This window comes from Dendropsophus ebraccatus, chromosome 10 (assembly GCF_027789765.1).
Source record: "Dendropsophus ebraccatus isolate aDenEbr1 chromosome 10, aDenEbr1.pat, whole genome shotgun sequence".
Taxonomy (NCBI): domain Eukaryota; kingdom Metazoa; phylum Chordata; class Amphibia; order Anura; family Hylidae; genus Dendropsophus; species Dendropsophus ebraccatus.
The window spans coordinates 93,022,920-93,083,867 of NC_091463.1; the positions used below are offsets into that span (position 1 = coordinate 93,022,920).

Consider the following 60,948-nt stretch of genomic DNA (forward strand, 5'->3'; position numbering starts at 1 on the left):
CCTCAGGGAGATCAACCAAAACACCGCAGAGACACCATCACGTGTCTCAACGTCAGTGTATTTTAGAACATTGCACCCTGGGAAGTCAAATATGCAATAGAACACTGCAGAGACACCATCATGTGTCTCGACATCAGTGAACTTTTGCATGCACTTACTAGGCATTGCTCCCACTAGCTAGAATCCTACTCCACGCTGATGAGGGGCAAATACCCCAAAACAGCTGTCTGTGGATGGATACCTTGCTTGGGTGGTTTCCTTGATTGGAGACATTCCTTGGCTTGGTTGTTCCTTCTTGGAGGAAGGTCTGGCTAGTTCACTGATGTAGAGACATGATGGTGTCTCTGCAGTGTTCGTTTGCATATTTGCCTTATATGCCGGAAAATACGGTATAAAGTATGCATTTTTTCAAAATAAAATAAAATTACAAAGTAATATAACTTTACTAAACAAACCTTTTTAGTCTCCAGAGTACTCCTCTAAGTATAGTAACTATAGTAGTATCTTTTATTATACCCTATTGGTACTTGTTCATAATGTAGGACAGGACCTCTAGAGCAGGAGTAGGGAACCTTTGGCCCTCCCACTGTTGCAAAACTACTATTCCCCTCATGTTCCGGCATGATGGGAGAAGTAGTTTTGCTACAATTGGAGGGCTAAAGGTTCCACATCCCTGATCTAGAGCGACAGACGCCCCACTGTGGTCTAGAGATTAGGACCTTGAATTGAGGACCCCTCGTCTATTAACCCACAACAGCAATTTCATTTCTTTTCACCATTGAAGGCAATAATATTCTATTATTATGGGGTGATCTTGGACTAATGACTATCTTACAATAGATGCACATGGTGGGATGATTTATAATAAGATAATAAAGTTGATATTTTCCCCCCTCCAGCTGTCCGGGCTGGTGCTTAAGGTGGTCATCCTGTATTTTGGAGGACGTTTAGTGACATACGGTGAAGTGAGTGGAGGAGACCTGGTGTCCTTTGTCCTGTATGAGCTGCAGTTTACAGCCGCTGTGGAGGTGAGGCCGGGCAGGACGAGACATGGGTTACCGTTCTGTGTATCCTCCTATGGCGTAGAAAGTTTTATAGCTTGTGTGTATAGTGTATATGAATGCACTCAGCTGTTGTAGCTGGGGACCAAGGGGGCAATAAGCCCTAATACATCATAAGTAAAGCAGCCCTATATCTGAGGACTATAGATAACAATAATTTCACCTATTTAAATAATTCCATCTCTAATTTCTAATCTCTTATATCCCTTCCTGTGCCGATAGTCACCATGTGGATGGGTGTGATACCTTCTCACCTGCATGGACCTTGGCCGCAACCACGAAGAGATTCTCAGTAATGAAACCATATATATATATATATATATATATATATATATATATATATATATATATATATATATATATATATATATAATTTTCTCCTAAACGCAGTGAACAGTATGTAATTTGTTCCATTGAAGGGTACTACACTATCCTCCCCCTGTAATGATGAATAGTAAGCATTAACAGGGGAGGATACAGAAGGTCTTAAAGCAATCGTACCGTCAGGTACATCGCTATTTTTTATTTTTTTTTTACTTCAAGCGCTTGGCGACGGTCTTTTCCCGAGCTCGAAGCAGGCCCCCCCAGTGTGACCATATTCCTCACCTTGTAACCCCCATTAGAATCTATGGATACACATCACAGAGGGGAGGGGGAGGTCGTCTGTCCCCAGTGCTCCAAGCCAGGCCGGACTAGCGGCAAGCACAGGAACCAGGCGACGTTTCATCCTCTTTCCTCTAGTATGACCCTCTGTCTGTTGATCTAAGGAGTTGCAGGAAATGTATCCTAATGTTCGAAAAGCAGTCGGATCTTCCGAAAAAGTGTTTGAATATATGGACAGGGTTCCACAGTTGCCACGACAAGGGAATCTCAAGCCGACCCATCTGAGGGGACACGTCCAATTCATGGACGTCACATTCTCGTATCCGAAACGACCAGACACCGCGGCCCTCCAGGTATGAAGCTCATTGTAGAGGCTCAATCTACAAGTGATTTCTTTACTAACATGCTACTAGCACATGGATGTAGTCATATTTTTTATTTATGTGCTGATATTTTTTAACCCCCAGGATGTCTCTTTTGACCTTCATGAAGGACGAGTGACAGCCTTGGTCGGTGCTTGTGATTCGGGAAAATCCACGGTGGTCCAGCTACTGCTCAAGTTTTATCAACCACAAAAAGGACAGATCCTCCTGGACGGGAAGCCGTTGTATGACTATGACAACGAGTATTACCGCAAACAGGTGAGATTCCTTTATGTGCGCTGCTGGAAGGGATGGATCTCAACTTTAGTTGTAATGACCTTAATATAATTGAAATAATCAAAACAGAAAGCAACAAATATAATCTGGTAATATACCATAACATAACAGAAATAATCAACACAAACAGCTATAAATCCAACCATATACAAAATAAAAAACTTTTTTTTTACGTTTAGGTTAAGATCAAAGGGGTTATCCACCTAAGAGTGAAAAAATGAAATGCTAGCTGGTCTTACTCACCAAGCCCCCCTGAGTATTTTAAGCCGTCTCCTGTCTTTCTAGCTGCTGCCATTCCTGCGTTACACGTTTTTCTAAAAGCCAATCTATATCTTTATGGCGCTGGCCAGGAAACTACAATTCCCATCATGCATCTCCCCGATTGGTCCATTTGTCTACCCACCCCATTAGCTTTCCTTCCTGCCCACTGCTGTCATTACTATCGCACAGTAAACTGATTTTTACTGATTTTGCATCACATCACCCCAATATGTACTGCAGACGCGCAAATGGTGTAGCAGAGCTGCATAACGGGCGTCTGTGTACCGGAGGGTGTAGTGTGGGTTTAGATCTCTGCTTGCTGACTGAATGAAAACATTCTAGTTCCATCCAGAGTCTAAGAACATCCATAACACTTACAATATACATAGCTGCGACACAAAGAAGGGTACATATGCCTGCATTCACTGACCGCAAACAGAGATAGAACTATAACGTTTCATATTACAGAACAGGGACAGTACAGGGACACATGTTAGTCTATGGAAGCAGCACAGGTGCATGGAGATGATGCAGATAATGTCTCCTGGGGATCGGGTTACCAAGTCAATAGACAGCTAACCCAGCCCCCAGAGAGGAGATTATATGTCCTGTGTCTACAAAGGAAGAGGGAGCTAAGCATGGTCAGAGTGGGCCCAGAGTAGAGGATTTTAGATGTCCAGAGCAGATAACTAAAAGGAAAAACACGGAAAGGGTGCAAGATAGGTTATACATGTACAGTATATTAGACATAGGGTGGTATTGGGAAGGGGGATCGTTTAGAATGTTGTTTTTGTTACCCGGATAATTCCTTTAAGGAGAGCACAACTGAAAGGGAAACAAACAGCAGGTTAATCCAGGGACGACCCACCAGCTGGGTTAACCCCTTCCGTGCTGCTTTCCCTGATCATGCCCGCCTCTCATTTACTGGGTCACACCTGGCCTTTTCTTACTTAACGAGAAAGTAGTTGGACCAAACATAATAAAAAATAGTCTCAGGTAATAATAGTGTATGAAGTCTACTACTAGATTTCCTACTATTCACAATCTTGGGTACTCGGGTGTTATCTGAATATGACAGTCAGTGATTATTTATGGAGGTACAAAGTGACAAAGAGTACATAAGGAAATAGAGTTCTAAAAAGTTCCTAGCAAAGCTCATCCTTATATTATCATGGGTTGTAAAAAGAAGCACATACATTAATAAACATAGGTTTCCATATGTATATAACTGAGCAAACTCCAACTAACAGTCTTGCTAGATACACAGGCCAGTACACTGTACAGAACAGGAGCGGAACACACATATGGCTCTTTATACCTGATACAGAGCTGCAGATCCTGTACTAGAGGGATACAATTAAAGGGGTAGTCTCATCTTCAAAATTTTTAATATATCATAGAGAAGGCCGAAGCAGACAATTTTGCAAATGCTTTTTCATTGGCAAAATTGCTTACGTTAACATTTTGGCTCTCTTCTCCTCTTGTATAGTTTAATGAGTTATCCAGTCTGGTATAATACATGATAAATCATCCCCCTCCTGGAGTCTAACAATTCATTCCATACATGTCATTACCTTATCTGTCTCCTTCCCTCAGTTCTGAGTTGCTGCTTTCTGCTAAAGACATAGAAAACTGTATCTGAGCTGGTAAGTCTATCTCTGCTCTCATCCCCCCTCCCTTCTGAGACAGCTGATGTAAACAAGTCCCTATCTGCCGGGAGGATTAATCACAGTCAGTTCATCAGTTTAACAGCAAGCCTGTCAGGGACTTGTTTACATCAGCCGTCTCAGAAGGGAGGGAGAGGAGGGAGAAACATTTCTCAAGCAGATGCATTGCTGCGGATATTAAACATACTGTACACATCTTTTGCTCTCTCATCTAAGGTCTCTGATGAAATCCCTCCCTTGCGAGAGTGTGTACTGACCTCCAACATATTGAAGAAAGCAAACATGTACCCTAGTAAAAAAGACAAATTTGGTCAGGTCTACTACAACACTGTTCACACTAGGCAGGAGCACGTTGCTATGGCTGAAATTGCAAACACAAAAAAATGCAACAGCTCACTGCATTGGCAAGAAACAGATATAACAATCACTAAAAGCACCATAAAAATAATGAGGCTCTTGGTTACCATTTGCAAATAGTGTAAACCACCCACAACGATAAGGTGGCCTCATGCAGGGATAGGCCTACACTGTACTTTAGCCTCGCCATGGCAAGATGTGTTCTAGATGGCGGGAGTGGCTGTCTCTAGTTAGTCGTGCCCTCCACCCATCCCACCCAGGTAGTTAGTATTTCTGCCAGTATTAGATGGATCCTGCATGCCCAGAACATAGGCTTATTATACGCCATGGAGAGGCCATAGTACAGTGTAGGTCCATCCGGAGCATGGGGCCACCTTATCGTGGTGGGACGGTTTACACTATTTGCAAATAGTAACCAAGAGCCTTATTATTTTTATGGAGTTTTTTAGCTTCTTTTAGTGATTTTCATATCTGTATTGGGTCTGTATCTTGCCTTCAGCGGTGAGCTGTTTTGTGTGTTTTTGTGTATGTGTACCCTAGTATCAGCCATTGTTTGCCAGTATCTGCGGTATTCTTTCTCCCAGCATGTTCCCTGTATTTGCAGGTGTCTGTGGTGAGTCAGGAGCCCATCCTTACTGCCCGCTCCTTGAAGGACAATATCTCTTATGGGTTGGGGGAATCTCCTCTTCCATCTGTCAGGGATGCGGCAGTGGCAGCGTGTGCCGATGGTTTCATCTCAGGCTTGTCAGATGGATATAACACAGGTTGGTATTGATAATTGATTGATAATGTTACTGAAACCTCTGATAAGACAACATTATCTTCCTTTTTATAGTTACTACAGTCCACTTTTCAGAGGTCACTTCTCCTGTTTCCCTCCACTGAGCTGTATACAAAGTAGTCCCCCACACACAGCTCTATGAATCTCACTACATTGCTATAAGATCTCATTTCCCTGAACTTACGCCTGTAAGGAGAGAGAGAAATAATGCTATTTGTCTATGAATTCCTGTGTAGTACTATAGTAGTTGTGTCTCTTTACATTTATAGTCTTATTTATGGAAGTGTATGAGGTATAAGCGTCTATACAGGTATCAATGGGCCTGGTGAGACGTCCAGCAATGGAACCAGAGGGTGGACCTTAAAATCAGCAGAACATGAGGCAGCAGGGGGCGCCACCACTAACATTAGTCTATGACAGGGGTGTCAAACTCAACTACACAGTGGGCCAAAATTTAAAAATTGGACAAAGTCGCGGGCTTACCTTGATAAATATTGAAAAGCGCATGCGGCGGTCCTGGCACTGTAATAGCAGCTTGCACTATGTGTACTATGATAAATGACAAACTGCTATGACATGATTAAACCCAAGCCCATGTAATAGCCAACCCCCACAATATTGCCCCACATATTATCCAGCCATCCCAATAGTGCCCAAATAGTAGCCAGCTCTCCCCATGAATCCCATATAGTAGCCAGCCCTCGCCATAGTCTTATAGTAGCAAGCCCTCTCCAATAGTCTTATATCGTAGCCAACCCTCCCCAATAGTCTCATATAGTAGCCAGCCCTCCCCTGTAGTCTTATATAGTAGCCAGCCCTCCCCCATAGTCTCATATAGTAGCCAGCCCTCCCCATAGTCTCTTATATAGTATCCAGCCCTCCCCTGTAGTCTGTTATATAGTAGCCAGCCCTCCCCTGTAGTCTGTTATATAGTAGCCAGCCCTCCCCTGTAGTCTCTTATATAGTAGCCAGCCCTCCCAATAGTCTCTTATATAGTAGCCAGCCCTCCCCATAGTCTCTTATATAGTAGCCAGCCCTCCCCTGTAGTCTGTTATATAGTAGCCAGCCCTCTCCCATAGTCTCTTATATAGTAGCCAGCCCTCCCCATAGTCTCTTATATAGTATCCAGCCCTCCCCTGTAGTCTGTTATATAGTAGCCAGCCCTCCCCTGTAGTCTGTTATATAGTAGCCAGCCCTCTCCCATAGTCTCTTATATAGTAGCCAGCCCTCCCCCATAGTCTCTTATATAGTAGCCAGCCCTCCCCCATAGTCTCTTATATAGTAGCAAGCCCTCCCCATAGTCTCTTATATAGTAGCCAGGCCTCCCCAATAGTCTTATATAGTAGCCAGCCCCCCCCCCCCCATAGTCTCTTATATAGTAGCCAGCCCTCCCCTGTAGTCTCTTATATAGTAGCCAGCCCTCCCCCATAGTCTCATATAGTAGCCAGCCCTCCCAATAGTCTCTTATATAGTAGCCGGCCCTCCCCATAGTCTCTTATATAGTAGCCAGCCCTCCCCTGTAGTCTGTTATATAGTAGCCAGCCCTCTCCCATAGTCTCTTATATAGTAGCCAGCCCTCGCCATAGTCTCTTATATAGTAGCCAGCCCTCCCCCATAGTCTCTTATATAGTAGCCAGCCCTCCCCATAGTCTCTTATATAGTATCCAGCCCTCCCCTGTAGTCTGTTTTATAGTAGCCAGCCCTCTCCCATAGTCTCTTATATAGTAGCCAGCCCTCCCCCATAGTCTCTTATATAGTAGCCAGCCCTCCCCATAGTCTCTTATATAGTAGCCAGCCCTCCCCATAGTCTCTTATATAGTATCCAGCCCTCCCCTGTAGTCTGTTATATAGTAGCCAGCCCTCCCCTGTAGTCTGTTATATAGTAGCCAGCCCTCTCCCATAGTCTCTTATATAGTAGCCAGCCCTCCCCCATAGTCTCTTATATAGTAGCCAGCCCTCCCCATAGTCTCTTATATAGTAGCCAGCCCTCCCCATAGTCTCTTATATAGTAGCCAGTCCTACCCTGTAGTATCATATAGTAGCCAGCCCTTCCCCATAGTCTCTTATATAGTAGCCAGCCCTTCCCCATAGTCTCTTATATAGTAGCCAGTCCTACCCTGTAGTATCATATAGTAGCCAGCCCTTCCCCATAGTCTCTTATATAGTAGCCAGCCTCCAAAATAGACTCTTATATAGTAGCCAGCCCCTAAAACAGTTGTTAAAGGGAACCTGTCACCCTTGGACGGCCCGTATCCAGGGGTAGGGTGGGTTTGGTGGGCCATCCAGGGGTAACAGGTTATCCCATTAGCTTGAACTCACCCTTTTCTATGGCCCCAGAGGCCGCGGGAGGCACCCAGCGCAGGACTTGTGATGACGCCACTGCGCTGCTGGCGTTGGGATACCACTCACATACTCCTAGGTTGCAGGCTAGAAACTGCCTGTGGCCTACAAGATTATAATATGGGCGGTCCTAGCGGCTGTCCAGACCCCCCATATTATAATCGAATGCAATGTCGGTGGGCCAAATGCAATATAATCTGTGAATTGCCTGGTGGGCCAAAAATAATGGCACCACGGGCCCCATTTGGCCCGCGGGCCGGAATTTGACATAACTGGTCTATGATATCTCATAACAGAAACAATGTAAAATACCCACAATAATTTTGTGGGACAACCCTTTTAAATAACGATGCTATAACTAGAGATGAGCGAACCCGCCAGATTTCTGGTTCGTATGAATCAGAAATCTCGGCGGCTGACTCCCGCTGTCTGTTCCCTCCGTGCAGCGGGTGGATACAGCATAAGGAACGCATGGAAAACTGGGATGCAGCCATTGGCATTGGCTATGTCCCAGTTTTCTAGGCGTTCCTTACGCTGTATCCACCCGCTGCACGGAGGGAGCAGACAGCGGGAGTCAGCCGCCGAGATTTCTGATTCATACGAACCAGAAATCTGGCGGGTTCGCTCATCTCTAGTTATAAGGTACCACCACCATCATAACCATCATACACTGCAGAATTAATATTTTGCACTTAGATATGGTGTATAAGGTCCCAACCTGCTGTTACAACTGGCGTCGTGGATCCGTTGAACCGCCGCAAGCGGTCGCTGGTCTTCGCCTGTCATAAGACAGGTTGGACTTGCTGCAGCAAGAGGCCCCCAGGCTGCTACCCTTGCTTTGGCTTGCTAGCAGTAGTGGGCGAGGTGTAGCAGGAGACAGCGTAGACAGGTCGGCAGCAAAGCAGGCAGGAAACACAGCAGGAACACTGGCAGGAGTCAGAGGCAAACAAGGCTGGGACCGCAGTACTTGGGTAAAGCATGCAGAGGCTCCAACAAGGGAGCCAGGACAAGGCAGCCTTATATATATATATATATATATATATATATATTTATAAAATATATGCACACGCTGCATATGCCGCCAGTTTGGATTGCACTGGCCCTTTAAATCTTGCTGAGCCGGCACACACGAGCAGGAGCTTGGTCAGGTAAGCCACGTGGACCCAATAAATATTGAACCAAATATCTAAATATTACCGCCATACCAAATATTAAGATTCATGATGATCGGCAGTGCCTTGGGTGGCAGCCACCTGTGATGTAACCTCTAGCAGGACGGATAAAACATGGATGAAGTGCAGATCACCATATTGATACACAACGTGTTTTTCCACATAAGGTGCTGGAGAGAAAGGAGGCCTCCTGTCTGGGGGTCAGAAGCAGAGGGTGGCGCTGGCGCGGGCGCTGCTCAGGGATCCCAAGGTCCTTATTCTGGATGATGTCAGCAGCGCTCTGGACACTGAAACTGAACTCCAGGTGAGTCTGGTGATCACAATGGATAATCCAGGCAAAACACATTGCTTTTCATCAAATACACTGCCTTACCTTGTGACTATAAGAGAAACAGATCGCTGATCTCAGGGAGACCAGCCAAACCATAACACTGCCAGGTGCTAGTGCAGGCGCTCAATGCAGTGAAGTCCTAGCTGCACTGCCCCCTGGGAAATATGAATATGCAAAAGAAGAGCCCGTGGATCCGTATCAAAGAGTCTCGAAACACAGGACTAGCCAGATATTCCTACGGGAAGGACCCAGCCATAGAGGAAAAAAGGCCTCCCACATGAGTACCCCATTGAAATTGTTGTATTTAGTGGATCATTGACTATAGTTTTAAGGACTAATGAGAAGTGTTTTTAAGCACCTGTTATGTAGGGCTGGGTCCTTAATACGGCAATACAAAGTCAGGACCAAAAACATGGAAAATGTATAAAATAAGAGACTTTTCCTATTCCATCATTCACTAACTGCAGTTAAGGGAGAAGTCCTGCAATTTGGAATGGAACAACTACTTACCCCTCCCCGTGCCCACAAATCGCTGTGTCAGAGGGCCCAGGACCCCTGTCGGAAGGCATTTTCCCCTGAGTTTTGATGTCTGACCCAGCCGCTCAGCCAATCAGTGACTGGAGCAGCGTCCCACCCCAGTCACTGACTGGCTCAGCAGGTTGTTAATCACCTGGGTCGTGACATCGGCTGAGAAGAAGATCCCGGAAGCCGGAGGGGGTCCCAGAGTGGCGATCCGGCACTGAACAGGCACAGGTGAGAAGTGATGGTTATTATGTTCCTCCCACTACCTCTGCCTTTGACAAAAATAACTGCAGCCCCGGATTTCCTCTTTCAATACACCTTATTTTCAAGGCCCAATATGCGTCCGTCTACACTTTCAGTGTCCTTACACGGCGCAATTAATAAAGTGACCGGCTGCACTAATGATTGCTGTATTGTTCATGTGGCCATTTAAATACATTGTCATCGGCCGTACCTGTTTAGACAGAGAGATCAATAACAATGATTTTAAAGGCTGCACAAACGATCATATCAGCCGTGGTCAGCTGATCGCTGGCCCTTTTACATGGGACCATTATCGAGTGAATACGCGCCTCTAGGAATATTGATTAACGATAATCGGCCTGTGTGACGGGATCTGATGTCTGATGCTTTTTTTTTTTTATTTAACTTTGAAAGCTCTATATCGAGTGAGAAAGTGAGAGTTGGTGGCTCTATATAACATGGCTTCTCTATATAGATTCAGAGCACGGTGTACGACAACCCAAAGAGACGTACAGTCCTGCTTATATCTCACCGCATGCACATCGTGGAGAAGGCCGATCACATCCTGGTTCTAGAAGGCGGCCGGATCAGAGAGTCGGGCAAACATGAAGACTTACTGGCTAAGAGAGGCGTCTACTGGAAACTCTGGGCCAAGCAGCACAGCACCTTCCATAGGGAGAATGGAAAAACATAAAGCCTGTCCCATGTACACGAATGGCAGAACCTCAGTAAATGAGCCCGATATTTCTGTGATGGCCGACCCCGCGAGTGAATCTGACTGATCATTGCGATTTCTTACAGCAATGGGACTTGCTTCCTCTTAAACTAGGAGAGATAGCTGAGCCCACATGTGCACTGAAATCTATGGAGAACGCAAACCAGTGACCACTACTTATAATTATAATGCACCTTATCCAGTATTTGGCCATTACGTGTTATTATACATAGTATTTCACAAGTTATCCCCACTGACATTTTAGGGTAATTAAGGATAGTTAATTAAATGGTTTCTATATTTCTCAAAGAAAAAAAAAAACTGAGAAGCCAAAGCAACCAATTACAGTTCAGGTTTCATTTTACTGGAGCTCATTAGGAAAATAAATCTGAGCTGTGATTGGTTGCTTTAAGTTATTATTTCCCCTTAGGGGATCCACACGTACAGGATCCGCTGTCATTTTCTTTGGCTTTACATTCTCCCGCTTGTTTCTTCAGTTCCCGACTCCCTGGCAACCAGTGAGCGGGACACCAGGGAGCCGGGAGCCTAAGAAGCAAGCGGGAGCGCGTACAGGTAAAGTGAGAAGGGATTACATTCTCGCAGCGGAATGGACAATGTAAATGCAGTGTCCCAGTACAGGAAAAGTTCTATATATATGTATACTATTGCCTATAAGTACTGGAAAGGGTTAATGGCCACTGCAAAGAGCTCAGCTTATATTGCGCCCCCCAGTGTTCAAGTTTGGTATTATTCCCTGTATTTCTCCTATTCTCCTATGTATATTGATTTGCATATCTTTCTGTGCATGTCACATGGTGTGGTGATGCAAACGGCCTAGTGTCACGTGACTTCCATGGCTGCTATAGTAACCCCAATAGCCGTCGAGCTTTTGGCTGGGGTCAGTTAGTCACTTCCCTTTGACCGATGTAGTCTTCTCTCTACCCTCAAGGGAGAAGGTTGTGTTGTTCCCCCTCTACCTTCAAGAGGGAGGACGTGTTCTCTGCTGCTCCTCCAGAAAGGCCGCAACCCAGTGTGATTCTCTCCACTATCTCAGAGACATATTCCAGTCCAGTCCTGACCAGTCTCCTTCTCAAGATTCTCGTTTCTATCCAAGATCTGGGTGCCGTTCTCCAGTCGCTATCTTCTTCTCACCCTCAGTTAAGACTCCTCTCACCCAAAGTAACGCTATCACACTACGACCTATTGCAGCATCACCCATCTGCTCAGTTGTACCCAAGTCTGCCTATCCCTGGTTTCATCCAGAGACTGTTGCTATTGACAACCACCGTGTTAATAAACGCACAACTCCCGTTGTTTCTGAACCCTGGCATTGGTTTAGTTATTGGTGCCTTGACTAACGGCAACAAAGAATTGTCCTGGGGTCCCGCTTGCTCAAGTTCCCGTGGTCTGCCAATACCGTGACCATAACATCTGACAGTGGCAGCCCGGGTACCGTTAACATCTACCTCCCCAGCGGGTTACTCCATAAAGCCATAGAAAATGGCAGTACCGAGGATTGCAGCAGAATCCGCTGCGGATACTGTACGTGTGAACTGTACATGTGTGTGTAAACCACACACATGATGGCCATTTCGCGCCGGTCTGATAAGGCGCGCATGCACGCGAAATGGCCGTCATGTGTGGTTTACATGTAGGATTTTGGCGTCTGCTGTCCTCTGACATGTACCTACGAACGATTTTATCCATGTTGAAATAAAGAAGTATCGCAATGATCTGGTGAGTGCCCTCAACCTTCTACTATATTTGTCTTTTAAACGAAAATAGTTCTGTGTAATTGCAGGCAACGATCGAAAAATCGTTCATATGTCGTTGATCGTTGATTTAGATCTGAACCTAAAATTATCGTTAATCGTTCGCTGTAATTCCACATTCGTTTGCTCAAGTTCCGCATTTGTTCACTAATCGTTCAGTGTAATAGCACATTGTCCATTGTTTTGCTGGGATCAGAAGGAATAAACAATCATAGTAACGATCGCAATAACGATCGTAACTAACGATTATCGTTCTGTGTAATGTCATGAATGATTTCAGGTTTATGATAAACAATCGCAAACGAGATTGTTTATCGTTAATCGTTAAAAATCGCTCTGTGTAATAGGACCCTTATTCTCCGGCTGCCTAGGATCTTTATGCTGCTCCCTGCCGCTCCACCCCAGGTGCCTGAAAAAATTGGATCCAGTCCTGGGACACTGGAAGAACCAATGAATAATTTTGCACAGTACATTCAGGCTAAGGCCCCTATTACACACACATTTATCAGACAGATTTTTGAAGCCAAAGCCAGGAACAGTCTATAAAACAGGGAACAGGTCATAGGAAACAGGAAAGACTGAGATTTCTCCTCTTCTCACATCCATTCCTGACTTGGCTTCAAGAATCTGTCAGATAATCTGTCTTGTGTAATAGGGCCCTTAGTCTGGCTCTGCTAAAATCAACTGAAGGATCTGTTCACACTTCGGGATTTGATCCTTATTTATGACCGGAAAATCATGAAGTGTAAAGATAGCCTGAGGCCTCATCCCCACATCATTTTCTTCTGGTTTACAGACAGAAAAAGAACCCATTGTTGTCTATGGGTCATCCACACGTCCATTATGTGAGGCCGTTGATCTGTTCTGCCAGAAATTAGGGCTGGCACTTATATGTTCCGTTTTGAGGTCTCGCCCGCGGCTATGTGTGTAACTGTTAAATCCCATGTCAGACAATACGTCCTTAGCACCAGTCTGTATCCAGTCCACCATTTTGTAATCGAGGTCTGGTCTACTAACTATGTAACCAGGTGCGGACACTGCGTGTGACTACTCATCCAGTCATATCACACAAGAACATATTATTTAAAGACAAACCCTTTATTACAGTAACATCAGGCAACAAGACAGGTATTACACACTACACTGATGAAGATACATGTAATATATTGGGCAGAAAAAGGTGCAAATGTTTTCATTACATTTTCCGCGTCCAATCCTGGTTTGGTCTAAAACTACAGACCACACCCGGCCTTAGTGCTGTATTAGATAGGTAGATGGCCCTTTCCTACAGTCAGCCACTGATCACACATCTTGTACATACAGACTTTATAGCAAACAAAAATTAAAAAACAGCCGCGTTTGCTTATGACCAAATATCTGGCCCTATTACCTGGGCCTGTGCTGGCCTATTTTACCATAGTTGTCTCATGTAATAGGATCTAGTATCTAGACCACTACTGAGTATTATAAAATATATTACCCTATACAGATTCAGCAGTACTGCTTCACCACTTGCTCCTGCAGATGTACCATTACCTCCGCTGTACAGAAAATACTCCGCTCTTCTTACCGTACAATAAGTGCATACTGTATGTAACGTCATAAAAAAACTGTGCATTATAGGGGAACGATCAGCAGGTTGATAGCCCCCTAATGCACACAGAGCGCGGAGGAGGAGGGCATGTACTTACCTTTCTCCCCAGCACAGTTCCAGTGCAGTTAGTAGTTGAATCTGCGGCCCGGAGCCCCGTTAGGAGCACTGCCCTGCCCCCATCATACTAATTATCATTAGATACACTGTACATTTACTATGGAACATGGTGCGGCTATGGAACTGACTAACTTTTCTCTGGTGCTGCTGTTCAGCAAATAAGAGATTCCTGCTGAAGGATATGCTTTTCAGTAATTACAGCACTAGCCAACTTTTTTCTGTAACTTTTTCTTTTCCCATCATTGGTTGTATACAGTATATATATATATATATATATATATATATATTTGCATATAGTTTCTTTCACTATAGCAGATATTCACTTTTAGGGTCATCTATAGACACAGGTTTATTGTACCTCTAGATAGATCCAGTCCTGGGTACATGTATACAAGATGGCGGTCGGAGCAGGTAAGGGACAGCAGTCTAGTAAAGCTGGAGATAGAAGCGCTGGTGATGACTTTGGTAAAATAAAATAAATGGGATTTCAGTCGCCATTGTGCAGGAGTCTACTGTAAGTCCCATTCCGCTGTAGGAGCTCGGCGTGTTTCCCCCGCTCTACTATCCGACCTCCCTCCAGGACCAGAATCTGATCGGCACTCTCCACAGTACGGAGCCGATGAGCGATGATCAGGACGGAGAGTCCCTCAATGTTCTGAACGGACTGCTGGATCTGTGGGAGAAACAGAGACATCAATATGGGAGAGTCCCCAGTCACATCAATGGCATATAATATATAATAATGTAATATAACAGGCACCTCGTGTTCTGTCTCAACGTCCAGACAACTAGAAGCTTCATCCAGAATAAGCAGCTTGGGCGTCCGTGCGAGAGCGCGAGCCAGAGCGATCCGCTGCTTCTGCCCAGCCCCCATCTGAGCCCCGCTGTCCCCAACATCTGACCAGACAAAGAGAACATTAGAGAAAAGAACACTTTTCTATAGGAAAAATAGAGAAATAACAATAATGGTGTAGACTTCTAGGAAGTACCTTCAGTTCACACAGTTTGCTAATTTTGAGGGATTCCTGTGCGGCATGGTCTACGTTAAAGGGGTAGTCCAGCGAAACCTGTTTTCTTTTAAATCGACTGGTGTCAGAAAGTTATATAGATTTTTAATTTACTTCTGTTTAAAAATCTTCAGTCTTCCAGTACTTATCAGCTGCTGTATGTCCTGCAGGAAGTGGTGTATTCTTTCCAGTGTGACACAGTGCTCTCTGCTGCCACCTCTGTCCATGTCAGGAACTGTCCACAGCAGCAGCAAATCCCCATAGAAAATCTCTTCCTGACATGGACAGAGGTGGCAGCAGAGAGCACTGTGTCAGAGTACAAACCCACTTGCCGGATCCGCAGCGAGTCCCCTTGCTGCGTATTTGCAGCGAGACTCGCTGCGGATCCCGGCCCTATTCTTTCAATGCCAGACAAACATCCCTGCTGCGAGTTTGTCCGCAGCCCGCCCTGTTAACCCCCTGCCGGCTGGACACTATACAATACCGGGTCCCCGTTCCTGCTTGCTTTGGGGCTCCTAGTGTCTGCACGTCCCGCTCGGCCAATCAGTGCGCTGCGGTGGGGCAGCACACTGATTGGCCAGGCGGGACGTGCCAGGAACCGCCGAAGCAAGCAGGAGCGGGGACCCGGTAATGTATAGTGTCCAGCCAGCCATGGCCGGCGTTAGGGGGGGGCAAAGAGGGCAGTTGCCCAGGGCCCCCATCCCCCAGGGGCCCCCTGCCCCAGTTACAGTGAGTGTTAGGTGCAGGACTGCACGGACAGCGTCCTGCAGCCTCTGTCAGTGATCTCTGGCTGCAGCTGATGGCTGCTATCAGGGGTCACACAGAGGCTACAGGACGCTCTGCTCCGGAGTGTGTAGCTTCCCCCTCCCCCTCCCTTCTGCACCATGTGACCTGGTCTTCCTGGTGAGGCTGGTGTGGAGCTGTCGGGACGATGGAGGAGAGGGCTGCAGGGTGAGGAGCACAGCCTCCTGCTGCTGCTGCCATGGACAAGGACAACTACACCCAGCATGCTGATAGAGGGGGTAAGTATACTGTACATGCAGTGTGTGTATGAATGCTATGTGTATAATGGATGGATGTAGTGTCTGTTACATGTCATGTGTATAGTGTATGGACTGGATGGTTTGGATCTGTATAATGTGTTTTTATGGATGTGTTAGTGTGTGTGTGTGTATGTGTGTGTGTGTATGTATGTGTGTGTATGTATGTGTATATATATATATATATATATATATATATATATATATATATATATATTAGTGTGAGTGTGTATAAGAAGCACTGCATAGACTGTATATAGGAGCTGCAGCCATTCCCTGGTGACCACTGAGGCCGGTGATTGGCTGCAGCTCCTATGTATAGTGTATGATGATGTCACTAAGGCAACACGGGGTATTTTATTGCGAAAAAAATAAGGTGGCGGTCACTGTATGGTGGTAATATTGGTCTGTATATAGTGTATATAGAGTCATTATGCGGTGGTCACTGTATGGTGGTAATATTGGTCTGTATATAGTGTATATAGAGTTATTATGTGGTGGTCACTCTATGGTGGTAATATTGGTCTGTATATAGTGTATATAGAGTCATTATGCGGTGGTCACTGTATGGTGGTAATATTGGTCTGTATATAGTGTGTATAGAGAGTTATTACCGCCATAGAGTGACCACCACATAATAACTCTATATACACTATATACAGACCAATATTACCACCATAGAGTGACCACCACATAATAACTCTATATACACTATATACAGACCAATATTACCACCATAGAGTGACCACCACATAATAACTCTATATACACTATATACAGACCAATATTACCACCATAGAGTGACCACCACATAATAACTCTATATACACTATATACAGACCAATATTACCACCATAGAGTGACCACCACATAATAACTCTATATACACTATATACAGACCAATATTACCGCCATAGAGGGACCGCCACATAATGCATAATGACTCTTTATACACACTATATACAAACCATTATTACCACCATAGAGTGACCACCACATGATATTGGTCTGTATATAGTGTATATACAGTCATTATGTGGTGATCACTCTATGGCAGTAATATTGGTCTGTATATAGTGTATATAGAGTTATTATGTGGTGGTCACTCTATGGTGGTAATATTGGTCTGTATATAGTGTATATAGAGTTATTATGTGGTGGTCACTCTATGGCAGTAATATTGGTCTGTATATAGTGTATATAGAGTTATTATGTGGTGATCACTCTATGGCGGTAATATTGGTCTGTATATACAGTCATTATGTGGTGATCACTCTATGGCAGTAATATTGGTCTGTATATAGTGTGTATATAGAGTTATTATGTGGTGATCACTCTATGGCAGTAATATTGGTCTGTATATAGTGTATATATAGTGTCATTATGCAGTGGTCAGTCTATGGCGGTAATATTGGTCTGTATATAGTGTATATAGAGTTATTATGTGGTGATCACTCTATGGCAGTAATATTGGTCTGTATATAGTGTATATATAGTGTCATTATGCAGTGGTCAGTCTATGGCGGTAATATTGGTCTGTATATAGTGTATATAGAGTTATTATGTGGTGATCACTCTATGGCAGTAATATTGGTCTGTATATAGTGTATATATAGTGTCATTATGCAGTGGTCAGTCTATGGCGGTAATATTGGTCCGTATATAGTGTATATAGAGTCATTATGTGGTGGTCAGTCTATGGTGGTAATATTGGTCTGTATATAGTTTATATAGAGTTATTATGTGGTGGTCACTCTATGACAGTAATATTGGTCTGTATATAGTGTATATAGGGTCATTATGTGATGGTCACTCTATGGCGGTAATATTGGTCTGTATATAGTGTATACAGAGTCATTATGCGGTGATCAGTCTATGGCGGTAATATTGGTCTGTATATAGTGTATGAAGAGTCATTATGCGGTGGTCAGTCTATAGTAGTAATATTGGTCTGTATATAGTGTATATAGAATCATTATGTTGCGGTCATGGTGTGGTGCTAATATTGGCGTGTATATAGTGTCATTATGGGGCGGTCACTTTATGGTGGTAATATTGGCCTATACATAGTATGTTTTCATCAATAACGGTATGGAGGTAATATTTGGTCCTGATATAGTGATTTTTTTTTATTTTATTTTTTAAAACCATGCATATAGATAGTTTTTGTGTTTACACCACTAGCGGCGGTGCTGACATGTAGCAGCGGTCCTGACATGTAGCGGCAGTCCCGGCATGTAGCGGCAGTCCCGGCATGTAGCGGCAGTCCCGGCATGTAACCTTCTGAATTGACTCAATGTGACTAAGGGCCATAATACACGGAGCGAAAATTGTCCTAACCTGGCCGATATCGCTCTGTGTATATAGAGACAACAGTAATCAAATGATCATTGTCTTTTGGCAAGTGTAAAAATCATTGTCTGCTGAGAGAGGACCAGAAGTGAGAGCTGGGACTGGGGGATCCCACAGACAAGGCCTGAGGACACCGGGGAACGTGATCAGCTAGTATATATCTTCATTGTTTACTATATACAGCAAGGGCTGCACACACATCACTAATGAGATATATATATATATATATATATATATATATATAATCTCATCTGGCCCCATCCTCCCCATACACATGAATGTTCGGCACAGCTGAGCGTTTCTGTGTTCTCTATAGGAGGGGTAAGCCATAGCCAGACAGATCTGATGACGGCTTGTCTCTCTGAGAACAAAGAGGTTGGATGTTGATTTTTCATCAAGCCCAACCCCATATGTCCACTGATATCATGTCAGAGGACTGTACAAAGCGCCCCATTCACCTTACACTGATGGCCGAACCCACCACGAGCAGCAGGTACCACCAAAAAGTGTTAGGGAACCTTAAATTGCTGCTACAATATTTCAGCATTTGGGGCCCCACCTTCAACTTTGCCCAGGGCCACATTTAGTCTAAAACCGGCCCTGCAGCCAGCAGGGGGTTGACGGGGCGGGTTGCGGACAAACTCGCAGCAGAGACTCGCTGCGGATCCGGCAAGTGGGTTTGTACCCTCAGACTGAAAAGAACTGCACCACTTCATGTAGGACATACAGCCAGGGCCGGCGTTAGGGGGGGGCAAAGTAGGCACTTGCCCAGGGCCCCCATCCCCCAGGGGCCCCCTAGCTCCTTCCTTCATTAGTGGAGCAGGAAGCAGAGCAGCACAAGCAGCTCCCCTGCTCCACTAATGAACGAAGGAGCTGAGCTGTGAGGACGGAGCGCCCCTCCTGCAGAGCTGCCTGTGCCCCACAGAAGAGGAGGAACGGCAAGCCCAGGTAAAGAAATAGAGGGGGGGGGGGGGGGGGGGGGTTAGAGGGTCACGGAGACTGGGGGCGGGACTTGCGGCCAGGGGGCGGTGCTTACGGCCGCGGGTGGGCGGAGCCTCGGGTGTCTTTATAAAACAGTAACCCCCTCCCCATATACTAGCCTAGCGAACAGTATACAGGAAGGGGGCAGGGGATCTTGTATGATGCAGTCCCCCCTTCCACCATATACTGTTCAGGGCCCTCCTCCCTCTGTATCTATGGGCACCAGGCCCTGAGCAGTACATGATGGAGGTGGGTGCTGAATCACACAGTATCCTGTATGATAAAGTACCCCCATATCTCTCCTCTGCTCTACTACTACCCCCAATACTACTCCTAATACTGCTCTACTATTACCCCCAATACTACTCCTAATACTGCCCTACTATTACCCCCAATAGTGCCCTACTATTACCCCCAATACTACTCCTAATACTGCTCTACTATTACCCCCAATACTACTCCTAATACTGCCCTACTACTACCCCAATACTACTCCTAATACTGCCCTACTACTACCCCCAATACTACTCCTAATACTGCCCTACTATTACCCCCAATAGTGCCCTACTACTACCCCAATACTACTCCTAATACTGCCCTACTACTACCCCAATACTACTCCTAATACTGCCCTACTACTACCCCCAATACTACTCCTAATACTGCTCTACTACTACCCCCAATACTACTCCTAATACTGCTCTACTACTACCCCCAATAGTGCCCTACTACTACCACCATCAATACTACTCCTAATACTGCTCTACTACTACCCCCAATAGTGCCCTACTACTACCACCATCAATACTACTCCTAATACTGCCCTACTACTACCCCCAATACTACTCCTAATACTGCTCTACTACTACCCCCAATACTACTCCTAATACTGCTCTACTACTACCCCCAATAGTGCCCTACTACTACCACCATCAATACTACTCCTAATACTGCTCTACTACTACCCCCAATAGTGCCCTACTACTACCACCATCAATACTACTCCTAATACTGCTCTACTACTACCCCCAATAGTGCCCTACTACTACCACCATCAATACTACTCCTAATACTGCTCTACTACTACCCCCAATAGTGCCCTACTACTACCACCATCAATACTACTCCAAATACTGCCCTACTACTACCCCCAGTAGTGCCCTACTACTACCCCCAATACTACTCCTAATATTGCTCTACTACTACCCCCAATAGTGCCCTACTATTATCCCCAATACTACTCCTAATACTGCCCTACTACTACCCCCAATAGTGCCCTTCTATTACCCCCAATACTACTCCTAATACTGCTCTACTACTACCCTCAATACTACTCCTAATACTGCCCTACTACTACCCCCAATAGTGCCCTACTACTACCACCATCAATACTACTCCTAATACTGCTCTACTACTACCCCCAATAGTGCCCTACTATTACCCCCAATACTACTCCAAATACTGCTCTACTACCCCCAATACTGCCCTACTACTACCCCCAATACTACTCCCAATACTGCTCTACTACTACCACAAATACTGCCCTACTACTACCCCAATACTACTCCTAATACTGCTCTACTACTACCCCAATACTACTCCTAATACTGCTCTACTACTACTCCCAATACTGCCCTACTACTACTCCTAATACTGCTCTACTACTACCCCCAATACTGCTCTACTACTACCCCCATACTGCCCTACTACTACCCCCAATACTACTCCTAATACTGCTCTACTACTACCCCCAATACTGCTCTACTACTACCCCCATACTGCCCTACTACTACCCCCAATACTACTCCTAATACTGCTCTACTACTACCCCAATACTGCTCTACTACTACCCCAATACTGCTCTACTACTACCCCCAATACTGCTCTACTACTACCCCCAATACTGCTCTACTACTACCCCCAATACTGCTCTACTACTACCCCCAATACTGCTCTACTACCATTGCTATTATTACCTCCACTCCTGATACTACTACTACTCCCAAAACTGCTACTCCCCTTATCTACTACTACACCCCTCATCTTATATGCTTCTACTATTGCTACACCCCTTATCCACTATGCCTATACTACTACACCCATCAAAAAATAAATAAAAAAAATCGAGAAAAGAAAAAACGAGATTTTATTTTTTGCCCACATCACCCCAGCCCTAGGAGATGCTATGTGCTGGGGGCGGGGGGGCATTTAACTATCAGTGGAGATGCTATGTGCTGAGGGGGCAACTATCAGTGGAGATGCTATGTGCTGGGGGGGGGGGGGGGGGGGGAACAGGGGAGATGCTATGTGCTGGGGGGGGGTAACTATCAGGGGAGCTGCTATCTGCTGAGGGGGCAACTATCAGTGGAGATGCTATGTGCTGGGGGGGGGGGGGGGAACAGGGGAGATGCTATGTGCTGGGGGGGGGTAACTATCAGGGGAGCTGCTATCTGCTGAGGGGGCAACTATCAGGGGGCTAGCTAACAGGTGTAAAACCTACAGTGAGATGCCTCCTATATTGGTGGATACTACATACTGGGTGGTGGAGGTAACTACCAGGAGAATTACCTACAGAGGGATACTGACTATATGTACTATGGAGGCACAGAGGGACCTATCTATCTATATAGGGCACAGAGGGGTCTTATTTAAGGTCACAGAAGATCACCCCACCTCGAGCAGCGCGCCAACCGCTGACAAAAAAGTATCGGGACCTTAAATTGCTGCTACAATGTTTTAGCATTTGGGGCCCCACCTTCAACTTTGCCCAGGGCCACATTTTGTCTAAAACCGGCCCTGCATACAGCAGCTGATAAGTACTGGAAGACAGGATGTCGCACTCCCTGTGTAAGCTGCTACAAGGACGGCAATTGCATTTTCTTTGTCTCTCCTCTGAGAAGAGGCAGAAACCATGAAGCTTCAGAGGCCGCTCACCACAGCCGAGAAAAACCAGACTAATCGTGGGCGATCACCTCAGCGCAATTACTGATGAGCTACTGTAACCGAACAGCAGGTGGCGCCATACTAACATGATTACTGGTAATCTGGTAATACAATTTGTATTACCAGATTACCAGTAATCATGTTAGTATGTATTATACAAGCAGTTTTAATCATTATAAATAGCAAATATTTAATCTATAATTTGGGACTGGATGTAATTATGATCACTACTGTTCCTGACACAACCTCTATAACATGTGGCGCTGGACTGTTATTGTGCTTGTACAATGTTATTCTTATAATACCTGTATTGTAGCCCTTCTTCAGGTTAGTGATGAAGTTCTCGGCCTTGGCCTGCCCCGCCGCAGTTCTCACTCGCTCATTACTCTTGTCGCTGAGTCCATAACTAATGTTTTCTTTTACAGTTCCAGCAAACAAAACAGGATCCTGAGCCACCAGCGCCACCTAGAGGGAACATTATCGAGATATTTTTACAGCCGTTTATTTAGCTTGCCGGAAGGGGGGGAGGCATGGCAAGGTGGGAGGGGGTGTGGCCTCCTCCTGCACCTAATTTATCAAGGTTTACACCTGGAAAGAGGCATAGACCAGCAATAAATCTGCATTTGCTCCAGAGCAGTTATAGATTTTTGCACAATGTCTGCATACGCCTCTTAGTAAATCCGGGGGAAAGGGGGCGGGGCACAAGCGTGTGGGATTTAGCCCGCTCAGCCAATCAGTGACTGCAGCCGCGTCCCGCCCCAGTCACTGGCTGCCTGAGAGGGGCATCCGTCAGCCGGGTCATGGCGTAGCCAGAGGGGAGCTAAGAAGACAGCCGACTGGGGTCCAGGAATGGGACATGGCGCTGTGCAAGCGCTGGGACAGGTGAATGTGACCTCTTTTTTTAAGTTCCCCCACCCCCAGCCTGGAATAATTTTTTTGCCTCGCGCCAGACTTCTCCGTTAAGGAACATATATTATTTCCATTAGGATGGTCCTGTATACTTGTATAGGCTGGGTTCACACTACGTATATTTCAGTCAGTATTGCAACCAAAACCAGGAGTGGATTAAAAACACAGAAAGGCTCTGCTCACACAATAATGAAATTGAGTGGATGGCCGCCATATAACAGTAAATAACGGCCATTATTTCAATACCACAGCCGTTGTTCTAAAATAACAGCAAATATTTGCCATTAAATGACGGCCATCCACTCAATTACAACATTGTGTGATCATAGCCTTTCTGTGTTTTTAATCCACTCCTGGTTTTGGTTGCAATACTGACTGAAATATACTGACTGAAATATACTGACTGAAATATACAAATACTGACTGAAATATACGTAGTGTGAACGCAGCCATATACTGTATGTAGTACCTTACTGTACAGATACTGATGGTCCTGTATACCTGTATATATGTAGTACCTTACTGTGCAGATACTGATGGTCCTGTATACTTGTATATACTGTATGTAGTACCTTACTGTGCAGATACTGATGGTCCTGTATACTTGTATATATGTAGTACCTTACTGTGCAGATACTGATGGTCCTGTATACTTGTATATACTGTATGTAGTACCTTACTGTGCAGATACTGATGGTCCTGTATACTTGTATATACTGTATGTAGTACCTTACTGTGCAGATACTGATGGTCATAGTCAGCCAGTGGTCGGCCATCAAGGAGGATTTGCCCACTCTGTGGCTCATAGAATCTCTCCAGAAGTGACACGCAGGTTGTCTTGCCGCCTCCTGAGGGTCCAACCAGAGCAGTGACACTTCCTGGAGGAAGGCGGAAGGATAGATCCTGTGGGGCAGAAAAAAGGACAGATATGAAGGAAGTAAGAGAACAGTCCACAAGTGTCCCTATATTCTTTAATGTAATTAAAAGGGGTTGTTCACCAATTTTTTTTTCTTTCAAATCAACTGGTGCCAGAAAGTGCCAGAGATTTGTAATTTACTTTTATTAAAAAATCTCCAGTCTTCCAGTATTTATCAGCTGCTGTATGTCCTGCAGGAAGTGGTGTACTCTCTCCAGTCTGGAGAGCAGGAGAGGTTTTCTATGGGGATTTGCTGCTGCTGTGGACAGTTCCTGATATGGAAAGAGATGGCAGCAGAGAGCACTGTGTCAGACCAGAGAGAATACACCACTTCCTGCAGGACATACAGCGCTGATAAGTACTGGAAGACTTGAGATTTTTTTAATAGAAGTAAATTACAAATCTCTGGCACCAGTTGATTTGAAAGAAAACGTTTTTTGGTGAGCAACCCCTTCAATCTAATGAGTTTGTTAGCTTTACTTCATGGGAGATAATGTGAACGTGGTGTGTGGCGGATTAACTTTACCATAGGCCCCAGGCTGTCCACCAAGCCCGGGCCCCCCCACCCCGCTGTAACAATGGCGGCACCAGCGTGGTGTTCATAGTACAAGATAACATCATGATGCCTTGATCTGTGCAAAATTGCGTTAAAAAAGCAGCAATTTTTTGCAAATCATGGCAGAAATGTAGCCAGGAGACAGTACACCGCTAAAAATATGTCTTTTTGGGTGGTCATGGGCCCCCAGGAGCTCAGGGACCCAGGCTACCGCCCGAAAGGGGCCTATTATATTCCACTACTATTCTCACAGCGCTCAGATGGTAACCCAATCACATATGTGGACTCACCCTTAGGAGACCTGTAATAGCTACACACTTACCTGCACGGCGGGGGTATCTGGCCGGGAGGGGTAATAAAATGTCACATTCTTGAACTCAAATTCACCGCGTAAATCTTTTGGACGCAGTGATCCTGCCGGGGAGATCTGAGGCTCCCGATCCAGGTACCGGAACACCTTGGAGGCCACTCCTGCTGAGTGAGTGATCTCGCTGAGCATGTGAATAAGACCCTGAAAACCAATGAAAAAGGATGCAGGTCAATGGCTGCAATGAGGAAAACATCTATGTTAAAGCGTTACTGTCATCTGTACTAACTTTTGATGTGTCATCAGATGTCAGAGATGGACGAACCTCAAACATACTCAGGCCATGTTCACACAACGTATGTTTTACATAAACCACGGCCGTTGTTGCAATTTGCACCGACCGTGATTTATGCAAAACACATGTTGCATTTGAATGAATGGATTCCCGGCCGGAGTGTACAACATAGCATACACTCCGGCCGAGATTCCATCCGGCCGCACAAAAAAATGACATGTCAGTTTTCTGCGGCCGCTATTCATTGATTAGCGGCCGCAGAGACCCTGTCAGTTCACACAATGGAGCGTGCGGCTCCGTCCGCAAGCTCCATTGTGTGCAGTGGCGAATTGGGGATGCGGGCGCACACAGATGTGCCCGCATCCCAATTAATCAGAAATGAAGATCATCCGACCGGATGATCTTCTCTGACCCGTATGGAGCAAACGTATCAGATGTTTGGCCAGCTGGGGAGTGAAGCGCACTCCCCAGGTCGTATCTCAGGATTGCAGTGGGTCTCAGGAATAAAAGGTATATTTAGTATTTAGTGACATATTTTACAGCAAGCTCCATGAACATAGACACAATGAACATCTTCAGACCCTAATCTTTGCATGGGACACATTTGTAGGCATGCTCTGTGGCCTCCGCAGAGGTCATTCTACACAGAGGGGGAGGCTGAGATGTCTTTTCTATCCTCTGGAGTCACTTTTACAGATCACTTCAGAAGCCTCCTCCTTATCATCACAGACAGAACAGGGAATCTTAGCTTAAAGGAGACCTGTCACCCCCCCCCCCCCCCCCCCCCCCCCCCCCTGTGCCGGGGTGAAGGCTGCCCGACTCCCCACTAGAGCCCCGGATACTTACCCCATCTCGCCAAGTCCCGCTCCTGGAGCCGGTCCTGGGACGGAGATATCATTCTCTATGGGTATCGGACTCATCTCTGCATTGTGCTTCCGGGCTTCCAACAAGGATATCTCCATCCCGGGATCGGCTCCAGGAGCGGGACTTGGCGAAATGGGGTAAGTATCCGGGGGCTCTAGCAGGGGGTCGGGCGGCCTTCACCCCGACATGGGTGGTGACAGGTTCCCTTTAATATTAGGCTTAGTGGCCAGAATAAAACTGCAACATTTCATGGTAAGTTTAAAATATAGATAGTAAAATGGAAAAATTGGAGTCAACAAAAAATCTTTAAACACACTTCTTCTGGCTCTGTAAAATGGCGGCTTTATTTGGCACCAGTGCTTAGAGTTGTCTTTCCAAGTGTCTCACATACATATGGAACATATGTCACGTCTAGCAAGTATTTAGGCCAATGTGATTTTTCTCCTACCCGTATATAATCATTGGACTCCATCTGGTAGATGATGAAAGACACCATGGCCCCGGTGCTGATCTCCCCTCTAAGGATTAATGTGTGTCCATAGCATAACATGGAGACCTGCGCTCCCAGATTAATGATCTAAGAGAAGGAAAGCATCAGGTTAGTTATGGAAAGCTTCCGGCTCCTCACATCTGGCCTCCTCCCACGCCACATTTACCATGATGTACGTCCACTCACAGGCGGAAATCATGGCGGAGATCTACCACCTGCTCAGGAGCAGGTGTAAATTTCTGTTGCCGCCATACGGCATGTGCAGATCAGGCCAGATTTACTAAGAGACGTGCCCCTTTAAGTGAATTTGTCAGACCAATTGGGGGCAGGGCCTAATTTAAGACCAGCATACGAGTATGTCGGTCTTCATAAAACACACATAAACTAATGGCGCTTGTTTCCTCACCCGTATTATCAGCAGGTACAGAGCTCTGACCGTGTCCCTCTTTATCTGCAGGACGTGAGTCTTTGTCAGTGACTCCTCATATCGCTTCACCTCTTCTTCTTCAGCAGCAAAGCTCTGCACAGTTTTCACTGACTCAACAATCTCTTTGGCTATATGACTAGAGTCGGCGATAGAATTCTGCACCCTCCTTACAAGATCCTTAGTAAAAAAAAGAATTTTAGGAAAATTAACAAATTCATATTTTAGAATGAAAATGTTCTTAATTTGGATATCACCATTTTTTATCGTCACACAGTGTCATCTACTTTCCCACTCTTCACCTCTCCTTCCTGCTTCCAAGATCACATCTCTCAGCAGAACCTGCCCGCTCAGCCAATCACTGAGAGAGGCAGGACAGCACTGTGGCCAAGGATTGGCTGAGCAGGCAGGTCTTGCTGAGATGACTCGCCTTAAATGGACGTGTGGCTGGAAGGTGCTGAAACCGGATCTGCAGGGGAGCAGGGTGGGTGAGTATAATATTTTCCTTAGCCAAGTATGAGACCAATAAGAAAATGATTACATTCTATTTTATCATAACAGACTTTACACACTTAGTACTCATGTACCTACCTCATGATAGATATTGTAGAAGTGCTGTACGGCAGAAATGAGAGGCATGCTGAGCAAGCTGAGGAGTGTAAGTCGCCATGATAGAGAGAACATGAAGTAATAATAACCGACACATTTAATGAGCGTCCGCAGTGTGATATTCACATTGGCAGCGATGGAGCGACTCACAAGAGCCGTGTCATTCGACAGTCGAGAGGAGATGTCACCTGCCAGAGAATAGTAAAACCTGAATGAATTTTCTGCTAAATGCTGACAGTAAAGCAGGATGTCACAAATAACTAATCGTTTCATTCACATTACAGCCCAAGAAAAAAAAATCTTAAAAGCAAGTCATGTGGTAAAGAAATAAGAAGGAATACTCACTCCCCTGATCCCCCATCAACCCCGCAGGAGCCGCCCACTCAGCCAGTCACAGGACAAGATGGGTCACTGCTGATTGGCTGAGAGGGCATTTCATGCTTGTTGGGACAGAGAGGAGGAGGTGCTGGCAGCGGGTATACTGGCACAGCCAGGACAGCAGGGGAGAAGGGACAGCAGTGGGCAGAGCTTTAAAACTTAGAATGGCTCATTGTGCACTTTTGAATTTTAAATTCGTCTTCTGGGACGTTCCCTCAAAGGCGCTGTATTATACAGACAAGTTACATAAACCCAGCAGGCCACTATTATCTATATATTTTTCCTCATAGGGAAAAGGGGCAGAATGGTAATTAAAGCACCTTAAGATTCACAGAGAGATTTATCTGACAGATTATTGAAGCCAAAGCCAGGAACAGACTTTAAACAGGGAACAGGTCATACAGGAAAGACTGAGATTTCTCCTCTTCTCAAATCCATTCCTGCCTTTGGTATCACAAATCTGTCATATTAATCTCTCTGTGTAAATGCACCCTTAAGCTATGTTCCCACGTAGTATGAGACCGGGTCACGGAACGGCTGGTCTCAGAAAAGATCATCCCGGCTAATACTGCAGTATCGGCCAGATGATCTTTAGCGCCGCAGAGTTCTGATGTAAGCTCATCAGTGCACGCCCGCATCATAACTCCCCACAGCACACAATGGAGTGAGCGGCCAGAGCCACACTCTCCATTGTGTGAACTGACAATGAACCTGTCAGTTTGCTGCAGCGCAGCTAGGGATCCCGGCCAGAGTGTATACCATGTGTATACACTCTGGCCAGGATTCCCTCAGCCTGCAGCACTACGTAAGTTCCACAGGAATCACGGTGTTGTAACAACGGCCGTGATTCCTGCGGAACTTACGTAGTGTGAACATAGCCTTACAATGTTAGATGACTTTGTAATGTGTTTTAATTGCCTGCAAAAAAAAATCCCCGGAGTTGTCCTGTAATTGTGTCCTTAGTTGGCTTCAAGGGATTATTGTTGTCTCTTCTTACTTTAGACTTGTCCGTTAGATATGTTATTACTTGGAAACTCATTAGAATGATTCACATCCTCTATATATGACCACATTAAGCTGTTCAGCCTTTGTGTGAATGTCGGGGGGGGGGGGACGTGTTTATATACCATGTACTCGGACCACAAGCTGGCGGTCCTTGGAGAACCAGATGATTGAAGTGTAACATGGCTGATTGTATAGAAGGAAAGAAGCTTCTCTCATCTGGGTGTGCAGTAGTCACTGGTGGGCCTCCCCTAGACAATCTCTATCCAGAGCTACGTACGTCTTGTTCTAGTTTATGTCTTGTTTGTATTTTGTCTTTGTCAGTAAACCATGTTACTTTACTTAGCTATTGTTTCTGGACCTATTTATTAACCCATCCTAGAATCTGTAAAACAAGGTAAGCCCCAAGCAGACAGCTCTGGCACCAGCTTATCCCTCCGAGAACAAAAGAGTCAGGCAGTGAAAATCCACTGACACCTGTCACCTTGCCAGCAGCGGGTTCAGATGACTTTAGAATAAAGTGTATGGGCACCTTTAGACTCTTTTCCCATCCCTGAGAGGTGTCCATTTACTGTATGTGCCGGGAAATCACCTGGTGCATATAGATAAAGTACGCTTATGATGCGTTTACACAGAAAGATTATCTGACAGATTTTGGAAGCCAAAGTCAGGAATGGATTTGAAAAGAAGAGAAATCTCAATCTTTTCTTTATGACTTGTTCCCTGTTTATAGTCTGCTCCTGGCTTTGGCTTCAAAGATCTGACAGATAAATCTTTCTGTGTAAACGCACCATTGGACCTCAATCCCCTGATGGAGGCCAGAAAGGATTATTTTGGCCTCTGTTTCTGCAATTTCCAGCGGAATGTGCATTATTTCTGTTGGATAGAAAAGTGCTGACTTCTGCAGCGTTCCATAGAGCAAGATGCTGGAAATAAAGATATACCACACGTTTTGAGGTGGGAAATAGAAAAAAAAGCAATTCCACAATGGTCTTTAAAGAGTTTGTTTTACAGAGTGTGTAATGCAATTGTATTGCCCATTTTCTTTACTGTTTGGGTAGTTCTCATCACGGCAATTTTAAAATAATTAAAGGGGTTATCCAGCGCTACAAAAACATGGCCATTTTTCCCCCTCTCTTGTCTCCAGTTCAGGTGCGGTTTGCAATTATGCTCCATTTACTTTAATGGAACTGAGTTTCAAACCCCACCCAATCTGTAGACAAGAGAGGGGGAAGTGGCCATGTTTTTGTAGCGCTGGATAACCCCTTTAAGTTATAAAGTTTTACTAGCATTTTTGTAAAACTTTATTTAACCAAATTTTATTTTTGCTTCTAGGGGGAAACACAAAGAAATTTGCCGATCACTTATCCAGTGCTTTGTATACTCATCACACCAAAGCATTGCTGCCTGGCAGGGTTACACTGACTGACAATCTATGGTGACATACCACATACAGTATATACTATTGACAGTGACGCCCCCCCCCCCCCCCTATCATTCCCAGGATACAACTGCTTTGGCCAATACTCGAAGCACAGCTCACAGGAGACTGTTCGAGGGTTTAAAAAAATCTAAACTTTAAATGTTATAGGATCATACTTTACCCGTTTTATTGGTTTCAAAGAAGGGAATATCCTGCTTAATAAAAGCGCGAAAAAGGAGAAGCCGCAAACGTCTTGTGAGACGAAAGAGGGAAAAGATGAAACATCCCCCTCTGCAGCCTGCGAAAAGAGAGCTACGAAAAAGAGGAAAATGTGCGTTAACATTCATTGTTTTCCTATACATCCAGTTTATGTTATTGCTATATACAGTATATATATGTATCTGAATTATGTGCACTCGGTGTTCACAAGAGGGGAGGGGGGTCTCAATTACTGACGTCCCTATATGAATTCACATTCTGCCACAAACATCACGACAGGGATAGAACGGACACAGCAAGCACTTCTCCAAGCTATCATTAGGGTTGGCACAACCAGACACCTACCGACCTAATTTTTTTTACACGTCCCTGTGTTTTTTTTTTTTTTTCTCAAGACAATGCCTATTTAAAGCGGTTATCTGGGGTTAGAAAAGCACATCTACTTTCTTGGAAAACCAGCGCCACCCCTGCCCCCAGGTTCTCTTCAATGAAACAGAGCTTCAAAACCCCACACTTAAAGGGGTTATCCAGCGCTACAAAAACATGGCCACTTTCCCCCTACTGTTCTCTCCAGTTTGGGTGCGGTTTTGAAACTTATGCTGCGTTTACACGTAACGATTATCGTGCGAATTTGCGCGATAACGGTCGAATTCGAACGATAATCGTACGTGTAAACGCAGCAAACGATCGAACGACGCACGATAAATCGTACATTTTGATCTTTCATCAGGTCATCAAATCGTCGTTCATCGTACGCACAAAATTCGCAAATCGTTCCGTGTGAACAGTCGTTCGCCGATTTAACCAATGTGTGAGATAGGCTTAAACGATCGCAAAACGATCGCAGTGCGAATTTGCGTACGATATATCGTACCATCTAAACGCTGATCGTTATAAAAAAAAATCGTAAATCCGACATCGCTAATCGTACGATCGGGCCAATAATCGTTACGTGTAAACGCAGCATTAGTTCCATTGAAGTAAATGGAGCTTAATTGCAAACCGCACCTGAACTGGAGACAACAGTAGGGGGAAAAGTGGCCATGTTTTTGTAGCGCTGGATAACCCCTTTAAAGTGAGGACTGAGTAGTGCTGTTTCTGGAGGAAAGTGGCCATGTTTTTTTCTAAGCCTGGATAACCCCTTTAAGTTTTTGTAGTGCATGGGAATGGAGCTCAGTAGAGATTAGCGCAACTGGTGCATGCTCGAGTCTAATCGTTGGTCTGAAGAAGTTGGATGCAACCCTAGGGAGTCCTAGTAAACATGTATGTAACCTATGGCCTATGGGTGTATCCATGTTTTCCAGGCTGTCCAAGGGCTGGATCCAACTTGGACTCAAGCATACTCCAGTAGCGCTCACCTCTAGAGGTCAGTACCTAGTGGTGGGACGTACACCTCAGCAGAGACCCAGTGGGTATCAGGACACCGGCCGTGGTGGATCAGTGAAGGGGGTAATGTTCATTTTTGTAAGGTCCTATGAATTACAAAGTATTCTCTTTAACCTCTATAATGGGAATTTGCCAACACCGACCTATCAGTCTGGAGCCTGTGTACTAAGAGAATGGCGGCTGATGTCTGACTGGTTCCAGTGTCCCTGTATACTGGTTATATTCTAGTAGAGATGAGCTGTACGTGTACCCACCTGGAGATAGTCAGCACTGCCATGTATATTATAGCCGACAGGAACTCCTTCTCCTTGTAATGGTTGGATAAGATGTCGATCATACGTCCCGTATAGTAAGGAATCCACATCTCAACTATAAAACATGATATCTTTAGTTTCCTTCATAAAATTATTAATACTTCCAATACAAGAGTAAGAAATGGCCAAACACTACACTCAAAGTTGCAGTTGGTATAGAAAGTTGGTTTAGAAAGTGGGCCAAGTCTTTGGGCCATATTACACGTTCCGATATTCTATGTAAGGGAGCGCTCGCTTCCTGAGCCTATTAGGCTATGTTCACACTGCGTAATCACGGCCATTGTAACAATGGCTGTGATTACTATGGTACTTACGTAGTGTTGCCTTCTGAGGAATCCCGGACGGAGTGTATGCAAACCCTGTCAGTTCACACAATAGAGCGTGTGGTTCTGGCCGCACACTTCATTGTGTGCAGTGGGGAATTCTGGTCAGAATTCAGTGGCACTAAAATCATCCGGCCGGTATTGCAGTCTCTTACTACGTGTGAACATAGCCTTACACAGCAAGGGCTGTATATATATATATATATATTTATAGAGAGAGAGAGAGAGAGAGAGAGAGAGAGAGAGAGAGAGAAAGAAAGAAAGCGATAACTGTGCAGCCCTTGTGTTTAGTGTAAAATAATAAAGTTTATACTTACCTCTCCATGCTCCCCAGTGCTCCTGCCCACTCCCCAGTATCTTCCTGGCTTCTGCCCACAGCCGCCGCGAGAACTGCAGAGCAGGTCTCTGAAGTGACAGGCCGCTCAGCCAATCACTCTCACTTCTGCAGTTCTTGCAGCGGCTGTGGGCAGGGGAGCGTGGACAGGTATGTATGAACTTTATTATTTTCTTTATACAATCATCAGCTGTTGGCCGTACCTCAGTATTACACTTAGCGATGTGCGGTTGGCGGGCGATAATTTTTAGGTCAGGACCAAAAGATAGGACCAGTCGATGATCTTCGTCTTTATTACATGTAGCGATAATCTGTCAAATAGAACTGGTTCGGGGGGCGGGGGGTCTGTTCATCCAGAAGAACACTTATGAGATCAGACACCAATATGTGGAAAAGAGCCCTGTAGTTCGTCGCCCACACACACCCCTTCTCCATAACAATGTGAGGGGTGCTTGGTTTGTATTTTATACTTTTATATAAAAATCATACTTCATACCAGTTCTGTATACTTACATATCAGCGCCAGAGTAAGGAACACAAAAGCCGGGCACAGATACATCCAATCCGGCTTGGAAAGTTTGACCAGTCTGATGAAGTTCTCCCGGCGGGATTGTTCACTTTCATCTCCACAAGAAGGTTCTTTATTGTTAGTGAGAAGTAGAATGAGATCCAGGAGCAGACATGACAGTAGCAGGGGCAGATGGTAGAGGAGGGAGTGAGAGAGGACGGGGTACAACTCAGGGGACTGAGAGGAGAGGAAGAACCGCAGGGTCTGGTACAGGGGGGGAGCGAGGCTGAAGGTGACGACATGGAGCGGACTAGAAGGAATCCATTGTCTATAGGATATCACTGCCAGTATGGGGGCTTTACTGAGGTAGACCAGCCACACCGCACTAAGGGGGTCCACCGCATATCCAAAGACGAGGCTGGAAGTTATATAACTAAGTGATGAGTCCAACAAGAGGAAAAGAGGCAGAAAACATGAAGAAATCATTGTGGAGGCTGAAGTACGTCTGCGGAAACCTACAAGGAAACATGGACAGAAGTTAAGGGCCAAATATCCAGCAAATGTGTCAGATCTTAAAGGGGTTGTTCACCAAAAATGTTTTGCTTTCAAATCACCTGGTACCAGAAAGTGCCAGAGATTTGTCATTTACTTCTATTAAAAAATATCAAGTCTTTTAGTACTTATCAGCTGCTTCATGTCCTGCAGGAAGTGGTGTATTCTTTCCAGTATGACACAGGGCTCTCTGCTGCCACCTCTGTCCATGTTAGGAACTGTTCAGAGCAGTAGCAAATCTCCTCCTGCTCTCTAGACTGGAAAGAATACACCACTTCCTGCAGAGCATACAGCATCTGATAAGTACTGGAAGACTAGAGATTTTTTAATAGAAGTAAATTACAAATCTCCGGCACATTCTGCCACCGTTGAGTTGAATTGGAGTTACCTGTTCAAACTTGCCCACAATTTACCATATAATTATGCACCATGTATGATTGTATTATTTCAGTATTGTACTGACTGAATACGCTCCCCTAGCATCCGCCCTTGGATATATCAGTCACGCAGGTTAGGTTGTCACTGAAAGTATTCAGCTGTTCTATGTAACCACCACAGCAATGTCTCCCCCGGTCTCCGCCTGCAGGAACACTCTCAGTGGGGGTCAGTCTCTGTAACACGCCATAATAAGCAATCCTGTGTTTTCTGGCCTGGATCCAGCGTCTAGAGTCAGCAATCATATACACCTTCATGGACGCGTATGCCTCACATCCAGAGGACAGGAGTGTAACCTGAACGGACGCTCTAAAATAACGTCCAAATCCAGAAACTTCTAACTAATGGAACTGATCTGCCCCCAGAATAACTGATCTGCCCCCAGAATTCACCGATGTGCCCCCAGAATAACCGATCTGCCCCCAGAATAACTGATCTGCCCACAGAATAACTGATCTGCCCACAGAATTCACCGATCTGCCCACAGAGTAACCGATCTGCCCCCAGAGTATCTGCCCACAGAATTCACCGATCTGCCCACAGAATTCACCGATCTGCCCCCAGAATAACCGATCTGCCCACAGAATCACCGATCTGCCCACAGAATCACCGATCTGCCCACAGAATAACTGATCTGCCCACAGAATTCACCGATCTGCCCCCAGAATCACCGATCTGCCCACAGAATAACTGATCTGCCCACAGAATTCACCGATCTGCCCCCAGAATAACCGATCTGCCCACAGAGTAACCGATCTGCCCCCAGAGTAACCGATCTGCCCACAGAATAACCGATCTGCCCACAGAATCACCGATCTGCCCACAGAATCACCGATCTGCCCACAGAATAACTGATCTGCCCACAGAATTCACCGATCTGCCCACAGAATAACTGATCTGCCCACAGAATTCACCGATCTGCCCCCAGAATCACCGATCTGCCCACAGAATAACTGATCTGCCCACAGAATCACCGATCTGCCCACAGAATAACTGATCTGCCCACAGAATTCACCGATCTGCCCCCAGAATAACCGATCTGCCCACAGAGTAACCGATCTGCCCCCAGAGTAACCGATCTGCCCACAGAATAACCGATCTGCCCCCAGAATTCACCGATCTGCCCCCAGAATAACCGATCTGCCCACAGAGTAACCGATCTGCCCCCAGAGTATCTGCCCCCAGAATAACTGATCTGCCCGCAGAATTCACCGATCTGCCCCCAGAATAACCGATCTGCCCCCAGAGTAACCGATCTGCCCCCAGAGTGACCGATCTGCCCCCAGAGTAACCGGTCTGCCCCAAGAATAACCGGTCTGCCCCCAGAATTCACCGATCTGCCCCCAGAATTCACCGATCTGCCCACAGAGTAACCGATCTGCCCCCAGAGTATCTGCCCCCAGAATAACTGATCTGCCCGCAGAATTCACCGATCTGCCCCCAGAATAACCGATCTGCCCCCAGAGTAACCGATATGCCCCCAGAGTGACCGATCTGCCCCCAGAGTAACCGGTCTGCCCCAAGAATAACCGGTCTGCCCCCAGAATTCACCGATCTGCCCCCAGAATTCACCGATCTGCCACCAGAATAACCGATCTGCCCCCAGAATCACTGATCTGCCCCCAGAGTAACCGATCTGCCCACAGAATCACCAATCTGCCCTCAGAATAACTGATCTTTCCACAGAATAACCGATCTGCCCCCAGAGTAACCGGTCTGCCTCAAGAATAACCGATCTGCCCCCAGAGTAACCAATATGCCCCCAGAATCACCGATCTGCCCCCAGAGTAACCGATCTGCCCCCAGAATAACCGATCTGCCCCCAGAATCTCCGATCTGCCCCTAGAATAACCGATCTGCCCCCAGAGTAACCGATCTGCCCCCAGAGTAACCAATCTGCCCCCAGAATCACCGATCTGCCCCCAGAGTAATTAAATCTGCCCCCAGAATAACTGATCTGTCCCCAGAATCACTGATCTGCCCCTAGAATAACTGATCTGTCCTCAGGATAACCGATCTGCCCCCATAGTAACCAGTCTGCCCCTAGAATAACCGATCTGCCCCTAGAATAACCAATCTGCTCCCAGAATAACCGATCTGCCTCCAGAATAACCGATCTGCCCCTAGAATAACCAATCTGCCCCCAGAGTAACTGATCTGCCCCCAGAATAACCGATCTGCCCCTAGAATAACCAATCTGCCCCCAGAGTAACTGATCTGCCCCCAGAATAACCGATCTGCCCCTAGAGTAACTGATCTGCCCCCAGAATAACTGATCTGCCCCCAGAGTAACTGATCTGCCCCCAGAATAACTGATCTGCCCCCAGAATAACCGATCTGCAATTTTAGTTTTCTTTTAATAATTTCTTAAAAATCCAAAAAGTAGAGCACGGTTACGGGGGCCCCGGGTGATGTCATTGTTAATTAAACGGAATGTGTCCACGGAAAATGACATGTTGTTTAAATAAACATTTGTTGGTGATTTTTTTTTTACATTTTTCATTTTAGTCTACAATAATCTTACAGTCTCCATTCTCACCACTAGGCCTAAAACTAAGCAGAGACTTCCTGTTCTGTCTGTGATGATAAGGAGGAGGCTGCCAGACTGTACAACATTACAGCGAAAGCTGACACCCATAGACAGACAGACAGATAGGAGATAGATAATAGATGACGCTCACGGCTCAGCCTCCCCCTCTCTCTGGAATTATCTCTTCAAGAGTTACAAAGTATTTCCAGTAACATTTCCCATTTGTTGCAATGTGACAGCTCCTGTCTATTATTACCTACGACCATGGGGCTTACTGTAAAGCATACCTCTATAACACTGATTTGATCCATTTAACCTTTTGGTGACACAACATAAGGGTGCCAAGTCACCACGTTACCATTGTTGTTAGGTGGTGTACTACTGTGGAAAAAAAATAGTTTTCAAATCAGCTGGTGTCAGAAAGTTATACAGATTTGTAATTTACTTTTATTTAAAAATCTCCAGTCTTCAAGTACTTATCAGCTGCTGCACGTCCTGCAGGAAGTGGTGTATTCTTTCCAGTCTGACACAGTGCTCTCTGCTGCCACCTCTGTCCATGTCAGGAACTGGGGATTGGCTCCTGCTCTGGACATTTCCTGACATGGACAGAGGTGGCAGCAGAGAGCACTGTGTCAGACTGGAGAGAATAAACCACTTCCTGCAGGACATACAGCAGCTGAAAACAGGAGATTTGGAAACAGAAGTAAATTACAAATCCGTATCACTTTCGGACACCAGTTGAGTTGAAAACATTTTTTTCTCAGAGTACCCCTTTAATGCCAAAATGGTCCATAAAGGGTTAAAAAGTATCTCCGACGTATGCCGAATTCCTGATTATAGTTGGTGTCACTTTGCGCTTTTTCCGCCTCTAGATGACGGTTACAGGGTATCGTTCACTTCTCTAGTTTCTCTTTCTGATGTTTTTCAGTGACTTTCACTTTAACGTAAATGAATATAACGTTATGGAGGCTGCGATTACACAAGATCACAGGACGCCTCATGAATATTCAGCAGCAGCCATTTTAGGATGCGTCAGCAGCCATTTTAGGATGGGTCAGCGGCCATTTTAGGATGGGTCAGCGGCCATTTTAGGATCAGTCAGCACCCATTTTGAATGGGTCAGCAGCCATTTTAGGATCAGTCAGCAGCCATTTTGAATGGGTCAGCAGCCATTTAAGGATCAGTCAGCAGCCATTTTGAATGGGTCAGCAGCCATTTAAGGATGGGTCAGCAGCCATTTAAGGATGGGTCAGCAGCCATGTTGTATATATATATATATATATATATATATATATATATATATATATCATGAAGGACGGCTGCAGGAGAGGTGACATTCACATACAGCAGCACATCACATTGTTCTAGGTCACATAAAGAGAGAAGTAATATATACTGTATACTGTGCGCTGGGGGTTTAGTATTTGCAGAGGCCGTGAGGTGACTGATTCCTTATTCTTTTTAGTTTTTTATTACATTTTTGGGTCGATAAAGTGACAAAAAGGCCGGAAATCCGTCATTGTCTATTTACAGCATCACTGTGCAGGATAGATCTGGTGATTTGGACTAAATGGACATGGAGAGACCAACGTCCACTCCCCCTCCACATACGGCGGCCGGGATCAAACATAACTTTAATTATTAACCCCCTGGATGCCACGGTGAACATTAATGTCCAGGTGGTTATATTATTTATATTATTTGGCTAAGTTCGTTATTTGTGGCCGTCAAAAAGATGTCTGTTATCAGCAATGACGGCCGCACAATCCCGTTGTGTGAACTTAGCCAAATACTGGAGCTGTCAAAATGCAAATGTGAGGGCATGGCGGGTACAAAATATTATACGGTATATATATAATTCTCTTCTCAAGTGAAAACCCCCAGAACAAAAAAAAACAAAACAGCGCTCATAGTATTCTGGTCCTCTAGCTTCCCAAAAACACATGGACTAAATATTTAAAAATTAAAACATTTCCGTAGATGGAAAAATGAAGTTATAGGGACAGAATATGGAGATACAAATCAATATAAAAACATAAAAACTATATATATATATATATATATATATATATATATATATATATATATTGCTGTAAACAGATCACCTCACTTTTATTACAGATTAAATGCTGTAAAAGAAAAAAAAAGGCCACAAGTAATTTTTTCTTCATTTCATTACTATGTAAGACATAGAACCGCAGAGAGGAGAACAAAAACCGCTGCAGCAGGAAAGGGTTAAAGACAGAACTATTCTGTATTGTGGCTTTCTTGTATCCTGGGTATTTTGCGTTGTGTTTGGCGCCACCTGGTGGTCATGTATGGAATTGTCATACTATAATCTGTAGTTTTTTATATATATATACAGGCGAATAACATGAATATAGTGGTGACATGCTGGGAGTTGTAGTGCTATATATACTGGGAGCGGGATATGTGGTAAATGACAGGGCCGGAAGAGCACAGTGCACACTGTAATGTACTCACGTTACCCGATGCGTCTTTCTGAGCACTTGCGCCCGATTCTTCACCTCTGCGGAACCGCCAGCTGTGACTGACCGGGAGGAAGGGGAGCGGAATCTGTGCGGTGTGAACAGAGGCAGAGCCGCACAGTGTGGCCGTCTGGCCGGGCTCAGCCTATAGACACACAGGAGGGAGGAGGCCGCGCTGCGCTTTCACTTTCGATCTTCTGTTAATCCAGCGATTCCGGGAAGAGAAGGGGAATCCCGGCACCGGGGAGAGGCGGGGAGCCCCGGACCGTACAGGAGAAGCGGAGAGCACCGGGCCGTACAGAACAGGTGGGAGACCGGAGCAGACGGGAGGACGCATCCAGCTGCGGGGTGAGTGACTGCGGTACCGCACCCGGCCTTGCGCTCTGTTCTGCCCCATTCACACAGGAGTCGCTGCATTTTCTGCATTTATTCATTTCTCATGCATTTATTTTAGCAGAAGGCCTGGATGCAGCATAGAGGGGCTCTGTAGCTTCTATACTGCACAGGGACCCCACAATACAACAGTCTAGAAGGGTGCACCCCAGGGGCGTTGCTAGGGTCCTAAAACATCCGGGGCCCGGGCCCTCTGAGTGTCGTCATAAATGGTTAGCGAAGGAGCCCAGTGCAGAAGTTAGTAACCTCAATGACCGCTCTATTAGCCCTGCTCTATTGCTGCCACTCATAACAACTGTGGCTAAGCAGAAAGAGGCAGCCACCTGGCCTCGGCTCCTGTCAGGGTCACTGTCACCAGTCGCAGTACACCCCAGTGGTGAAAAATTGCCAAGTAAAAGCATTTCTAAGAAGATTTTCTTGCTGTGTCCCTCCATAGTAATAATGTCCCCTGCTTTTTTCCCTATATAGTAATAATGCATCTGCTGTATCCACTATAGTAATACATTTCCCCCTCTCTGCCTGCAGTAAACCCCCCCCACACACACACACACACACTACCCCCACCTAACCCATACACACACACTACCCCACCTGACCCATACACACACTACCCCACCTGACCCATACACACACACTACCCCACCTGACCCATACACACACACTACCCCACCTGACCCACACACTACCCCACCTGACCCACACACACACTACCCCACCTGACCCATACAAACACACACACACTACCCCACCTGACTCATACACACACACACACACACTACCCCACCTGACTCATACACACACACACACTACCCCACCTGACTCATACACACACACACTACCCCACCTGACCCATACACACACACTACCCCACCTGACCCATACACACACTACCCCACCTGACCCATACACACACTACCCCACCTGACCCATACAAACACACACTACCCCACCTGACTCATACACACACACACACACACTACCCCACCTGACTCATACACACACACACACACACACACACACACACACTACCCCACCTGACTCATACACACACTACCCCACCTGACCCATACACACACACTACCCCACCTGACCCATACACACACTACCCCACCTGACCCATACACACACTACCCCACCTGACCCATACAAACACACACACACACACACACTACCCCACCTGACTCATACACACACACTACCCCACCTGACCCATACACACACACACTACCCCACCTGACCCATACACACACACTACCCCACCTGACCCATACACACACTACCCCACATGACCCATACAAACACACACACACACTACCCCACCTGACTCATACACACACACTACCCCACCTGACCCATACACACACTACCCCACCTGACCCATACACACACTACCCCACCTGACCCATACACACACTACCCCACCTGACCCATACACACACTACCCCACCTGACCCATACAAACACACACACACACACTACCCCACCTGACTCATACACACACACTACCCCACCTGACCCATACACACACACACTACCCCACCTGACCCACACACACACTACCCCACCTGGCTAACACCCCCCACACACACACACACACATACACTACCTCATTTGGCGGCCATCCTCCACACATACACATTACCTCACCTAGCGGCCGGCCACCCCCATCCGGCCGCCATCAAAGGTGGTTTAATATCCCCTGCTGGTAGTCCCCCTGTGTATACATCATATACACCCCATATGCATACACACACACACACCCTAAACACACTGCACATACATCACATACTTACACACATACTATACATGCATACACCATATACATATATCATATACACCAACACTGTACATGCATACACTCTATACATCATATACACACATACACCATATACATACATCATATACACATACTGCACATATATCACATACACATACTGTACACATATGCATACACCATATGCACACACAGTACATGCATACACTTACTGCTCATATATCATATACTGTACATGCATACACTTACTGCTCATATATCATATACTGTACATGCATACACTTACTGCTCATATATCATATACTGTACATGCATACACTTACTGCTCATATATCATATACTGTACATGCATTCATACATCCTTTACACGTTTACTACACACACTGTGCACCTTACATACATAAGCACACTTTACACACATACACTTGCACACTGCATAGAGACATCCACAGTTCTCATACACGGACAGGCAGGCACACACACACTCACATAGACACTTACTTTTTATCAGGTTGTCCTCAGCTCCTGTCCAGCCTCCCTCTTCCTCATGGCCCCGGCTCTCCTGTGTCCTCCCGCCCCTCCCCCTCCTCCCGACAGCAGAGGAGAGCAGGAAACATATTATGTGGAGGGAGCAGGACCCCAGACTACAGCATGAGGCAGCCTACTGGGCCTCTCCAGGAGCAGGGGCCCCGCACTGGCTGTCATCTGAGTGGGTAAGGTAAGAGCCCCATCAGATGACAGCTTGCACTCACTGACTGCTGCACATCCTGCTGCAGGGCCAGGACAGACAGATTCAGTGTGCAGTGTGCCCGCACTGGCTGGCATCTGACTGGGTAAGTGCCTGAACCAGGGCCCAGTCAGATAACAGCTTGCACCGGCACACACTGACTCTGACTGCACGGGACAGTCAGAGTCAGTGTGAGTGCACTCACTCACTGACAGTCTATAGGAGATGCAGGGGCAGAAAACATTCGGGGCAGCAGGCATTTTATCCGGGGCAGGAGCCCCGGATAAAACTGCCTAGCGACGCCACTGGTGCACCCCTATACTACAGTGTGACCCCCATAATAGTGTGACCACCATAACAATACACAGACACCTCCATAATAGAGTGTGACCCCATAACAATACAAAGGCACCCCCATAATAGAGTGTGACCCCATAACAATACACAGGCACCCCCATACTACAGTGTGACCCCCATAATAGTGTGACCACCATAACAATACACAGGCACCCCCATACGAGAGTGTGACCCCCCATAACAATACACAGACACCCCCATAATAGAGTGTGACCCCATAACAATACACAGGCACCCCCATAATAGAGTGTGACCCCCATACTACAGTGTGACCCCCATACTACAGTGTGACCCCCCATAATAGTGTGACCCCCCCAGATCAATACACAGACACCCCCATAATAGAGTGTGACCCCCATAACAATACACAGGCACCCCCATAATAGAGTGTGCCCCCATAATAATACACAGGCATGCCCATAATAGAGTGTGACCACCATAACAATACACAGGCACCCCCATAATAGAGTGACCCCCATAACAATACACAGGCACCCCCATAATAGCACAGGCACCCCCATAATAGAGTGTGCCCCCATAATAATACACAGGCACCCCCATAATAGAGTGTGACCACCATAACAATACACAGGCACCCCCATAATAGAGTGTGCCCCCATAATAATACACAGGCACCCCCATAATAGAGTGACCACCATAACAATACACAGGCACCCCCATAATAGAGTGACCCCCATAACAATACACAGGCACCCCCATAATAGTGTGACCACCATAACAATACACAGGCACCCCCATAATAGAGTGTGCCCCCATAATAATACACAGGCACCCCCATAATAGAGTGTGACCACCATAACAATACACAGGCACCCCCATAATAGAGTGTGCCCCCATAATAATACACAGGCACCCCCATAATAGAGTGACCACCATAACAATACACAGGCACCCCCATAATAGAGTGACCCCCATAACAATACACAGGCACCCCCATAATAGTGTGACCACCATAACAATACACAGGCACCCCCATAATAGAGTGTGCCCCCATAATAATACACAGGCACCCCCATAATAGAGTGTGACCACCATAACAATACACAGGCACCCCCATAATAGAGTGTGCCCCCATAATAATACACAGGCACCCCCATAATAGAGTGTGACCACCATAACAATACACAGGCACCCCCATAATAGAGTGACCCCCATAACAATACACAGGCACCCCCATAATAGAGTGTGACCACCATAACAATACACAGGCACCCCCATAATAGAGTGACCCCCATAACAATACACAGGCACCCCCATAATAGAATGTGACCCCTCCCATAACAATACACAGGCACCCCCATAATAGAGTGTGACCACCATAACAATACACAGTGTGTGACCCCCCCCCCCCCCCCCATAACAATACACAGGCACCCCCATAATACACTGGTGCCCCCGTAACAATGTGCCAGACACAGACCCCTCAGTACCGGTTACTGGCGGCCATTATTCCCCCCCATGTGCCAGCCAGATGCCCCAGTAATAGACCCGGGGTGCACTGACTTATACATGATAGTCAGGAAATAGGGGGGGGGTACTTCGAGGATTATTTGCTGTATTATTGGGGGGTTATTGTATGTATTATTATATGTTATTATGGTGCTGTCTCCATCAGTGCTGGTTACTGCAGCCGGGCTCTGTACATTATAGGGGGCAGAGCTATAACATGGAGGGGTCGGGGGCTGTAACCCTGCACGGCCGCTACACACCGTATATAGCTGTGTATACCGGAGCTCATCACTAAGGTGCGGCATGGTGACATGGACAGGGCGACAATGATAAAAACGTAAAAACCCTTTAAGTTCACCTACTATAAAAACATACAGGGGAATTTGTTATCATATGGAAAACCCCTTGAAGTACAAGTATTATTATAATTCACATTGTCAGTAAGTTCTGCCCCTTTCTCCCAGCTTAGTCAGATAACAGCTTAAAAAAGCGCTCCACCATCACAAGTCCAACAGTGCCATCTGCTTCATCCCAGCACTGCTGCTCCATGTGTTCCATTGCTGTAACTAGGTCATGTGATCTCCACCCCGAGCAACAGAAAATCACATGGCGCTTCTTTAAAGGGGAAGTTTACCGGAAAAAAAATAATAATTCTTTCACATCAACTGGTGTCAGAAAGTGCCAGAAATTTTTAATTTACTTCTATTAAAAAAAAAATCTCCAATACTTATCAGCTGCTGTACATCCTGCAGGAAGTGATGTATTCTCTCCAGTGTAAAGAGCAGGAGAGGTTTTCTGTGTGGATTTGCTGCTGCTCTGGACAGTTCCTGACATGGACAGAGGTGGCAGCAGAGAGCACTGTGTCAGACTGGAAAGAATACACCACTTCCTGCAGGACATACAGCAGCTGATAAGTACTGAAAGACTTGAGATTTTTTAATAGAACAACCACTTTAAGTCTATTGGTAGATCTTTCTCTCAGTGTGTCCTGAGTTATAGTGTGCTATTCTCTCTGTTATCAGGCGATGCATCTCCTCAGTTATAGTGTGCTATTCTCTCTGTTATCAGGCGATGCATCTCCTCTGGTCATTGTGCTGCCTCCTCGGTGTGGACTATGCCGCTCTGCACCTCCTCAGTCTGACTCTCTATCTGCCGCTTAATCTCCTCCTGATATGGGTGTCCGGCCTGGCACGGCTGCTCCTCCTCACCCTCGGCATTCGTACACTGAGCCGGGTATCTAAGCTGCCGCCCTGGTTACAAGGAGAGCCCATCCTGGTGTCCTCGGCCGCCCTCAGCCTGCTGGTCCCATCCTGTGCCACCCTCACCGCCCTCCTGTTACCTCGCACCAGCGCGGAGCTCCTGCACAGATGGGCACACGGAGACCTCTTCATCTACTCCTACCTGGTCACACTGACATCTGCAGTCGTCTGGCATCAGCTGTTTCTCAGTGATGAGGAGGAGGAGGAAGAGGAGGCAGAGTCTTCAGCCTCTGTGTGGAGGTTGTTTGCCCTTCTGAGACCTTACGGCTGGAGGTTCCTGGGGGTGACGGTGTTCCTGGTGCTGTCTTCTTGGAGTAAGTATAATGGTGACTAGACCTCCGCTTCATGGCCGATCACCACCGCCCGTCTAACATGTCCCATCATTTGTCCCATATACCAGGTGAGATGGCTTTACCGGCCTACACCGGACGCATGACAGACTGGATCCAGGAGAAGAGAGACCCCTCCATATTCTGGGATTCCGTAGTAGCAATAAGTCTGATCACATTATGTAGGTGAGGAGATTGTGTCCAGCACAGGAATAGGTCTCGTTCTTATGGCAGAGCAGCCTTAGGGCCCTCGGGGGTCTTCAAGAGCCCCCACAGACAATAAGGGAAGAGGTAGGGCACATGTCTGACCACTGCTTATTCTGATGGGGGGTTCCAATCTGGGGCATAACTTGAAAATGCTGGAACACAATGCAAAAAGTGGATTTATAGTACTGTCTACTCTTATAGGAACTATAGACCTTATGGGCCCCATAAGTTTTGCAGCCCACTTGACCCTCTGCACCCCTTAGGTAAGTCCCTTCTCGGGTCCCATCAGTCAGACTCCTGCCATCATACACATATCCCTGAGTTTGTGGATAATGTCCAGAAGGGGGATAGGCCTTTATCATAGGACACAGTGGTAAAGCTACCATAAAGGCAGACCATGCCACTGTGATGGGGCCCGCAAATGTGAGTGTTTGCGATGAACGCTCACAGTTATATGCTGACTGATAAAGCAAGAAGTCATTGGCTTCCCGCCCTGCCAATCTCTCTTGTGACTGGAGCCACCAGCCACAAGAGGGTGCTCTTTGTCCCCGCTAACAAGTGTGTGCACGAGTGATGTCACTCGTGTGCTTCAGAGCTGGAAGAAAGAGGGAAGGTTGAGGGACTGCGCCGGGTATGTGTATGGGGGGGGGGGTAGAATTCAAGGGATGCTGTACAGTTTTTTGCTGTGGAGTTCCATGAATACTAGCTACGGCCCTGGTAGGACATTCAATCACATGTCAATATCACCAAAAACACTTGAAAAGGCAGCTTTAAATGTGAGATTTGGTGCAGCTGGACATGTATCAGCATCATTTCTGTAATTGTATATATTCTCTCTTTAACTGTGCTGAGGGGGTGGGCTCTTCCTGCTGTGATTTTAGAACTGTGCTGAGGGGGCGGGCTCTTCCTGCTGTGATTTCAGAACTGTGCTGAGGGGGCGGGCTCTTCCTGCTGTGATTTCAGAACTGCTGAGGGGGCGGGCTCTTCCTGCTGTGATTTCAGAACTGTGCTGAGGGGCAGGCTCTTCCTGTTGTGATTTCACATCTGTGCTGAGGGGGCGGGCTCTTCCTCCAGTGATTTCAGAACTGTGCTAAGGGTGCGGGCTCTTCCTGCTGTAATTTCAGAACTGCTGAGGGGGCGGGCTCTTCCTGCTGTGATTTCAGAACTGCTGAGGGGGCGGGCTCTTCCTGCTGTGATTTCAGAACTGTGCTGAGGGGCAGGCTCTTCCTGTTGTGATTTCACATCTGTGCTGAGGGGGCGGGCTCTTCCTCCAGTGATTTCAGAACTGTGCTAAGGGTGCGGGCTCTTCCTGCTGTGATTTCAGAACTGTGCTGAGGGGCAGGCTCTTCCTGTTGTGATTTCACATCTGTGCTGAGGGGGCGGGCTCTTCCTCCAGTGATTTCAGAACTGTGCTGAGGGGGCGGGCTTTTCCTGCTGTGATTTCAGAACTGTGCTGAGGGGGCGGGCTCTTCTTGCTGTGATTTCAGAACTGCTGAGGGGGCGGGCTCTTCCTGCTGTGATTTCACAAGTGTGCTGAGGGGGTGGGCTCTTCCTGCTGTGATTTCAGAACTGTGCTGAGGGGGTGGGCTCTTCCTGCTGTGATTTCAGAACTGTGCTGAGGGGGTGGGCTCTTCCTGCTGTGATTTCAGAACTGTGCTGAGGGGCAGGCTTTTCCTGCTGTGATTTCACATCTGTACTGAGGGGGCGGGCTCTTCCTCCAGTGATTTCAGAACTGTGCTGAGGGTGCAGGCTTTTCCTGCTGTGATTTCAGAACTGTGCTGAGGGGGCGGGCTCTTCTTGCTGTGATTTCAGAACTGTGCTGAGGGGGCGGGCTCTTCCTGCTGTGATTTCAGAACTGTGCTGAGGGGCAGGCTCTTCCTGCTGTGATTTCACATCTGTACTGAGGGGGCGGGCTCTTCCTCCAGTGATTTCAGATTTGTGCTGAGGGGGCGGGCTCTTCCTGCTGTGATTTCAGATTTGTGCTGAGGGGGCGGGCTCTTCCTCCAGTGATTTCAGAACTGTGCTGAGGGGTGGCTCTTCCTGCTGTGATTTCACAAGTGTGCTGAGGGGGCGGGCTCTTCCTGCTGTGATTTCAGAACTGTCCTGAGGGGACGGGCTCTTCCTGCTTTGATTTCAGAACTGTGCTGAGGGGGCGGGCTCTTCCTGCTGTGATTTCAGAACTGTGCTTAGGGGGCGGGCTCTTCCTGCTGTGATTTCAGAACTGTGCTGAGGGGGCGGGCTCTTCCTGCTCTGATTTCAGAATTGTGCTGAGTGGCTCTTCCTGCTGTGTTACCTTGTAGTTGGTTTGTAGCCGCTGTTTGTATATACTGTAGTAGTATATTTTTAGTAATGATCATTCTGTAATATTCAGCGCTGTGGCAGAGTTTCTATGTGACTGCATCTACAATATCACCATGAGCTTGGTTCACACCCAGACCCAGGGGAAGCTCCTCCACGCCATCCTGAAGCAGGACATCACTTTCTTCGACACTGTGTCCACAGGTAATTTATATATAGACATCTTTTTTTTTTCTTTTTCTTTTTTGTAATCTTCTTGACAATTCATAATCCTATCATTTCGTCTCAAGGTGACATCACATCCCGCATCACCACCGACATCACAGCCATGAGCGAAGCTCTCAGCCACAATCTCAGCCTGCTGATGTGGTACTTTATGAGACTGGTATTCCTGGTCCTTTACATGTTTAACTTGTCCGCTAAGCTGACGCTCTTCACCATGCTGTGTCTCTTAGTAACCACAATTGTTCCAAAACTATCGGGAGCCTTTTCCCAGGTGAGAATGATATTCTTCTCTGTGTATATGCCAGCTTCTTAGTGATGGCAACTAATGTATATATATATATATATATATATATATATATATATATCTATATCTGGGCTGGCACTACCTCCATGAGCACATTTCATATTGGATCAGAACTGCTATCTCAGACAACGTATGCAACAAAGAGTGGTGCTCTCTATCAAATAGAATAATAAGTCCAATAATAAGTCCAGCAGGATGAAAGAAAATGCGGCACTCACCATAGACTGTCATGTGCAAAAACGTTTCTTTGGAGCTAGTCCATACAAAGTGTAGGGAGAAAGGTGAGAGAGCTAGTCAGGCACATCACAGACTGTTTTGTGTCGCACGGACTAGCTCCGAATAAATGTTTCTGCCCACAAAAGTTTATGGTGAGTGCCGCATCTTCTTTCATCCTGCTGGATTTATTATAATAATATATATATGTTTATGTCTACTAAATAATATGTAGGGCACAGGGTCTGTGGGCTTTTTGCTACCACTACAGGTTATAAATCACAGTCAGGTGGGTTTGAGGGCCTTTGCAGGTTTATCCCAGGGTTAAGAGGGGGTGCAAAAAATTTGGATTCCAGTAGTTTTTACTCAAACTCAAAAGTTTCTCCACTCCCTGGTTGACTCTCATCAGTTTACAGATAGTGATGAAGAAGGGCAATGCCCATGGCAAGATGCTGACTGAAAGTTCGGCATTTCCGTTCTACCCTAGAAGTGGTTTCCATGGTGGGTGCTGGTAGCCACATGCAGAGTAGCCCCATTGAGTGGCATTAAACCGCATTTGATCCACATCGTATGAAAGAGAAGGAATCTGAAGGGTTAGGAATTTTCTGTAATTCTTTCTAATCTGTAAAAGTTTTTTTCTAATGGAAAAATCAGTTGTGTGAACACAGCCCAAGATGTATATAAGCAGTGTGCTGGATGGACAACAGGGAGAAGAACCGACTGACTATTCTTTCCCACAGAACTTAGCTATGAAGGTGCAGAAATCCCTGTCGGAAGTCAATCAGGTGGCCCTAGAGATCTTCTCCAACATGAAGACAGTGCGCAGCTTTGCCAATGAAGAAGGCGAATGTCAGCGATATGAAGCAAAGCTGCAAAACACGTATGAGCTGAACAAGATGGAGGCCACGGCCTATGGCTGCACCTTGGTGGCCAACAGTGTGAGTACTGAGTGTTTTGTGTTAGTAGATTTCTCTTCATATCCTGTGCAAAACAAGCAGCTATGAAGGAAAGCTATGGAAATAATAACCAAAGAATATTCCAAATATTTCCATATATCTGTATGGGAGAGGCGAAAACGAAATGACATCAAGGTGCATCTACAGTTTGTCAGAAAGTCTCAGAGCCGCCCAGACAGAATTTGAGAAGTTTTTGTTATCTGGAAAAACAGAAATGAATTTTTTTTTACTAAGTTTACTAAAACTGCACCTGGTACATATTGGCAAAAAGTTGAAAATCTTTGCACAGTCTATTCAGGTGTGGAGGGAGTGATCATAATATAGCTAGCAGTAGATGCACATGGTGTATGGCTGTGTTTGTACATTTAGTTTTGTTGCTTTTCTTTGTTGCCATTACCAGGCTTCATCATGTGATCAGCATTACCAGGCTTCATCATGTGCTCAGCATTACCAGGCTTCATCATGTGATAAGCATTACCAGGCCTCATCATGTGATCAGCATTACCAGGCCTCATCATGTGATCAGCATTACCAGGCTTCATCATGTGATCAGCATTACCAGGCCTCATCATGTGATCAGCATTACCAGCCTCCATCATGTGATCAACATTACCAGGCTTCATAGTGTGATCAGCATTACCAGGCTTCATAGTGTGATCAGCATTACCAGGCTTCATAGTGTGATCAGCATTACCAGGCTTCATCATGTGATCAGCATTACCAGGCTTCATAGTGTGATCAGCATTACCAGGCTTCATCACGTGATCAGCATTACCAGGCTTCATCATGTGATCAGCATTACCAGGCTTCATAGTGTGATCAGCATTACCAGGGTTCATCATGTGATCAGCATTACCAGGCTTCATAGTGTGATCAGCATTACCAGGCTTGATAGTGTGATCAGCATTACCAGGGTTCATCATGTGATCAGCATTACCAGGCTTCATAGTGTGATCAGCATTACCAGGCTTCATAGTGTGATCAGCATTACCAGGCTTCATAGTGTGATCAGCATTACCAGGGTTCATCATGTGATCAGCATTACCAGGCTTCATCATGTGATCAGCATTACCAGGCTTCATAATGTGATCAGCATTACCAGGCTTCATCATGTGATCAGCATTACCAGGCTTCATCACGTGATCAGCATTACCAGGCTTCATCATGTGATCAGTATTTCCAGGCTTCATCATGTGATCAGCATTACCAGGCTTCATCATGTGATCAGCATTGCCAGCCTTTATCATGTGATCAGCCTGGTAATGCTGATTATATGATGAAACCTGGTAATGCTGATCACATGATGAAACCTGGTAATGCTGATCACATGATGAAGCCTGGTAATACTCATTACATGATGAAGCCTGGTAATACTGATCACATGATGAAGCCTGGTAATACTGATCACATGAAGAAGCCTGGTAATACTGATCACATGAAGAAGCCTGGTAATGCTGATCGCATGATAAAGGCGAGTAATGTTGATCACATGATGAAGCCTGGTAATGCTGATCACGTGATGAAGCCTGGTAATGCTGATCACATGATGAGGCCTGGTAATGCTGATCACATGATGAAGCCTGGTAATGCTGATCACATGATGAAGCCTGGTAATGCTGATCACATGATGAAGCCTGGTAATGCTGATCACATGATGAAGCCTGGTAATGCTGATCACATGATGAAGCCTGGTAATGCTGATCACATGATGAGGCCTGGTAATGCTGATCACATGATGAAGCCTGGTAATGCTGATCACACTATGAAGCCTGGTAATGCTGATCACAGATGAGGCCCAGACTGTCAATTTACCCTGTAAAAACATTTAGGGGGAGATTTATCAAACATGGTGTAAAGAGAAACTGGCTTAGTTGCCCCTAGCAACCAATCAGATTCCACCTTACTTTTTCTATAAAGTCTGTGAGGAATGAAAGGTGGAATCTGATTGGTTGCTAGGGGCAACTGAGCCAGTTTCTCTTTACACCATGTTTGATAAATCTCCCCCATAGTCTTTAATTATGTAAAATGAAAAAAAGCACAATAAACTGTGTATGTGCGGACATAGCCGAAAGATTTGCATTAAGATACTAAAGATGATTTTCTCCCCACCAGCTGTCCGGGCTCGTGCTTAAGGTGGGCATTCTCTACTTCGGAGGATGTTTAGTGACATACGGTGAAGTGAGCGGAGGGGAACTGGTGTCATTCGTGCTCTACGAGCTGCAGTTTACGTCGGCTGTGGAGGTGAGGCCGGGCAGGAGATTTTTTTTTTATTTTTAATTCATGCTTAAAAAAAACAAAACCTCTTTCTGCAAAAATAGCGCCACCCCTGTCCCTAGGTTGTGTGTGGTATTACACTTCAGCCCCATTCACTTTAGTAAAACTGATCTGCAGAACCCCCACACCCAAACGCAGGACAGGAGGAGTGCTGTTTCTAGAAGAAAGCGGCCATGTTTTTCTAAGCCTGGCATACCCCTTTATAGATAAGCAAGGGCCAGGTATGTGTACTATTTGATGTATTGTCTTGGGTTGATTGCTGCTTCTGATTTTTATATACTTTATGATTATATACAAGGTATTGGGAGTGTAGTTAGCAGTCTCTAATGGGGGAACCAAGGGGCCATTGGGCTTGATATTGTCTAAAAGAATCATGGGCTGTTTGGTCACTGTTTGGTCCATACCAGCCTCTACTATACACTAATAAACCTCTATGTCCGTTGTTCTAAGGTGTTGCAGCGTATGTACCCCGATGTTCGAAAAGCAGTCGGATCTTCTGAAAAAGTATTTGAATATATGGACAGGGTTCCACAGTCGCCACGACAAGGGAATCTCAAGCCGACTCACCTGAGGGGACACGTCCAATTCACGGACGTCACATTCTCATATCCGAAACGACCAGACACCCCGGCCCTCCAGGTATCAAGCTCATTGTAGAGCACAGGTGTCAAACTGCGGCCGTAGAGCTGGTACAATATGCAGCTATGTATATATACAGATACAGCTATGTTGTTTTGTATGTACCAATATTTTATATGTACCTATACCCCCAGGATGTCTCTTTTGACCTTCATGAAGGACGAGTGACCGCCTTGGTCGGTGCTTGTGATGCAGGAAAATCCACGGTGGTCCAGCTACTGCTCAAGTTTTATCAACCACAGAAAGGACAGATCCTCCTGGATGGGAAGCCATTGTATGACTATGACAATGAGTATTACCGCAAACAGGTGAGATTCCTTCATGTGTGCTGCTGGAGGTGATGGATCTCAACTTTAGTTGGAATTACCTTAATATAATAGAAATAACCAAAACAGAAAGCTGCAAACAGAAAGCTTGTGTGTAATAGGTTTCTGTTACATGAATTGGGACACATCCTGAAGCTGCAGAAAATCCTTATTTCCTAGTCCAATCTGTCTCTACATCACAGAGGTCACATGATCTTCTGTTGCCAGGCAAGCTGTAATGTCTCATCTGTAATCCCGCTTTCCACTGACATAACACCAATCAGTGAGCACCTGGCCACAGGCAGGGAAACAACAGAACAGTGACAGCCTCCTGAGCAGTATAGGGGAAAGGAAACTTGTTTTATCTCTTTTTCTAATCTATCTATGTAGATAGATAGATAGATAGATAGATAGATAGATAGATAGATAGATAGATGAGCTAGGTTTGGGAGCATTTTATTTTATAGCTTTTGGGTGAAATACCCCTTTAAATAAAGTAATTCCTCATTATATGTTATCAAAAGAAAAGTCATTATTCCGACACATAACCTGTATGAGTAGTAACATTTCTTTATGTGCTGGTAAGTATAAACTAGTAAATTAATAAGGAAGTACAGTTCTATAAAATTCATCGCAAAGTTCATCCATATATCATCACAGTCCATAGGTTACAAGTGAAAAAAAAGGTATCCGGTAAATATCACTTTAACCTTAGGTGTCGATCAGAGCAAAATCCAAATAATTATTGGCAGATATACACGACAATGCTGATGTGGTGGTATTTATGGGGCAGTAGTTAGTGTTACATGCAAGATTAGACCTTAAATTGTTTAAAATTAAGCATGCAAGAGAGCATCCTGAAAGGGTTAAAGGGAACCCATCACCAAGACAATGCTATCTAATCTATTGCCATCATGTTATAGAGCAGGAAGAGCTGAGCGGGGTGATAAATATCTTTGTGGGAAAAGACTCAGTATAACTTGTTATGAAAAAAAAAAACTTGATATGTCTCAGCGTTCAGACCACGACCAGTCAAAAGACGGAGACAGGAATTGTCTGAGCTTAGCACATTAACCCCCAGCTCTGTCTCACATGACCAAGTCTATGGGGCCATCCAGGTCTCATAGATACAGAGCGGAGAGAGAAGTGTACGGCACCACAGCCATCTCCCTACTCGTTCTTCAGGGTCTGAGCACTTGGACCCTGACTGTTTAAGTTTTTCACATATCTCTAAGACATTATTGACAGGTGTCACTGTCCAGCTGCAGACTATGGTGTATTGGTCACACACATTGTATTAAACACATGAAGCGCAGACAATTACCTCCCCCAGAGATGAGAAATAACCCCCCTAATAACAGTATCTGTGGTATTCTTTGTCCCAGCATGTTTCCTGTATTTGCAGGTGTCTGTGGTGAGTCAGGAGCCCGTCCTTACTGCCCGCTCCTTGAAGGACAATATCTCCTATGGTTTGGGGGAATCTCCTCTTCCATCGGTCAGGGACGTTGCAGCAGCAGCGTGTGCCGATAGTTTCATCTCAGGCCTGTCAGATGGATATAACACAGGTCGGTATTAACAATATACAAGGAATAATTATCATCTAAACACTCAAAATGTTCGACTCTCCGATACTTGTTCTTTTCTTCTGATCTGTTTCTATTTCCTGATTAAATTTTTTTTTTTTACACATTATAATGGGAGCTGCCTAACACTATTCAGAGATACAACAAGCCCCATGGACATAGACAACAATGGCCAGAATCTGTCCCATTGACATGAATAGGGAACAAATTCACCCAATACAATATACAGTATATACAATACAATATACAGTAAGCGAGCGCAGTTCTAGCCGGTACATGAAGCAATAAACCTGTGCAGGTCATCATAGTAATACACTGCATGTTTTTTCACAAGGTGCTGGAGAGAAAGGAGGCCTCCTGTCTGGGGGTCAGAAGCAGAGGGTGGCGCTGGCCCGGGCGCTGCTCAGGGATCCCAAGGTCCTCATTCTGGATGATGTCAGCAGCGCTCTGGACACTGAAAGTGAACAGAAGGTGAGACTGGTGATCGGCCCTATGGGATAAGCACCCGGTATATAAGTATGCGGCTAAGGTGCAGGGTGTGTGGGGTGCACTATATGGCGGTATCTCACAGTCTGCTTCCTGTTGTGGTTTCCCACGCTGCACAGCTTGTAGAAGCTAATGGTGTCACAATTTCCTAAACTGCAGCCATGATGCGGAGGAAGCAAAGATGCCTATCCTCCGCCAGTATAAAAAGGTTTGTAGATTTTTTTAACCCCTTTATGACCGAGGGGCCCAAATTGAAGCAATGTCGCCTCCTCGCCTTCTAAGAGCCATAGCACTTTTATTTTTCCATCTACAGGGATGGTCGGGGCGTCATTTTTGGCGCCATGATCTCTAGTTTTTATTGGCTAAAGGGGGTTATCCAGCGCTACAATAACATGGCCACTTTTCCCCCTCTCTTGTCTCCAGGTCAGGTATGGTTTGCAATTAAGCTCCATTTACTTCAATGGAACTGAGTTTGAAACCCCACCCAATCCAGAGACAAGAGAGGGGGAAAAGTGGCCATGTTTTTGTAGCGCTGGATAACCCCTTTAATTCTCTGGAATTAAAGTCGCTTTATTAATAAATAAATAATAATAATAATTGGTGTAAGAGAAAAAAATCATTAATATTATAGGCGATCTCTATGCACAGTCCCGATCAGTCAGTGACAGGTCCTTGACCTGTCACTGATTACCTTAAATGCTGCGATCGCTGTGCATCAAGGCGTTTAAAGGGGTTAATGACAGGCAGCTGCAGGACTGCGGCTGTCTGTCATGCATTGTCGTGCATTGAAACAGCCCTTCACAGCCAGGAAGGTATTTAGCTGTATGGCTGACGTAAAGGGGTTAATAAAGAATAATAGGCCCAGTGTCGGACTGGGGTACCTTGGGCCCACCAGGAAATTTTATTCTAGGGGCCCACCCTACATAAACTAGATATAACCAGCGCCAAACCTTTCACATTACTATAGCGACTTTACATGGAGCTGTATATGTAAATGGTGATGCTAGCTTACTGCTAGTAACTTGTCAGTCACTCTATGCAAACAGCATAGCATACCACTTAAGTTTCTTGATATAATAATATATAATAAGATGAATATATAATAAGATAAAACCCCAGGTTACTATATAGAGGCAATAAATGACCAGGTAACAGGCGTGTGCAGCAGTGCTGGGGGATTCTATGTCATCCTGGAGCTGCTAAACAGGGAGGCCCAGCTCCTGATCAGGGGCCCACCAAGGGGTAGGGCCCACCAGGGGATTCCCCTGCTCCCCTTTGGGTCAGTCCGAGCCTAAATAGGCCTCTATAGGAAAAGCCTAGATCTGGTTGCCCTTCGAGTGCGTCTCCATCTTTGTGTTGCATTGCACTCAGCAGATTTGCTCTATAACACAGATATAGAGCTTTAGCTTTGGCTGTCCAGGCATGATGGGAATTGTAGTTTTGCAACAGCTGGGGGACCGCAGTTTGACACCCATGCTTATACATGGCTTCTCTATTTAGATTCAGAGCACGGTGTACGACAACCCAAAGAGACGTACGGTCCTGCTTATATCTCACCGCATGCACATCGTGGAGAAGGCCGATCACATCCTGGTTCTAGAAGGCGGCCGGATCAGAGAGTCAGGAAAACATGAAGAGTTACTGGCTAAGAGAGGCGTCTACTGGAAACTCTGGGACAAGCAGCATAGCACCTTCCATAGGGAGAATGGAAAAACATAAGGCCTGCCCCATGTACACCAATGACTTCCCCATATATATATGTGATGGACGCCCTGCAAGTACTTCTAAGTATTGTGATCTCTCGTACAAGAGGCCGTGCAGGTATATGACCTTCTGCACTGAGATTTACAAAGAGAAAAGTGATGGTTTTCTTGTGACTTTTTCCCTTGCATCCTCACCAGTATTCCCATTGTCCATGTATCACACATATGGCAGTACAGATGAAGCAGACCTTGTAATATGCTTTTCTTTCCACTCGAATTTTGCTGGCATAGTGGGAGATTTATCAAACATGGTGTAAAGTGAAACTGGCTCAGTTGCCGCTAGCAACCAATCAGATTCCACTTTTCATTCCTCACAGACTCTTTGGAAAATGAAAGGTGGAATCTGATTGGTTGCTAGGGGCAACTGAGCCAGTTTCACTTTACACCATGTTTGATAAATCTCCCCCATAGAGTTTATATTGTTTTAGGGTAATAAAGGTTAATGAGTGAAATGATGTACAGATTTATTTCCTTACTGTCTGTGAATATTAGCGCGGTGTCAGTGAATGAGAACACGTATACACCCAGAGACTGACAACCCTATACCTAGCTAGTCCTGCCCTCTAAAGTTGTATCCAATCCGGAAAATGCCCTGAAAGCTGAATACCTTAAAAGCAGGGGTGGGGAACCGCATCCGGCCCCTGAGATCTCCCGATGCGGCCCGCGGCTCCCCTGTGATGTGCGCCGCTCTGGTGGGGCAGGACCCGGCATACACAGCATACTCTGTGACGGCTGCCAGACACAGGAGGATGCTGTGAGTGCCGTCCCCTTCCCCACCAGAGCAGCGCATATCTTCCTTCTCCTGCAGGCCGCGTGCGATGACGTCATGTCACCGAACGCCGCCTGCAGGAGAAGACTGGCACAGCCTAGAGGGTAGAGAAGAGGACCTGGGCAGCGTGGGAGCGGAGGAAAGGTGAGTGGGATGTTTATTTTTTTATTTGGGACAGACACTGGGGGTTAACTAGGCTACCAGGGACATGACTGGGGGGTTAATTAGGCTACCAGGGACATGACTGGGGGGGGGGGTTAACTAGGCTACCAGGGACATGACTGGGGGGGGGGGTAACTAGGCTACCAGGGACATGACTGGGGGGGAGTTAACTAGGCGACCAGGGACATGACTGGGGGGGGGGGGGTTAATTAGGCTACCAGGGACATGACTGGGGAGTTAATTAGGCTACCAGGGACATGACTGGGGGGGGGGGTTAATTAGGCAACCAGGGACATGACTGGGGGGGGGGGTTAATTAGGCTACCAGGGACATGACTGGGGGGGGGTTGATTGGGCTACCAGGGACATGACTGGGGGGGGGGGGGTAACTAGGCTACCAGGGACATGACTGGGGGGGAGTTAACTAGGCGACCAGGGACATGACTGGGGGGGGGGGGGGTTAATTAGGCTACCAGGGACATGACTGGGGGGTTAATTAGGATACCAGGGTCATGACTGGGGGAGAGTTAACTAGGCGACCAGGGACGTGACTGGGGGGGTTAACTAGGCTACCAGGGACGTGACTGGGGGGTTAATTAGGCTACCAGGGACATGACTGTGGGGGGGGGGGGTTAACTAGGCCTACCAGAGGCATCACTGGGGGTTAACTAGACTACCAGGGACATCAGTATCGGGTTAACTACAGCTACCAGGGGCATCACTGGAGGTTAACTCTGGCTACAGGGCATCACTAAGGATTCACATCAGGTACAAGGGGCACCACAGAGGGTTAACTACAATAGCAGGTGCACTAGGGGCACAATACTTTGCCTTGCCCTGGGTGCTGCAAACCCCCGCTACTAACGACCGCGCACAGTATGCGGCCCTCAAATGATTTTATTAATGCCCAACTGGCCCTCGACATGGAAAAGGTTCCCCACCCCTGCCTTAAAGGGTACCTGTCATTTAAACAAATTTATGCCATGTCAGAGGTTTGTATTGTTATATATATAAAGCTAGTGGGCACCACTAACGATCATGGAGTGCTAAACCAATGCATATAAGTTGTACATCATCCTCTCAAATCCCCAGAGACTGACAACCCTATACCTAGCTAGTCCTGCCCTCTAAAGTTGTATCCAATCCGGAAAATGCCCTGAAAGCTGAATACCTTAAAAGCAGGGGTGGGGAACCGCATCCGGCCCCTGAGATCTCCCGATGCGGCCCGCGGCTCCCCTGTGATGTGCGCCGCTCTGGTGGGGCAGGACCCGGCATACACAGCATACTCTGTGACGGCTGCCAGACACAGGAGGATGCTGTGAGTGCCGTCCCCTTCCCCACCAGAGCAGCGCATATCTTCCTTCTCCTGCAGGCCGCGTGCGATGACGTCATGTCACCGAACGCCGCCTGCAGGAGAAGACTGGCACAGCCTAGAGGGTAGAGAAGAGGACCTGGGCAGCGTGGGAGCGGAGGAAAGGTGAGTGGGATGTTTATTTTTTTATTTGGGACAGACACTGGGGGTTAACTAGGCTACCAGGGACATGACTGGGGGGTTAATTAGGCTACCAGGGACATGACTGGGGGGGGGGTTAACTAGGCTACCAGGGACATGACTGGGGGGGGGGGGTAACTAGGCTACCAGGGACATGACTGGGGGGGAGTTAACTAGGCGACCAGGGACATGACTGGGGGGGGGGGGTTAATTAGGCTACCAGGGACATGACTGGGGAGTTAATTAGGCTACCAGGGACATGACGGGGGGGGGGGGGGGGGTTAATTAGGCTACCAGGGACATGACTGGGGGGGGGGGTTAATTAGGCTACCAGGGACATGACTGGGGGGGGGTTGATTGGGCTACCAGGGACATGACTGGGGGGGGGGGGGGTAACTAGGCTACCAGGGACATGACTGGGGGGGAGTTAACTAGGCTACCAGGGACATGACTGGGGGGGGGGGGGGGGGGTTAATTAGGCTACCAGGGACATGACTGGGGGGTTAATTAGGATACCAGGGTCATGACTGGGGGAGAGTTAACTAGGCGACCAGGGACGTGACTGGGGGGGTTAACTAGGCTACCAGGGACGTGACTGGGGGGTTAATTAGGCTACCAGGGACATGACTGTGGGGGGGGGGGGTTAACTAGGCCTACCAGAGGCATCACTGGGGGTTAACTAGACTACAAGGGGCATCACTGGGGTTAACTAGACTACCAGGGACATCAGTATCGGGTTAACTACAGCTACCAGGGGCATCACTGGAGGTTAACTCTGGCTACAGGGCATCACTAAGGATTCACATCAGGTACAAGGGGCACCACAGAGGGTTAACTACAATAGCAGGTGCACTAGGGGCACAATACTTTGCCTTGCCCTGGGTGCTGCAAACCCCCGCTACTAACGACCGCGCACAGTATGCGGCCCTCAAATGATTTTATTAATGCCCAACTGGCCCTCGACATGGAAAAGGTTCCCCACCCCTGCCTTAAAGGGTACCTGTCATTTAAACAAATTTATGCCATGTCAGAGGTTTGTATTGTTATATATATAAAGCTAGTGGGCACCACTAACGATCATGGAGTGCTAAACCAATGCATATAAGTTGTACATCATCCTCTCAAATCCCCAGAGACTGACAACCCTATACCTAGCTAGTCCTGCCCTCTAAAGTTGTATCCA

General features: G+C 46.3%; 3 protein-coding genes across 3 annotated transcripts in view; 2 read left to right on the forward strand and 1 right to left on the reverse strand.

Moving 5' to 3' along the window:
* The window catches only part of LOC138766665 (antigen peptide transporter 1-like), a 24,670-nt gene extending 12,003 nt beyond the window's left edge, over positions 1 to 12,667 (forward strand). The window contains exons 7-12 of the mRNA XM_069944279.1: positions 900 to 1,028; positions 1,829 to 2,017; positions 2,132 to 2,305; positions 5,213 to 5,372; positions 9,069 to 9,205; positions 10,473 to 12,667. Coding sequence (XP_069800380.1) covers positions 900 to 1,028; positions 1,829 to 2,017; positions 2,132 to 2,305; positions 5,213 to 5,372; positions 9,069 to 9,205; positions 10,473 to 10,691 — 1,008 coding nt within the window. The 3' untranslated portion in view covers positions 10,692 to 12,667. The remainder of the gene's footprint in view (positions 1 to 899; positions 1,029 to 1,828; positions 2,018 to 2,131; positions 2,306 to 5,212; positions 5,373 to 9,068; positions 9,206 to 10,472) is intronic.
* Positions 12,668 to 13,563: 896 nt separating this feature from the next.
* Positions 13,564 to 40,115, reverse strand: TAP2 (transporter 2, ATP binding cassette subfamily B member). Its single transcript, XM_069944281.1, has 12 exons — positions 39,777 to 40,115; positions 33,781 to 34,290; positions 32,551 to 32,665; positions 30,873 to 31,003; positions 27,871 to 28,076; positions 27,262 to 27,459; positions 26,814 to 26,942; positions 25,222 to 25,410; positions 24,157 to 24,330; positions 22,824 to 22,983; positions 14,956 to 15,092; positions 13,564 to 14,868 (listed from the first exon to the last, which is right to left on the reverse strand). The coding sequence occupies exons 2-12, from the start codon at positions 34,259 to 34,261 to the stop codon at positions 14,683 to 14,685; spliced, it is 2,106 nt and encodes a 701-aa protein (XP_069800382.1). The 5' UTR covers positions 34,262 to 34,290; positions 39,777 to 40,115; the 3' UTR covers positions 13,564 to 14,682.
* Positions 39,914 to 57,607, forward strand: LOC138766664 (antigen peptide transporter 1-like). Its single transcript, XM_069944278.1, has 12 exons — positions 39,914 to 40,129; positions 45,571 to 46,075; positions 46,162 to 46,276; positions 48,669 to 48,799; positions 48,886 to 49,091; positions 50,078 to 50,275; positions 52,406 to 52,534; positions 53,018 to 53,206; positions 53,341 to 53,514; positions 54,917 to 55,076; positions 55,429 to 55,565; positions 57,081 to 57,607. Exons 2-12 carry the CDS (start codon positions 45,574 to 45,576, stop codon positions 57,297 to 57,299), a joined length of 2,160 nt encoding a protein of 719 aa, XP_069800379.1. The 5' UTR covers positions 39,914 to 40,129; positions 45,571 to 45,573; the 3' UTR covers positions 57,300 to 57,607.
* Positions 57,608 to 60,948: the final 3,341 nt, after the last annotated feature.

What these genes read in the sequence shown, in the direction of transcription:
- TAP2 (XM_069944281.1), bottom strand. Translation starts at nt 34,261, where the DNA reads ATGATTTCTTCATGTTTTCTGCCTCTTTTCCTCTTGTTGGACTCATCA. An exon ending in CTTTGAAACCAATAAAACGG is followed by an intron (nt 28,077 to 30,872) that starts GTAAAGTATGAT and finishes ATTCTCTGGCAG; the next exon opens with GTGACATCTCCTCTCGACTG. An exon ending in ATCAGTATCTGCACAGTAAG is followed by an intron (nt 22,984 to 24,156) that starts GTACTACATACA and finishes TGTTCCCTCTAG; the next exon opens with GTGGCGCTGGTGGCTCAGGA.
- LOC138766664 (XM_069944278.1), top strand. Translation starts at nt 45,574, where the DNA reads ATGCATCTCCTCTGGTCATTGTGCTGCCTCCTCGGTGTGGACTATGCC. An exon ending in ATGAGTATTACCGCAAACAG is followed by an intron (nt 53,515 to 54,916) that starts GTGAGATTCCTT and finishes CTGTATTTGCAG; the next exon opens with GTGTCTGTGGTGAGTCAGGA. An exon ending in ACACTGAAAGTGAACAGAAG is followed by an intron (nt 55,566 to 57,080) that starts GTGAGACTGGTG and finishes TTCTCTATTTAG; the next exon opens with ATTCAGAGCACGGTGTACGA.